This window comes from Musa acuminata, chromosome BXJ3-4 (genome assembly GCF_036884655.1).
Source record: "Musa acuminata AAA Group cultivar baxijiao chromosome BXJ3-4, Cavendish_Baxijiao_AAA, whole genome shotgun sequence".
Classification (NCBI taxonomy): domain Eukaryota; kingdom Viridiplantae; phylum Streptophyta; class Magnoliopsida; order Zingiberales; family Musaceae; genus Musa; species Musa acuminata.
In genome coordinates, this window is record NC_088352.1 from 2,081,128 (window position 1) to 2,149,486 (window position 68,359).

A 68,359-nucleotide genomic window follows, 5' to 3' on the forward strand; every position below is an offset into this window, starting at 1 on the left:
CTTCCACCTCCCCGGGCTGCCGCTGCGAGGGAAACCAATCAAAACCTCCATGGACGGTTCTGATCAATGACTCCAGGGCTACACTCTTACCTCCATTGTCGTATCTATCGGCTTAACCTTTTAGATTAATCGAGCTGACATCTTGCTTGTGTTCTCATCTCTCAGAAACATTCCAGTGTCCTTCATCTTTGTTAGGAGTTGATGCAGTGCAGGCGAGCAATTGAAATATTTCCTCAGAACTCCCTCGGTTCCAGGTAAGTAGTATTGCTTTACCTGGGATTCCAGAGTAGTAGTTAATGGAGAAACTAATACTCCCTGTAATGGATTTCTTGCGTTGCACTTAATCTCTCATGTACCTTTTGCCGCATCTTTAAGGGTACAAGCACATATGGTAGATAAGAAATGGACATCCATGGAGCCCTTGGCCAACGACTTGGTTCAGGAGTCGGAACACGAATCCTGCACGTGGCAGGACGGGAGGTGGCTCTCGCGCTCTCTCTCTTTCTGATACGTGCACGATTCTTACAGTAGGATGTCATGCACCGAGTCGTGTATACGTGAAGTGTAGATGCTTACGGGCTAATGACACGATAATAACTCGTGTAGTTAGATTTCTTTAGTAACTTGGTTCATAGGCTTAAAAAGTTTATATTATAATTTTTATAATTATAAAAGTATAACATTTAGTTTTATTTATTATAGGTTTTATCGATGAAAATATGAAAACGATCGATAAAATGATAATTTTAATGTTTCAGTTATGTTATTGATGATGACAAATGACGGTAAAATTAGGGTCACGGGTGGTTGGTGGGAGTAAGAAAGGAGAACTACAACGAGAGTATTCTACATTTGTATCGGTATTGATGTTTTACATATTTGTATCGGTATTGATGTTTTACATACTGATGTAAAGTGTAGGTGTTTACGTCATCATTTCACCTCTTATCATCACTTTCCTTCCTCATCCATAATAATTATCCATGATCATTTATCATCATCAAAAAAATAATTAAAATATTAAAATTATTTTTTTACTTATTATTTTTATATTTTTATCGATAAAAATAAAAAAAATTAAAAATTTTATTTTATAATTATAAAAAAATTTTAAGTTTAGAAATTACCAAGCTAAAGATGTCTGAATACGGGCTAATATGTAATTAGGCCGCTCACGCACGAGAGAGAGAGAGAGAGAGAGGGCGAGGACTTGGTATTCGTGTGCGCGAGTCAGGTTGTTGTGTTGCGGTCTTTAGGCTGCGTCGGTGTCTCGAATGTAGACACGTTTTGGAGCTCGATGGGAACGTGTCAAACCTTCCTCACTCTCTCTCCTCATCAATCATCCTTCGCCCCCTTTCTTTCCTTCTTTTTTTATATCCCCTTTCTTGCTCTCTTCTCTTCTCTTTCATTCTCTTTGTGATTTGAGGGTTCCCATCCATGGATGAAGCGATGCCCCGCTGAGCCGGGACGCCGGAGAGGCGTACGCTGATCCCCTGCCGATTGATGACACCAGCGCCACCGGGGATTAACAGCAGAAGGCGGAGAAGAGGCGGCAGGAGGAGGAGAAGAAGGAAAGAAGGAGAAGTGCAGGAGGCGGATGATGTCTTCTCTGGTGCTGCCCAACGTGGGGCTGAAGGACCACGTTGTCCTTCCGGCGAAGAAGAAGGAAGAGGAAGAGGTCGAGGTGGTGCGGAAGAGGAACGGGTTCTTTTTGGGGAGCAAAGAGGCGGAGGAGTCTTCAGAGAGCTCCTCCATCGGCGCCGCCTCGTCCTCCTCCGTACATGAGGACGATGAGGAGGAGGTGGAGAGCAAGAGGAAGGAGGGGGCTTTTGGCTCTTTGGACTCCCTGGAAGAGTCCCTTCCCATCAAGTAAGCCCTCCTCTCTGTCTCTCTCTCTCTCTCTCTCTCTCTCGTGGCTATATTCATGTTGCTGGATCATAGTTGCAGATCAAGTGGTGATTTGATTTGGATTCAGGTAGAGGTGTTGATTTCTCGCAAATCATTTTGCAGGAGAGGGTTGTCCAACTTCTTCTCAGGGAAGTCCAAGTCATTTGCGAGCTTATCAGATGCGGCCAACGCCAGCGCAAAGGACATGCTCAAGGCGGAGAACCCCTTCAACAAACGCAGGCGACTCCTCATGATGAGCAAGATGCGAAGGGCTTCTTACACTGCACTCACCTGCCCACCATTTCCACCACTCCTTTCCCCATATCTCACGGTGGAGGAAGCAGACAAAGAGGAGGAAACAGAAGAAGATGAGGGGACGAATAGCGGAACCTCATCTTCCTCCTTTTCCCACCATGGCAGCAGCAATAACAACATCAAGATGAAGGTGTTTAGATCTCCTAGGTCCTACTCCCTCTCTGATCTCCAACATGTTTAGAATTCTTAACCAGTAATTAGTGTCTCTCTCGTTTTCTTTGTTGCAATATGTTGAGTTGTACTTGGTAAAATATGAAGTACATGTGAGTGGGAAGGCAAGCAGAGATAAATCAATACAAAGTCTCTCTGTCTTCTTTCTTTTTTTTTCTTTGTTGCAATGGATTGTGTAGTACAACATGTTGGAGCGAAGAAGAAGAAGAAGAAGAAGAAGCAGAAGCTTGTAAGATTAGGAAATCTGTGTGCGCGAAGATGGTATGCAGATGCGGGTAGGAATTAAATTAGGTGGAAGGATAGGATAAGGTCTAAAAAGCAAGAGGGACCCACACCCCATGAGCATGTCGTGGTGGCCTTATCCTCTTGCACTGAGGCCATTAAAAATATGCTCAATATGGTACGGTGACTTGTTTGGGCCCTTCTTTACCTAAATCCGCCTACGTGATAGCCTGACCCCTTTCCAACTCTAAGATCTGCAAAATCTACCTGCTTTTACTTTTGGGGGCAACAGAACTTGGCTACATGCAAAGTAGATCTCCCCATAATCCACATAAAACCTCCCATATATCAATTATCACTGTCAGTTCTGCGCACTATAATATATTTATTATAGTCAATCGGATGATTTTTTTTTCTTATTAGCATTTTTCAAAGTGTCTCCTCTTTCATATTTTTCAAAAGCTTCCATCATTTGTGGTACTTCTTATTCGTTATAATCATTCATCGTATGGTGCTCATATAATGAATTGATCTAATTTCATCTTTATCATAAATTTATTTAATTTATTATAACGGAAATACTATAATTATGGACTCTTATATGATCCTTTTCCTTGTATCTATTGTTTGACTATCTTCGTCAAAATATTATGCCTATTTAGTTTATAAAAAATATTATAATTATGGGTTGATAATCCAATAAAAATCAACTCATCTAAAAAAATAAGATTTTGAATAAGTTACTTTGTTGGGCAAGAAATAAAAATAATTAAATACAAAGAATTTTTTTATTAGCTATTTAATATGCTTATAGGTACCTATATCCAAATATTATTAACTGGTGAATTGGATCGAATCATTTGGATTGATCCATAAAGCGCACTCAATAGATATCATTCGTTATATTATCATGTGAATGTTTTAGGATATATTATCATGAGAGTGTTTTAGGAGTTATTTTTAATAGGACAACCTTTGAGCGCAAAAGGAGTTTTTCAAAAAAAATTTCCCTTGTCAATTCATATAAAATATTAATCTAAAATTTTAAGCCTTAGATATGTGAATAGAAGATGTGACCAACTCCTTAACACCATATTTGATACCTCAATCAATATTACATCGTTAACACTTGTAACGTAACTTGAGATCGATACCTTATTGCCACATGAGTAAATCCTCGATGCCATATAGCTCATACTTCAATGCCACATGACTAATACATGGTTGACACGATACTAATAGCTAGATTATGATAATAAGATTGAGCAAATTAGTGAGGAATTATCACATCTTGGGTTTGATACAATACAAATGTTATTTAGTCTTGTACAAATATATGATAACCACTACAAGCAATTGGTGTCATAATTTATGGGAAATAACGATCGAAAAAGCCTACTATTAAAGGGCTCCCTATGTTTATTCCTTAAACACTCTTCAATATTGATCTCAAGCTTCTTTTAGTTCACTTCGAATCATCATGTAGCTCGGAAAACCAATTTCAACTTAACAAATCTTATACACTCATAATTTTTATTAATATACAATATCAATAAGAAAAGGCGGTTCGTATAATCTCATTTAATCCTACTCTTCATGATCACTTAGATTAGCTAATACCAAGTCGAATTGGTTGTGACTTTTTTTTTTGACAAATATTAAGAAAGGGGTATATTAGTATTTAGAGGGACGCGTATGCTAAATTAAAATTGAGAGGGGTAAAGTTTGAATATGATCGTTAATACTTTAAAAATAATTTTAAGATGAAACTTTTAATCTTTTATACAACGTTCGTAATAATGAAGATGGTATGATCTACACAATAGGATTGGATGAACAATTTGATATCGCCATTTAATTTCATTAAGGACATGTTTTATTGAAATTTGTTGACCTAATCCAATCCTTTTAATTCAACTACATTGTCGAAGTTCAATCTAACAATCCGTTCAACTAATATCAAAAGATTTGTCACCATCCAATAAAAGAATTCCAAGAATCACAAAAGAAAAAGATTTAAATGAACCAATTTATTTTTCTACAAACATAAAACGATTTTAAAATAAATAAAAAATAACTTAAAATTCCTGTTCAATTTGTATTTATGTCCTTTGTGGTGTTAAAATAGAAAATCTAAAAGGACCTAAAAACCTCAAAATTGAACATTAAGCTGATATTTTAAATCTTTTCAGTAGCAAAAATATGATTCATATTTTTAAAATTTTCTATATTTTTAATATTTCTTACATAATATATATTATTTAATAATTGGCGTTAGTTTCAACCATCGATCTGATCTGAATCTGATCAGGCACGAATCCTCAAGCAGAGGGGCAGCTACTTGCTTATTTAGGCCCATATTGCTTCGGCCCATTGACTAGACGATGGGGTCTCACGGGCCAACACTCCCCCTTCTTTTCCTCTTTGGAGGCGGATCTTGCAAGGGTTAGGGTTCTTGAACTTGACGAGCTCGAAGTCGATCTCTGGAAATGGCGGACGAAGCAAATCGAGTGGTACTTTCGATCATATCGTCTCCCGTCCGATTGCTTTCGTGTGCTTTTTCGTTTTTGCATTGGTTCTTGGATTCCCTTAGGTTCGATCGATTGCTCGAGTTTAAGTTCTTCTGATTAAAGATTCTTTCTTGGCTGTTCCAGGCGTTTATTGAGATCCAAAGCCGTATGATCGAGACTACCGGGAAGCTAAAGCAGGTGATTTGTTTTGGTAGAGATATGGTGACATTTATGTGCTTGGTGATGTTTCTTAGTGGCCGTTGTGGACTTCGTATTAGTATTATGCTACGGGGGGTTTCTCCTAATACAGCTAAAATTAAATGGACTTGGTGTGATTTTTCATGAATGAAGCAAAGTTTGCATCTTTCTTCGTTAATCAAACTTGTACTTCCATCTGGTATTAGATCAGGGTTTCTGTGGACAATAGACTAGTAATTTTTTATGTCATTATGCAAAAGGTTGTGGATGCTCGATCATTCTGAGGTTTAGGTTGTCTGATGTGAGATTGGAGTGAGAACGAATCAGTGTTGCTAATGTACTTGGGAAATAGGAATCGTTTGAGTGTGATCTTTTTTTTTAGCTTCCACACCAGGAGGTTATTTTAGTTATATGGATTAGTTCTTTGCATTTGTTCATTTGAAGAGTATAGACACTTGGTGGCTTAAATATGCATTGAAATGATTAAAAAAAATGATTAGAGCTGAGAGGCTGCATTCTTCGTGGAATAGATTGTGTTCAATGCTTATCTATGATTTAGATTTCTATGTAAATTTTTTATTCGATATACTTAGTTAATGTTTCTCTGAATAGAAAATATCATTTAATATACACAAACATCAGCTGAGCAATTTGTGACACACATACAGCTGGATATAGCACACATTACTAGACTTTTATTATAGTCTCTATTTCTTGTAGGTACAAAATCAGATTCGTGCTAAAGAAGGTGAAAAGAAGCGTGCCTACCTAACAATGGAAGAACTTCGGCAGCTATCAGATGATACAAATACCTACAAGTCCATTGGTAAGATGACAATATTCAATTTTTCCAAACCTAAATTGTAAACATGATGCACCCGTATTAATCTAGCATTTTTTATTGTATCTTTCCTAGACACCTTTTATAATTTTCTCATTTATGATGTAGTACCAGCAATTTATAATTTTGTAGTACCAGAAATTTATGTTAATGCACTACTTTTCTCAAGAGTTGATCTTTGTAGTTGCTCCATAATGAACCTTCCATATAGCGTTGGTGCCTAAACATTGAAAGAGCAAAACCACTTAAGCAACTGGAACAACAACAACATCATAATTCTTAAAACATTATATGATTATTTTCGCTCTTCTCTATGGATACTCCTTTTGCTTATGCCTTAACTTGGAATTCAAACTCAACCTGCAAAACTAAGGGGCCAACCCAATCCTGACCGATGCTCAAGTTGTGTTTGGTTGTGTTTTGGGTTGGTCAAGAACAGATAGGGACATGAATTTGTGTACACAGCCAATTTTCACATAGAAAGTTTCGTATGTCATGAATTAGGTGCCAGGAGTCTCTGCTTTTTTACCCTATTCAATATTGCAAAGAGAGATTATAAAGTATTTGAAACAAATTTATGGCAAAAAGAAAAAAGATGCATTGTAACCCATTCTAATAAATATTTGACCATCGTATCAATGCGTTATTTTGCAAAATATTTAATGTGTTATTATAAAAAAATTTAAGAAACAAATGAAATTGTATTGTAAATCCTACTTGGATAGAAAAATCTCAGATTGAAGATCCTGCGACTCTTTTCGTTTGCATTTCCATAGATAAATGACCAAAAAGTGTCATTATTTTTTTTTTCGTCAAAGTTCGGATTAGTTAGTCAAAAGAGTGCAGGTGTATATTAATGCATGGTACATAGGTATTGGTGTGGTCTTGTTTTGAATGTTTGTCTGTTTACATGTGTTTTCTGCCTGGCATTAAACCCTGGACTTTATGAAGATGCTGAGTCTACTCCATGCTAAACAGGAGCATGCTAAAAATGAAAAATACATCCACCATGATATGATGTTAGCAAATAATAGTAGATAGGTTGAATAAGGCCACCCTTTTTTTTAAATTAATAAACAAGTTAAGAGACAATTATCAGCACATAGCTTGATTACTTCTCCATGAACATTACCCATGCGCCAATTCTAATGGTGCTTTTGTTACTTTGCAGGTAAAGCGTGAGTTCTTCCTAAACCACAACCTTTTGTTGAGGAAAGTTATTCTCAATATATTAAATGAGAACATCATTTATGTTATGGCACCAAGTGATTTCTTAATATTCCAGGTTTGTTTTGGAACCAAAATCACTTATGCTGAATGAGCAAGAGCAGAAATACAAAGACAGTGAGACTGCTATAACTTCTTTGCAGGTTTGTCAGTTCTTTGCTGTATTTTTCGGAAACAAAAGTAACTTTTAACTCATTCACTCAGTCGTCCTTTCCTTCCCTTATCCTTTTTTTTTCCCTGAGCAGACCTCGAAAGAGTACCTGGAGAAGCAAATGGCCGAGGTGGAGAACAACCTGAGAGAGTTGCTTCAGCAAGACCCAGGTCTTGCACATCAGATTATGTCCATGTCTGTGATGTAAAAGGTTATTGTATGTTGGGATTACTTGGAAGTCTTCCTTTGTCGAATGATTTTGAAATGTAATTGTGTACTTTGCATTTATCATCCTCATTTAGTGTCGACTGACTATATTTAAACTGTTCTTTTAATCTGAAAGTTGCATTTTAACTTTGAAGAACTTTTGAGAGATCTGTCAGGAACTGCTTTCCATCAAAACAGCATATCTATTTACACTGGTCAGCACTCATTGGTGTTAAATAGACTGACACCATTTTATCTTGAAATCTAAGCCAAACCCAGATTTGTAGTTATCTCAGTGCCATACTGCAGTATCTGTTGGGCATCTCAGCATTTAACCCGGTTGATGTGCTCCAAACCAAGGATACAAGGTCCAAGAAAACTCCGAGAGAACCTGATTTTGCAGACTCTACACCTACTTGGAACGTTTGCAGACAGGAACAAAATTTGGAAGATTTACAGGATTTTAGCTTCCCGTAGGCTAATAATCATCATCATCATTTGGTTGTGGTCGGCTGCCATTGATCTGAGTTTTACAAGCTGTAGACTTCTGTGCTCCATCAAGTTCCATTTTTAGGAGCGCAAATGAGACACACCCCATAAGTATCTTTTCTCCTCGTTGTTTTAATCTCTCCTTCAACTTTTGCTTTCTCTGCAGAAATCTCCTTGCTATTTCGTTTATGAACCTTTGGACATTCTAAATCTTTGCATCTTGTGGTAGCACCTCTTGCAACTTTGATCTCATGCAAGCTCATTTTGGACATCGTCTATCACACAAGAAACTATTATCTCATCTATTATCCTCACTGCTTCAACCATAAACGACCAGAGAGTTGCCCGTCCAGATGCATGCATGTTTCTTATGCTGTGCCTTCACTCTTCAGCAATCACGGCTGGCCAATCCGAGGTTTGCTCCCCAATCCTTGCCTTCCCTGCACACATTGAAATCCACTTCCTGCTAATTATTTAGTGTCACAGCCATGTGCTCCTCTCCTCCCTACATCAAGCAATCCCTTATGATTGAGTAGTCCTTTAGAACAAGTTATGCCCATGCTGAAGAAAACCACATCGGCGACATCCCACTCCTGCATCCGATAACCTTCGAAGACCACAAGCAGAATTCCGCTGTCTTGCTTGTCTTCCTAATCAAACAGGCGCAGACGTGACCTGATACCAATCCACCATCCATCACTCAACAGAAACCTTTATATATGTGAACATATGGAAGAAGCTTTCTCATTCCTCCTCTCTGTGTTCATAACCAGTGGCTGAAGAAGAGAAAATGGCCTGTTTAGTTTCCGTCGTCGTACTACAGCTTCTAACGATCCACTACATCATCGTCACCGGCGCTCAGAATTCGACCACCGACGCGGCGAGCCCGGACGGCGTCAGCTCGGAGACGGCCGTCTCCCAGTTCCTGGAGTCCCACAACGAGGCGAGGCAGCAGGTCGGGGTGCCGCCACTGAGGTGGGACGCGAAGCTGGCGAGCTTCGCCAGGGCGTACGCCAACCAGCGGCGGGGCGACTGCCAGCTGGTGCACTCGCCGGGGTACGCCTACGGGGAGAACATCTTCTGGGGGCAGGGAAGGCGGTGGGCTATCCCGGACGCCGTGGCCAAGTGGGTGGAGGAGAAGCAGTGGTACCGCTACGACACCAACACCTGCGCCGGCCCGGACTGCACCCACTACACGCAGATGGTGTGGCGCACGACGGAGCTGCTGGGCTGCGCCAAGATCGTCTGCAGCAGCGGCGACACCTTCATCGTCTGCGAGTACTACCCGCCGGGTAACTATGTCGGAGCCCGTCCGTACATTAAGCCGCCGAAGGCCTGATCGCATTGACCTCTTGCTGCTGTCGCACTACCGCTGTTACCGTCATCGTTGTCACCTGATACTGCTCTGAAGATTGTATATAATGTGCTTAGTCAACGAAATAATTGATGCGATTGTACATACCGTCATCGTCGTCTCCTACCTCCTGGCGTCCACAAGGTGAGGGTCTGTTCACTGCCGGTGCGCTTACCGCGTACCAGTTAAGCGACAAACCGGCCCAAGTAGTTCCTTTTGGCGTCAAATTCCGTTCTTATTCCCACCAATGTGACGGGAATCTTGTCGCATATATTTATCGCATATACAATGAATGTGCTTTGTGGAGGAAAGAATCGATGCGAATGTTCATAGCATACGTGGTTTGAGGCATCTCTCCTTTGTCCGGGGTACTTACCGCGGACCACTTCAGCGACAAACCAAACTAGTCGGCGTCAAATCTTCGGGATTTTTGTGTTCTTACTCTCACGCAGTGTGACGGGAATCTTTAGAACAATTAAAGAATATATATATATATATATATATATTTTTTTTTTTTTTGAGATTTCTATTCATTACTTTTGTTACAATTTATAGTCTATCTTAATAATTTTTTAATATTTCAAAGTATTTATTATAAATGAATGTAATAAAATGCTGCGGGGATAAAAATATGATTGATAATTGAAGGATTATAAATAATAAAATTATATTATATTATTTTTTAAATGATAATAAATAAATAGTAATAGATTTTAATGATAAAATGGGGGTTGCCCGTAGCGAGCTTATTTTTATTTCCGCCGGCACCGGTGGCAGACGCTGCTTGCTCTCCATTTTCGCGCCCGCACTTCGATCCGTGCCGCCTCGCGAGGAATCTTCGATCTCTGCGCTCCGGTCGAAGAGAAGGAAGTCCTGAGGCGAGCTCTCGGTCGGATCTCAGGATATGGAGGCGGTTCCGCAGGATGATCTGTAGATCTTGAGGGGATAGGGGTTCGAAATGGAGGGTATCAGTGCGGAGGATCTCCCCACCATTGGAGGCATCGCCACCGTCTCCCTGCTCCACTCCTTCATCCCCACCCACTGGCTCCCCTTCTCCGTCGTCGGCCGCGCCCAGAAATGGACCCTCCCCCGCACTCTTCTTGTCAGTGAGTGGTTGTCCCCTTAAAAATCCTTTAGATCTTACCAGTTTTAAGAACTAAGAAGAAAATTAAGTAGATAGCATGATCAAGTTTGATACATTAACCAAAAGGTTTGACAACCCTAATGCAGTTCCATGTTCGCATCCTAAAAAGGCCATGGATCTGATTGTTTGTTTAAAATATGTGTACCATGTATAAACTGGCCATGATATGTAAAATCATCATGGTGCTTACAACATTAATATCTTCATATGCTACTGCCAATTTAGGGAATTAATGCATGGAATCTGATCCATTTCTTCTGGATTTCGTTAATAAATGATATCTGGTTGTGGTCACTGCCTTGCCATCCTTCTGCATGTTTGGATTCAATCACCCTCACTCTCCATTTTAATCACCTGAAGCAATATAATTTCCGTCCTGGAATGGTCATTGTTGGAAGGATAGTCATATAGATATGGGTTTCTGTTATAGGATTAATAATTTATGTTTCATTTCGCAGTTGTTATTGCTTGAGTTACATTTTATTTTTCAATCTACAGTCTTCCAATTTTTTTAATCTGCATTTCCTTTTTATGATTTTGAAGAAGAATCACTTCTCTTTCTCTATGCTCAACAGCCGTATTTGGAGCAGTCCTGCATGTGATATCTACTTCACTGCTTGGCATTACTGCAATCACCATGGCTAATACAATTGCTGGTGAAGAAACAGTTCACAAGCTTGCTTCGCTGCTGCTCATAGTTCTTGGAGGAGGTTACATTCTTCTTTTTTTATTCGGAAAGGGAGGCCACGGTCACTCTCACAACCATTCAATGGAGAAAATGGCTGTTGCTGGCCTTGTTCTTGTACCTGCATTATCTCCTTGTGCAACAACACTTCCTGTGTTCCTTGCTGTTGGCAACTCATCGTCTATGATGGTTCTAGCTATTATTGTGCTTCTGTTTAGGTAAGCCATTCTTAACTTGACCTAATAAGTTGCAAATGAAACATAATAGTTGTGACCCTGAATTGTAATAGGTTTGCATTGAAGTAAATCCTTTTTAGCTGTGTTTCAAGATCAGGAATTGCAATATAATCTTCTTTGCCAACTAATAAAAGACTGTATTCTGCATATTATGGATTTCAGGTCTACTAGTCTTGTATTAAGAGGATCTAGATAGTGCATTGACTAAATAAGCTATGCTCTTTATTCGGTATGCTTTATTAGATTTACACAATAATCGAGAAGATGTAAACTTTCATTTCACAGCTCCCCATTCATTAAGTTTTACATGAGGGTTCTTTTGTTGTTGAAAGTAGTTTTTCTTCCATCAGCAATTTCTCCTTAAGTTATGTGCTATTTTTTGCTCTTCTTCACCCTTAACACTTGATTATTTGCTGTAGTTCTTGATTACTGATCATTAATTAATGCTACAGTATGTATGCATCTTGGATTTAAATGTGGAGATCCTGCACTCTATGGTCTGGTTTTTTAATTAAAATTGGTAAGTAACACCGAAGAAGAGTGTTTTGAAGTGAAGTTCCTTGTGAGTTGTCTTATCCGGGAATGCCTAATTATCTGAAGACCACCGAGGTAGAGTTTGCCAAAGTCATATAACTATTGTCCCTTTCTCATTTTCCTGCAAATGACTTTAAGGCTCTCTTTATCAATAAAAACTACACCTTTCAAATTTGAAGCCTTCAAACTTCACTTCCAAGTCTCAGTCCATGTCCAGTGATCCAGACAGAATTTACATCACTTTGCCCGAAAGGATGTTGTGATTTTCCACCTTTGAAAAACAAATGAATCATCGGTGGTTCACCAGGAAGTTATATTAGCTATGAAGGCTGTCCGGTTTTAACAATTTTGGTAATAATTGCCATAAGAACTGGTTAAACATATTCCAGTCCATTGTTGTAGTTATCTTATGAATCATTATACTTGTTTAGCATGAACAGTGGAAGCACTCTTGCTGAATGTATATCCGGATACAATGGTCCCAATCTAAGAAAAAAATGCTTTCCACGCTTCATTGTTATGCAGCTCCACTAAGTTTAGGCATACCTGGATTGTTTTTACTGATACTAAAGACCCTGGTAAATCTTGTGTTAGAAGCATGAGACCAAGAATTTCATGTGTATCGTTAGGTATGGACCTAATACTAAAGACACTGATAAATCTGTGTTAGAAGCATGTGACCAAGAATTTCATGTGTATCATTAGGTATGGATCAATGGTTAACAGTCCAATGGTAAACCAATACTCTGACCGTATAACTTCACGCTGTTTTGAATCCTGGTATAGATTGGAACTAAGTTTAACTGTCCAATAAGTATTGGTAACACACCATACTTATCAGACAGTAAGCTTATCATATGGAGCTGTAGTGGACGGTAATAAGCCCTTACCGGACTTATTGAGCAATAAACTTATACCTGTATCGAGCTATATCAGATAATAAACCTATTGTCTAAAACTGACCTATTTCTTTAATACTGCTTGTTTTTTATTTAGAACTGCAATACCCCCTCCCCCTCCTCTGCCATGGGCCATTGGCTACCCAATGGCCTAGACCAGCTCCATCTCCTACTTGCTAGCCTCATTGACATCCTCCAGCTCCCCCACACCTGGGACCCCCTGTGTCAGTGTTGCTCTCATCAATCATTCTCTTGTTGATTTCCTCTGCCTCATTTTAATGCTTGCAATATACCACCAAGAAAATATCTACTAAACAAATAGGGAGCACAATCTCATGTTCAACAAGGAAAAAGGGCCAATGAAAGGTTAACCCAGCACCACTTACCAATGGTAGCTGGTTCAAATATGTAGACAGGTTAGGCATCTGAACACAACTTGCATATCCTTTTTGAGGTGTCACTATTATGATAAAATGTGCTGTATGTTAGAACATCTGATAGCTTCGTCTTTTCGTATGTTCTCCCAATTTCGAGGGCTGGTGATATTGTTTACAAATTTCTTTCCTGGACTTGCAGCACCATCACTGTCATGACGTCCTTAGTGGCCCTCTCATTTTACGGCGCCAGCCAGCTCAAGTTTAACTGGGTTGAACGTAATGACAAGCTTCTCGTTGGCTCAGTGCTTGTCCTGGTTGGAATACTTACTCTGATCTTTCACGATCATGATGGCGATCAACATTCAACAGGGGAGCACCTTCACAGGAAGCTTATCGTGTAACGAGCATTTAAAGTTTATATTGCTTGTTAGAATCTATTTGTATCATGTTATGATTTCGATCGACTGGTACGAGATAAAAGGATATTCTTGACTGAACTCCCAAAGGCTTACTGTTTGAACATTGAGGATTATTCCCTGGATTTTTTTGTTGTAAATTTGAGTTGGATGAACATATTAGGTGCCTCAAAATGGACAAATCTGGTTTGTGATTATATTAGAAAGTGATCATTTAGTTCTTCGTTTCTGACATAACTAATTAATTAATTGTTCATTGGATTTGGATGACCAGAAACAGAAATATACGGAGAATAAGACCTCTTAAGGATCTTGAAGCAGGTGTTGTTGGTACCCACACAAAGATCATATATTGTTCTTTTGCAAAATGATATCTCCTCTTTCCTTTCCATTTATCTGTCAGGATTAATTATATTGGTTTCAACTAGAGCTGGTTGCTCCTTCTTGTTTAGACTTTAGTAGTTCGACCCTTTCCTCGCATCTATACCAATTTATAGCTCTTGGATCCCTTTTATCAGTGCAGTAGAGATCACCTCTTTCCATTCTGTATTTGTATTTGAACTGAAGAGATTTTATATTACAAGTCTAAGAGTTGAGTTAGACTCTAATTAAATGTTCGTCTTCTCTAGTAAGGAGTTATCCCTTTGATAACTATTAGTAAAGGGAGGTCGACAGTATAGTGTCAAATTCTCTGACATGTTATTGTTATAAATGAAAGTATAAATAATATGTATATGTTATAATTAGTTAAGAATATTTTTTTATAATATTTATACTTAAAAAATATGATATATAACATACTTATGTTATCAATTTTAAAGTTGAAGTTAGTGCTATCAAACATGTTATGCGTAAGCTTCTTCAAAATATTAGTTGAAGTATACAAAAGCTTCGACACCTTTGTTAAATACATTTTACAATGAAAAGACATGATCTTTAAGTACATGCTTTTATTACCGAACTTCTTGAAGATGCGATGATCAATTATCTTTATTATAACTTTTTTTTTAGAATTAAAAGATAATATTTATATTTTCTTTTTATACAAAGATCTTTCCACTTTTCTAACTTAGAATTATAATCAAATTGGAAAGAAAAAAAAGGAGGAGACTCAAACTATTCGAGTTTATAATATTTCATTAGCTTAAGAACGAATGGTTCATATGTTAAATCCTAAAAATTAATTTATTAGACTAATATGCATTTGAGATAAGTAACATAGAAAATACTTTCTACTTAGACAACTAAAAAACTAATTGTTAATTAAATTGAAAAGAAAAAAAAGGAGGAGACTCAAATTATTCTCAAAATTAGCGTTTATAATATTTCATTAGCTTAGGAATGAATGGTTCATATGTTGAATCGGACGATGAAACTAATTAATTTATTAGGCTAATATATTTTTGAGATAAGTGACATAAAAAATGCTTCTGCTTGGACCACTAAAGAGCTGACTATTAAGTAAAAGAGTCAAACATTATACTAAAAAATTATATCAAAAATTAAATATCAAGTGAAAGGATCGGTTGATGTGCCAAAAATTAGACTTAGTGCTAAAGATTCGAATTTTATGTTAGAAGGACTAGATATTGTATCAAAAGATTGAATATCATGCGAAAGTCGATATGTTGGTGGAATGTGCGATATATCGAAGAAAAAAGTGAGGTACTAAAAATTTGGATAAATTTAGATGAAGTGCCAAAAGATTGAATGACATATTAGAAAGACCATACAATATGTCGAAAGCTTCGTAAATGTATCAAATGTATGGTTGATTTATCAAGGTCTTAATCAAGATTGTTTTGAATTAATTTAAGCTAATAATGAGTAAAAACAAAGCTTACTTGTCAAGAAAATTATTAAGCTTAAAATCAGACTGAATTTAGCTCGTTAGAAAGTCAAATTGATTGTTTAAACTAGGCCTAGACGATGGTACCGCTAGGCCCAGGTGATGATATTACTTGAGTCAGTCGATAAGTATTATTTATACTTTATCAATCTTTTTAACGATGGTACCACCTAGGGCATAAATAATATCACCTAAAATTTAAAATTTTTAATAATAATATTATTAGAGTATATATTTATAATATGATTATAATTATAATTTTAAATTATAGAAGATGAGATTATATGTAAAAACAAAAGAGTGTAAAGATTATTTCCTTCATTCGAAAAAGAAGAATGGTTGACCTTTGTAAAAAAAAATAAAATCTTAATAATTAACGAGCTTCATTTAAAAGAGAACACACATGAAGGCTTTAGGGTTGAAGTTGATTTATTTGCCAAATTAAAACTTGAATTTGATTTTGAAGTCACGTTAGGTGTAGTTTTTCATTATTGGATAAGCATAAGTGGAGTCCTTATTTTCAACGGTGGAGAGCTGATTAAAAACCTTAGAATAATTTTCTTCCTAATTTTCAAAATAATACAAATTTCATCTAGCTAATATTCTATGAATCCTTGGATTATTAGTAATAATCCAAGTAGCACCACTTAGGTGACCTCCGTATGATCCGAGCAAACACGAGCGAGATGGGAAACAATTGATTATCTACATAAATTTATCTAATTAGTATTATTTTCTCTTAATCCTATTAAATTATTAGTCCAAGTATAAGATTCACTAATAACCCTAAATCAAGTAATTTAGGAATTAACCAAGTTAGAAAAAAAGAATTAACAAAATAATTTAATTTAAAAGTTGATCCACCCTTTTTTTGTCTTCCGGATTTAAGATACAACTAAAATCCCAATTATACACCAAGAAATTCTTATTACCCAATTCAGACCAAAATTCAATTCTTATAAGAAACATTGACCGGCATAAACCATATAAATGAATCATAGTTTATTATCAAGAAATTGAATTACCAAATGAATAGCATGAATTCGGACATAGAAGAAATGGCAAGCTGGCGATATCCCTCTTGAAGCTTCACATGGTCAAAGTCTTGTCTAAAGATTTTATATTTTTTTTCGGCTTGATATGATGAGATAACATATGATTCCTACAACAGTTTTATATGATTCTTATGTCTATGAAGCATAAAATAAAGATATCCTAATGAGTTTGTGATAATTGGAACAATAGTTTTCATGAATCAAATGAGTTGGTAGGATACTTTTCTCGATTGAAAAAGGGCATAAGGAGTCGATCATCGCTTCGATAGATAACTCTTGTTTGTAATTTTCATGTCTTTCATTTTACATTGTAATCATCATCATCGATGATTTTGCTCCCTTAATATAAATTAAATTATAACAAATCATATATTATTCTATTTAAATTATTAACTTCTTTATTTATGTAGTATGATTAAAATTAATTAAAATAATTTGTAATCATATGGATAAATTAATTTTTTTTTATTAATTAAATAAATAAATTATTAATTAATTATTTTCTAATGAGTGATGTGATTTTTAGAAAGTAAATAGTTCAATGAATAAATATTATAATTACATCATTTACCATTTTGGGATAGCTTCTATTTTCCTGTATAAAGGGCTCCTCCTTTGTTATTCGTCACCGAGGGAGGATTAATGAGATAATTCCCGAGGAAAGATAAGATATTTTATTTTTTTTATAGCTTTTATTTATGATTTAAAAATTTTAATGTTATAATTATTATAATTTGTACGATGCATAATAATATTTTAGTTTTAAAATTTTATGATTAATAACTAATGATAATTAAATTATGATTTTAAAATATTAGTTAATTTAATAATAGTTCTTATTCTTTTAATTAGGTATATTTATGTTTCAAAATATTATGTATAAATTTCAATGATTTAATTAGTTTTAAACTTAAATCCTGAATCTAAATTAGTTGATTCATGAAAATAAATGGATTTGAGATTAATTATTTATTTTTATAATATTTTAAAGTATTTTTAAAAATATTTAAATCTAATTTAATAAAAGAGTTCATGATCTGACCTTAATTAATTTAATTAATTAGACCATTCGATATGGTCAAATACAATCTAATACATATAGTCAATCATAATCTAGTCCATGCGATTAGTTATGATTCAACCCATATGATTAAGTATGATCTAACTCATATGACAATATATGACTTAGCGCTAGATAAGTTACAACTTATATGGTTAAGCATAACTTAGCTCATATGACAGAATATGATCTAACTTAACATCCAGGCAATATGGTTAGTCATAACCCAACTAATATGGTTAGGCATGATCCAACCCATAAGCCTAGCGTGATCTAATTTAGTGAGACTCAGCTTAATCTATAACCAGTATTAAACATACTATTGCCTCTCTGTTAAACCCATTGTCCCTTAGCCCTAACCTGTTAGTTGAGATAGGGATGTGTGGTGCAATGTGATCCGTGGAAGACTGAGGTGGGTCGATTGGATCTAATACAATGTGACATAGTTTAACTGTATCTTTCTTTATTCATTTATTAAGCGGATTAAGAGTGATTCCAACTCCTCTTACGATTTCACCGATCCAAACTCGAACCGGTTTAATTGACCAACATTTATCCCGAACCGGTTTAACTAGTCGAGTCCAACCGCACCAATTTATTTTCGGTGGCCAAGAAAAAGAAAACCCGTGTCCCCTTCCTCGTCTTCCTGCTTCCCGGCCCCTCTTTTGTTTCTTGGAGCAGAGCGGGGGATACGGGGAAGGAACCCTATTCCCCTCGTCGGCTTTGCGGTGGGCGGATTTCGAGATCAGCGGAAGCTCGATTAAGTTGTTTTCAAGAAAAGATTTCTCTCGTGCTCTTCGGTATGTGTGTTCTTCCTGCGTCCCCTCACTTTCTAGACGCTAAATATTGGATTATTTTGTTGTTCAGTATGTTGATTCTTGAAGATTGAGACGCATTCTTTGTGAAATTTGGTGGGATCGTTTCTAGTTGATTAGATCAACCTTGGTTTCTCGGGGCTTGCGATGAGCTAGCTTGAGTTGATGTTGGATTTAGGTTCTGGGGCTGTGTCTTCTTTATGTTCTTTGGGCACTGTAACTTCATTGAAGAGTTTTAAGTTTGAGGCAGCATCGTTGTTCCATAGGACATGCGTGATGTTGAGGTGGATTGCTTGCAGCTTAGGGTTTTTCAGAATTTTCAACAAAAGAACGGTGTAGATGTAGTTTGAGAATAGCAACAGAGGTAGCAGGCCAGGAGAACGGACGGGCAAGAGCTAAAATTAATTGGGGGAAATGGAGAAGAAGAAGGAGCATAGGGATATAGTTTAGGAAATTATTTTTTAAGGAGAAGGGAAGTACTTGACAGAAGAAGTGTTTTTTTATTTTTTTTCCTGTGAAGAGGCATTGCCATATATTAAACTGATGTAATATCAGTAAACAAGCTAGGAGGTACTTCTTCACCTCATCGGTGAAAAGTCTGACACAATTGAACAAAATTGGCCCATTGCCTGTAAAAATTTCGTGTTTCTCTACCCATCAAGGAATCTTGCACGCTGTCTTTAATCCAATCAAACAGTCCCCTATATTTTTCTCAATGTTCATCCTTATTTTACTTGATCTTGAGCTTCTTGGTTAAGGAAAATAAAAAATAAGAATCAAAGTATCGGGTTCACCTTCTTTCTAAACAAATTTTATTACTTGAAAAATAGAAGTCCTCTTTAATAAAGTTATCTGCCCTCATAATTTTTTCAAATTCTGCTTTCAGAAAATGCAGATGAATTCCCAAACTGATTGTCTTATAAGAGAATCTTATTTGCTAGCCTTTCAAGTTGTTGGATCTTAATCCTATTATTATGAATATACCTTGTAACAAAGAGCTCTGGAGATTTGTGAGCAAATCATGCTCATGGTTAATTTTAAAATAACTTAGTATACCAATAATGTTAGATAAAGAAAGTTGTTCAAGTCATATTTGGTCGTTCTGCCACTTAAGGTGAGGAGTCAACCTAGGCTTTCTCTTACCTAAATGGATTTCATGTCAAGTTGCACTTCAGAGGGGTCACAATTGGAAGTTTGAAAGTGCAAGGTAGTGAAACTCAAATCTGCAGAGGTACAATAAGAACATGCCTAACGGGTTTCTAATGCTTCAATTGGACTCCAGTGTGGAGATTTTGAGGTGCATAGATCTTTATGCAATGGGGGGGACAGAGAAAGAGAGAGTTGAAGCGTGGCGAAGAAGGATCCTTTTACCTGTGGAGGAGAAGATCCACTTTTATACTAGGGCCCCAGGGCACACCTTTATCATTGATTGACATCATCGGCATATAGGATGTTCTATCAGCCTGGCAACAGCAGCAGGCAGCTGGTTGGACAAGTGGCGTAGGTGATGCCTCCCTTGGTGGAGGCGATTACTGTGACTCGTTGGAGCAGGTCTTGTTAAGGATATGACAGAGGATATGTATCACCCTCTTATTGGTTGTTTCTAGGTGAAACATGTCTCCTTGCCATTGGGTGGGCTTGCTGGACACTATCTATATCCTACCATTGGATAGAGTGTTATCAAGTTTGAAGAAGGAAATTGCAAGCGTCATTTATGGTCAAATGAGGATCCTTTTTATAAGATGCGCTTACTCATTTTAGATGCTTTTTAAGCTGTAAGAGATGAACAGAAAATGATTGGGAGAACAGAGGTGAATGTAAAAATTGAACACAAATAAAATTCCCTATAAATATGTGATGTGTCATGTCAGTGGGATTATGCCAAAGAAGTAGCGAATATTTGAAGCCCAAATTATGGACCCATCTCATTATCTATTAGTTAAAGCACAATTCATCTACATAGGTTGTGAATCTTTCAGAATTACTCAATAGGATACAAGAAAAAGAAAGTGTGGACTCTGGTAAATTGTTTAGTATTACAATCCTATTCTTAGATGTTGCTTACCTAAACTTTTGCATTCATAAATTTCCTTGTTGTGCTATAATAATATATTAGGTGTATTTTAACTGGTTTTGTATCTTATGCTGGTAAATCCTTTAGAAAGGTTGTTTTTGTTTGTGAGAGGCATAACAGTGTTCTTATGAGTCTAAGTCAGCTATAAACTAGGAAGATGGCTGATTGTTTGCTTATCTATCTTTTTTTTTTTTTTTTGGGTTTTCATGATTCCAATTAGAATTATAACATTAACTGGTTAGTTTAGTTAAATAGTTGGAGCTGCTGGTTCCAGGACATGCTACCGGACAAAAGATGTTACATATAATTCTCACCTCATGTTTTTGTTCCCCTTTTTTGCTACCTCACAAATAGGATCATTATAATTATCCCTCCTCATCTCTTTTATATATATATATATATATATATATATATATATATAAATATATATAATACCTTCTTTTTCTCACATGCTATATATTAATTTATTTTTTAACTCTTGAATCAGGAATCTGAAACTTAAGTGAGTACTTTTCATTAGGCGGAGACATGAATGAGGCTTTTGGCAATCAAGCTTTAGTTGAGAAGCTGTCGAAGCTCAACAATTCGCAACAAAGTATTGAATGTATCCTTTCCTTTAAAGTAGGCCTCATCTATCTCGTCTCTTTATTCAGCTAATGAAATTGAGAATGCCATGCATGATATTCAGGTTTTTGTGTGGTTGTATGTTGCCTGGTTGCATAAATGGAACACCATGCCTACTGTAAATTTTATGAAGGCAGCTATAAATTTCTTTTCTCCCATGTTTTGTCAATTAAGGACAAGATGCGCTTGTCAACTAAGGACAAACTTTTGATACCTTATGCAGTTATCAATAATGATAATTGGCCAAGTGATAGGGACAAAATGGTCCATGCAAGAGAAACACGACCTGTGGATGTCAACATTCCAGATAACGACAAAGTCAGTTATCCCAAATCTGCCAGTCAGCATCAATTATAATGGGAAATATTCTCTGGATCAAGAATGATTTGGGGAATATTTCTCTAATCATAAGCTATTAAGGGCCTACAACTATAAATAAAGGATCTTCCGACAGTCAGTGTTGGACTGTCTCTCTCTTTCTTTGTTCTCCTCCCTTCCGCTCCATCTTTTCCACTTGGGATAATTACTGACTTAGCTATTGGAGGAACCGAGTGGGGGGGCAGGGGGATGATTACTGACTTTTGGGGGTGGAGGGACTTAGCTATGGTTTTCATTGAAGGAGGCTCACAGAGGTTCAACCCTTCCTCCAGAAATTCCATCCTCCACCTTTCCTTTCCCTGTTGTTTCTCGGGATCCGCATCAAAGACAAGTTCAGCTCTTGCATCCGTCTTGGCCTAGGACCAAGTCAGATCACCTCTACGGCTCCACGTGGGTAACTGACTAGGAGACTAACACCAAGCCTTTTCCTCTAAAAAGATTTCACTTCATTGACTTTAGCTATATTTTGAGGGCTCCATGCTGACAACTTTGATGCTTATGGCCAGCTTTTAGTAAGACAGTAACCCTCTAGAAGTTAGTGCTTGATTTGTGTGTAGAGAACTTTGATGTGATAGAGGCTTGACTCCAGACCTAGATGTCTAATTGGCAAGATGATCAGTGTTAATAAATTGCTGGTTATGAAGCAGATGTAGCAATTTCATTGTCATGGCTATAATGGGAGATGTGTTTGACAAGGACAGACATCAAATACTGTTTGTCATTTCTCCATTATGCTAGTAGTGTTTGCCGAGTTTGTAGAAGGGAAATAAATAAATAAATAAAAAAAAAATGTTGAGTTGGTTCTTGACCATCTAGTAATTCTGGGAGCATGGGACAAGGAAGCAGGAGAATAGAGAACTGAACCTCCTCAAGGAATGATTTGCCAGTGATGTTGCCTTTCCTTTGGCAACCTTTTTAATGTTTAATTTTTTATATTTTAATTTACATGTAGAGTTGATTGTCTCTGAATGCAGATAATTTTTTTGGTCATCTATGAAATTAGTTCATTCTTTATTTCAGTATTGGTTTATTTCTTGTTTTTGGTATACTTATTTGCATGATTCAACTATTAATAAATCTTATTGTAGTTAGATGGACAGAAGATAATTTCTTGTTAGCATGATTTTTTACTTGCTTCAGCTTGTAAAATCATGCTACAGTGCCACTACTTAACACCCATTGGTAATCCATAATCATGTTTAAGGCTTTTTGCTGCTTTATTTTGCTTTGTTGCTGCATGCTCTTGATGCTTGCTTGTTTTGTTTCTTTAAATTATGAACATCATATTTATTTGTGATGAATGATAAGTTTTGGGACAAGGTTATCATTTTGAAAATGTATATAACACCAACTTTTCTTCAATGGGAAAAGTCACATTAATTTTGGATATAAGGTTTCAATTCATGTGCATATTAGCTAGGATTCTTTACTTATCTGTCTCTTTGTGATTGCAATTGTTGCTGATTGCATCCATCCAGGGGTTGAAATAGGCGCCTAGGCGCTCGTGTAAGCACTCAGGTGAGGCGAGGCGAGGCCTGAGCGCCTTAAGCCATGACCAGAAGGCACGCTTCAGTGAAGCGCCGCCTAGGCGCTCGCTTGAACAGCTGAACCCAGGCTCTGGGTGCCTCGAGTGAGCACCCGATTGAAACAATGCAACCGAACCAGACTATTAAGTTTGGTTCGGTTGAATAGTAGCTTAGGTGGTTTGATTGAACCAGCTAAGCTATATAATGTTTACTAAATCTGCACATGCAAACCCCACCCCCATGCACGACCTCAAGCCATAAACCCTACTTCGTGCGCAGCTACTGCCTTCACCGCCGTTGCTTTCTCTACTGCTGCCTCCGCCGTCGATGCACAGGACCGACGCTTCCTCTGTCGTTGATGGACGGGTTCAAAGATTTAGCTTTCATGTGCAGTTCCCTCCGTCGTCGTTGCTTCCGTGTGCAACTCCTTCCACCGTCGAGGAAGAGGACCGCAGCTTCCTCTGCCATCGACTGATACATCTGAAGCTTCCTTCGCCCAGGATGTCACTGTCCGAAGCTTTCTCCATCCCTGCTGTTGTTGGTTGCAGCTTCCTCTTCCGTCGTTGCTATCGCTCGAAGCTTCCTCCGCTGCTGCTATTGCCGTCTGCAGCTTCCTCCATCGTTCGAAAGTTCCTTCATCATCGTCGCCCTCTCCTTCCCCACTTTCCACCGTCAATGACTCTTTTCTACCCTCTAACTACTATTAACAATAAATATTGTTAATAGTAGATTGGTAACTATTGTTATCATATAATAGTCCATATTTAGATTTTAGCACTGTTAATTACTATTTATAATTATATTTTATATTTTTTATATTTTAATATTTCAAAGCATCTTGCTTTGCTCGAGTGGGCACCTAGGATCTCAGGCATTTTCGGACCTTGACATCTTTTGGTGCATAGCGCTTTTTAAATCACTCCATCCATCTATAGTGGTAGGCTTAGTAAATTCCAGCAATTTTCTTTTGTGTTTCATGAAAGTGTTGCTTGCTTGCATTTGGTGATTTTGTTAGAGATTTCTGTTGCTTTTACCATCAGATCACTGAATGTTTTTTATTTTCTCTTTTCTCGAATCTTCTTTTCACTTTTTTCCTTTCTATTTCTTCTTCCACTTACTGAAAGATATGGCAGATTCCTGTCTTTGCCCTAGAATAATTGTGTTAATCGCTTTTGCTCTGTACCTTCTTCTGTAAGCATAAAAATTCTCTTATTACTTCTTTTTGTGTTGTTAATTAAGTTGTTGCAAACTAGAATCCTGATTTTAGTTGCATTTTTTGGCATCTTTCATTTTATTTGAGTTTGTTCTGATCATATTAATCATATTTTTGTTAAGACCAATATTTCTTCATTTGTTTCTTAACTGATAACTAGCGCTGTCAAATTGGTGTATCGTTCACCGAAAGAAATCCAAGGAAATAGTTGAGACATGGGATCAAGCATTCAATAGTTCTCCGAGAGAAAAAAGAGTGCCTTTTCTATATTTGGCTAATGACATCTTACAGAACAGTAGACGCAAGGGAAGTGAGTTTGTAAATGAGTTTTGGAAAGTGCTTCCTGGATGTTTAAAGAATGTCTATGAGAATGGTGAAGATCATGGAAAGAAAGTGGTTAATAGACTAGTAAGTATTATCGTTCTTAGAAAATCCAATTATCATTCTTTTCTATAAATTATGAACCTTTCATCCTCAAACCTGAGTACCATTTTGTTCTTATAAATTAAGCTTTGGATGTTTGCTGCCAATGTTAATATTATTTAAGCACAAAGTGGTTGTACTGTTCGCCTTTTACATGGCAAATTGTTTTGATTGAGAATGCTTAGGAGATGCTTCATCTGATTCAGTTTTAATATTTTGAAGTCTTACTCTTATTCAGTTCTTATTACTTCAAGTTATGTTTCCCTCTGTCACTTCTTTTGCCCCCACCTCTTTAGGATGAGTTTATATTGACTGCTAGTCAGTCGATCACATGGTTGGTTATAAAATAGTATTGCTTGTCTTATAGAATGCATGGGTTTATTGGTATATTACATCTCCTGGTATGGTGGCAAATATATTTTCTTGGTGTAATAATTTCCTGATTTTAGTTCCTTACACGATTGTCATGTTCCAGTCCTAGTCAGATTTTATGGTACCTGTGTTAACAAACTCTTCAATTTAATCCATAGAGGCTTACATATTTAATGTGTATTATCATTTATTTTGTTTTAAAACTTCAGTTGATCTTTGTCATCTATCTTTAGACACTTCTAGCACCAACCTGATCTGTTCAGCAAGTTGAGTCGTCCAAAGCTTTATCTTTATTCTTTATAAATAAAAAACGAGACTCTAGTTTAGGCTCATTTACATCGTCAAATAACCAACCTTTGTTAATATGGTGAAGTGGGACTGACCACTAAATGACTCCTGATATTGTTTCTGTTTTATTTTATGTTTGCAGTGAGATAATCCTTTATTCTCAGACGAGTATTTTGTTTCTCCTTTGTGTCTGTGTACATACACATGTATGTGCCTGCATATGTACGGGTGCATAATACATAGGAAGGCACTGGTGGGTATGCATGGGTGGCTTCAGTGGCTTTCGATTACAATATAATTGCTTGTATTCTGATTCAAGTTTTTCTTAAAAAAATCACATCGAACTTTAAATATTTAATTAATGTTCTTTTAAAATGCTATTGATATGAAAGTTCTGATCTTAATCTTGAAGGAAATGCTTACATAATTGTTTGGAGGAACATGTTTCTTTTTCAATTTCTGTAGAAAAAATAGGTGGGAGGAGAAGGGAGCAGGAGAATGGTTTAGGTGCAACAATTAACTGCAATAATATAATTTAATGATTGGACTTTTGACCAAATTTTAATTTGAAACCGGATAAAACAGTTAATATTTTGCCAAAATGACCAATGCTCAAACAAAACCGATATGTTTTTGGCTGTAATTAGAAAAACTAATGATTTTGTGTTCCAGGCCTTGTTCTAGCTCGTATATGGCCAAACATGCTTGATGAAATTATGTTTTTTTGTTTCTCTAGTGTGCTTGCCAAAGTTTTTTAACAGCCTGAGGTTATTATGTTTTTTTGTTTCCCTGTTCTGCTTAATTGATGCTGATGTTACTGTACAATACTTTTTTGATGGGGGTTTTTTAGTGTTACCAATATTGGACAGTTTTGATAGACCTAATAGCCAATCATGGGAGGTCAGGAAGGTTCTTTGGTTTTGAGGTTAGTTTTGAGGCAAATATTCCCTACCCTTTGAGAGATTTTAGAGATAACCATGAGGTCTGAATAAGGAGGAGCCAACCATGGTGGTTTCATGTATACCTTGAGAGGAAATGGTTCCCTGGTGAGGGTACTTTTTCATCCATTGTTCTTCCCTATTGAATTATTTATCTCTTCTTTATCAAGAACTTAGATGGTTATATAGTTCAAAACTGAGCTCCATTGTTATTGTAAGTTCTTAAAACGTTCTTATATTTGAAAGTCCACCTTGATAACCTGAGTTTTTTTTTCTGATGGATTTCAGGTTTTCAACTCTCTTTCCCTCTATTTCGTTTTGTGTTGTTTCATGGTGCTTTAAAATGAAGTTTGAATTTGAAGCGAAACCACCAAAATTATGCATCTTTCCCTATATACAAAAACATAAGAGGAGAACCTTAGTAAAACAACCAAAAGAAAGTAAAGGTAGCAGGTGGGTCGATGGGCAATTAACCTCCAAATGATGCTTGTGGAACTAATTTTTAATTCAATATTAACTGTGTGAAATTTCATTGAATAGGTGGTAAGATTATAGGCAAACAATATGTCATATTTATGTAATCAAAGTTCTTTTAGTAATTCAATAGTTTAACTTAATTGAGCTTTTTCGTAAAATTGGCACAAGCTTTCATGGTTCGTACTTCGTACCTAATCAAGTTCTCTCCATGGTGCTCTATCGTTGTTGTTATTATTTAGTATCTGCCTAGCACTGGTAAGGTTGACATTGTATCACAACATAATTAGCATACCATGTACCGGCATTCAAGTCACGCCCATATCGATTGGCTAATGACCAATACAAGGCTGGTACCGGAGACTGTGAACACTGGTTTGGATAATGACAGATTGATATAGTTCATATGGTAGATGCTTGTAGAATAGTGGAGATGGATACCATGCTTCTCTTTTGAAGAACATTGATGACCAAAATTTTTTTATTCTTACCATTTTTCTGTTCATTTCAGGTTGAAATTTGGGATGAAAGGAAAGTCTTTGGCTCTCGCGGGCGGAGCCTTAAAGATGAGATTCTTGGTAATGTGCCTGTTCCTGTTTCAGATAATGGGAAAAGTTCCAATCCCATTAAATTAGTACGGAAAGATGCTAATTCAGTAAGAATAGTAAGTAGATATATTTACTTTCTATTTTGTTTCAGTTACTGTTTCTTTTTGATGGAGTCAAGTAGTCAACCACTGAGATAAGGTTTTATATGAATATTTCTTATGGATTTTTGTTCAAACCTCAGAAACTTGCTATCGGAGAAATGCCTGAAAAGATAGTGACTGCATATCAGTCTGTGCTTGATGAACATTCTGGTGAAGATACTGCCTTAAGCAAATGCAAGGATGCTGTTCAAGTTCTGGAGAGGATGGAAATTGACATTGATGTTGCCTGTAAACAAGGTAATATTTGTTCTTAAGAATAAAATTTGAACTTCTTAATATGCTCAAAGAGACCATGTTTACGTTGTTGATGTGTTTGCTTTGTCATCTACTACAGATTCAGCTTAACTCTACTGAGAAATTCCTGATTGATATATGAAAAGATATGCTTATATGGCATCCATGATTGTGTGACATGCATGTTCAGCACATATTTTCTAGAAAGCATGTACAACCATTAGCGGCAATAAGTTTTGCAGTCTATGTGAAGTCCTTTTTTGTATCCTTCTGTAAGTCTATTAGAGTCGGTAGTTTACATTAAAAGAAAAGTTAAAACCCAATGCATAAGTATCCTACCAATATGATGCTCAAGGTAGGTTAATATATCAGCTTTACCCCTAGAAATAGAGAAGTTATTTTCGTGTCTCCAATCCTGGTCATCCTAGTTGCAGAGTAACCTCACCATTGTACCAAAGCTGACCCTCTGAAGTAGCTAGACTATATGTCTGTATTATGACAGAACACACCTTTTCTATTAGTAATATTTTCTCTTTCTTGTTGGACAAATTGAAAGAAAATATGAATATCTGATCTTCAACATTGATCGACTGCAAATCATTATAAGACAAGCATTTCTCTTCATGATTCTTGCAGCAAATTTATGGAACATTTAGTAATTTAATGACCTTAACACCAGTTCAACGCTTCCCCTGAATATCTACCTAAGTGATTTTTTTTGGTTTTCTTTGAGAGAGTATGCTGAGTAGAGGTTTGTAATTCCATGCTTCAAATAAAGTGGTAGATTCCAGTTCTTGTTACCCTTATCAAGTACACTTTCAAACTGATAGGATAAAGTTGTTATGTTGAGTCCTGTACTGTAACAGGCTTTGTCATCATCCCCTTGCCTCAATCAATTTAGGGGGGACAAGGAACTATTGGCAAATGGCTGCACAATCCCTCTTCCTTCTTCTCTTACATCTTAATCCCACCACTGTGCTGAAAAGGAGACGAAGGAGAAGAGAATGAGGAGAGGAAGATAAAATACAAGAGGAGATAAAGAAAAGAAAAGAAACATGAAGAAGAGGAGAAGAGAATGAAGACTAGTTCGGTTTATTATCCCCCTATTGGATCTCCATCTTGAAATTTTGTGATTGTTCGATCCCTGCCTTAGGTATGTTCTAGTCTCGACTCACTGTTGCTGTTGACTCCTTGCTTTCTTGTTGATCTGATTGGACTTGAGCCTATTGGAAAAGTAAAAAAAAAAAAGAAAAAGGGCAAATTGAGGAGTACAGTATTAAAAAAAGTAACTTTCCTGTGTACCCTCTTGTAACCTCTACTGGTATCTGTGTGACTCCAGGAGCAGAAAAAGAACAGAATTCTTTCCTATCCCTTAGGTCTTACACCTGCCTGCAAAGTGGGTCCTCATGGTTGTGTAACACTTGGCTAGCAGGGAAAGTATTGCTAAAAAGCTACCTTGCTTACCAACAGGTATGAATGACGGGATACTGTGAATATCACCTGCCTGTTCCTGGTTCCAGTTAGCTACCCCATCCCATAGCAAACCCAACTATTTTTCTACCTGTACTTGTCCCAAAACCAATTAACAAGCATCTACTTCAGTTTACAAGAGGGTCAATTAGATGTGACTATCTAAAGAACCTGCCCAATTGCCATTATTTGAAGTTTGAAGAGCATTGATTCCTTGAACGAACTGTATCAATGGATTAGTACATCACAAAATTAGGGCATTAGAGAAGTGAGAGGTTGTGTAGACAACACTTTTTCTCCAAGGATGAATAGATGCAATTTTATCTATGTATACAATAGTACCAACGCATCAATCAGGGACATGGCCAAGTGAAATGAGAAACTCATGGTTTTAGGACGCTAATTAAATTGTCAGAACAGTATTTCCTTCCAATCCATCAGGAGAAGATGGAAAAAAGACGTGAAGAAACTAATCAACATGAGGCACTGTAATGATGAAAAACCCTTTATCTATGCTATTTAGAACTATAAATCATGAACCTTCAACCACAACATTGACATCAGTGACACATTGATGTAGGATGAGTAGCTTCGATACCCAAAATCTGATTTAGGACGTGGTTGTGATGATCAAGGTAACTTTTTTTTTGTGATACTAGAGGAAAGAAAAGAGAGATGGATAATAAAGGAAGATATTAGAAGAAAAAGATAACTGCTAGACTTGCGTTGATTCAATGAACAACTCCTTGAAATGAAGGTTGCGTACATCTATATGCTTCACACACAGACAATGAATTCATATCATCCAAAGAAGAAATGTGACCTCGTCACTCACATACGATGTGTGAAAAAACTCATTCTTCATTCGTTAAGTCATCTCATTCTCTGATCCAGTTACAATCTCTTTTCCCTCTTTTCTAGGCCCTTGATACAAGAAAAAAAAGAAGAAAAACTAAAAAAAAATCAAATTAAATAAATTATTATTATTTCTTATTTGAAGGTTAATCTTGATATATGATTTAGAGGATAATCTTTTTTTATGATATTCTTGATTGATAGTCTTCCTCATAGAGATGAGATCCTTAATCAAAATTCATAATCTTTAATCAAAAATTGATTTCCTTCACACATTTGTATTTGTTTCCTTTTTCTTACATTAAGTAATCTAGAAATGAACTAGAAATATTGGAGGTGTCATCAGTTATTTAAAAAGGCGCTCGGGTGCTCGCCTACGTGCTTGGGCAAGGCAAGGCAAGGCTCAAGCGCCTCATAAAAGGGCCAGGTGATGCGCTTCAATAAGGCGTCGCTGGGCGCTCGCCCGAGCCCAGGTGCCAGGTGCTTCGAGCGAGCGGTCGGTTGATATAAAGCAACCGGGTTTGGTTAAATGTGCGTTAAGACACGTAATTATGTCAAAACTTGCGCGCGACCCCGACTCCCAACCCTAGCGTGTGCTTTCTCCCTCTGCCTTCGTCGTCGATGACTCTCCCTCTACGTTCACCGCCGACGATTTTTCCCTCTGCCTTCGCCGTCGACGATTTCTCCCACTACCTCTGAGTCTTCCTCTATCGCCGATCGAGTCTCCTCAGCCTCTACTGTTGTTCATCGATCGTCGCTGCTGTCGCTGTCATTGCTATTGTCCGCTGCCTCCTGTTGTCTGCGACTCCACTGCCGTTGCCGCTGTCCGCTGTCGTGGTTGTTGTCCGTTGCTTATTATCGTTGCTTTTCTTCTGAGTTTTGACTTCTCACTGTCAGTTTCACTGGGTGATATTTTTTACCTCTTTTAACAGTTGTACTCTTCCCTTCTAATTGTTGTTAACAGTAAATAATATACTGTTAACAGTATATTATTAATTACTGTACAAAATAATCTTTATTTTTATTAGATTAATAATATTATGTATTTATTATATTTTAATATTTTAGAATGCCTCACTTCGCTTGAGCATGCGTCGAGGTGAGCGCCTAGCACCTCGTGCGTTTTGGGACCTTAGCGCCTTTTGACCCCTAGCTCTTTTTAAATCACTGGGTGAATAAAATAAAATGATCCACATAACACATGATATCTAGAGCCTAAAGGTCTACAAGAATATGAAAACTAGTTGTTAGACTGAGATCCATCTATAGTTGCATTATTCAAGGAATGAAGCACTGGATTCTAGCATAAAACAATCATCATCTGATGTGTCCTTACTAGGTGGCAGGTTGGTTATCGTGGAATGAGGCAATAAGAGGGGAAGATAAGGCAGCCCTAAGCGGGTTTGCAGCAAAAGATGAGAGGATTGGGGCACGACTTAACTGTGAGAGGGTTTGTCCCCAAACCTACTAACAATTGAAAAAATTGATACCTATTCTTTTTACTTGTACCAATTAACCCTGATTAATGAGTACCCAATCCGCCCTAAGAAGGTGGGTTGGCATGACTTCCTGAAAATACTCAACCCATTACGTCCCTACGAATAAGGTGCTACCTTGGAAATTTGTATTTTCTAAGAGGAACAGAGTTCCATGTTCTTTGTATGAAGTATAAGCATCTTCTTCTTTAATTTTCTTTAACTTTCAAAGATAAAAGAATGATCAAATCATTGTACTAACCACTATTAGTTAACTGTAACAGTATGAACTGTAGAAAAACTGATTATATTGAAAAAAACCAGAGTCACAAGGATAAATTCTCCAATATGGCCCATTTATTTCACCAAGGGGAGGTTAGCACCAAGGTAGAGTTTCTAGGAGTCAAGTTTGTCTATGGGCCATTTGTTTTCACCAAAGGTGTATAACAACACCAAAGTGGAGTTTCCTGAAAGGAAACTTGATTTTGGTATGACTGCTTGGTTAATCAAAAAATCATGCAGTTGAAGTTCCCAGAAGTTGATTGACCACATCATGAGTGTTTGGCTGTACCTTAGTCACTGGAGTGCCTAGAAGTTGAGGCAAATACTAACATTTTTTCTCACTTTCTTGTCAATGAGTGTTTGTTGTCCAAAAGTAACTGAATTGGGATTAGGAGAAGTGGAATCTAATAACATTCCCTTCCTACATTCTTGTAAATGACTTTGGACCTTCACTTTCTCCAAATATAATAATTTATGAAATCCCCCTTTCAAATTATAGATTATTTTAGTGAACTGAACATTGAAATTTAGGACATTTTTATAGAAAGACAACTCCGGTTATTAAATTTCAGTAAATTGGCCCTAGAACTATCTAAACAAATCTGTGCTGTCAGTTGTATGTATATTACTTGTTTTGTTCCTTTAGTTATCAGTAAGAGGTGAAACATTAACCTTGGTGTCCTGCGCTTGCAACTTTCCAATAGTTTTCTCATTCTTCTTTTAATGTTGTCTTTCAAAAATTTTAATTTTGTTTGATGGAAAATTATTTCATTCAACAATATGATTTTTTGACATGTTGTAAAATCATAAATTCATAATAATGACTACATAATGCATGATCATTTTCTGCTTCCATGTATGTGCTGCATTCCTTCTCCTGTGCTTGTATTTGTTTCTTTAATTTGAAGATGGTTTACATTTTTATATTTGTGAATACTTGAGAAATTTTATATTATATTTGTTATATAATGGTTTGGTATTTCTGAAATTGTGCATGTTCAATAAAAATATGCCAGACTGCAGGGATAATATGGAATATTTTACATATTGCATTTTTTTTATAACTTATTATGTATTAGTTTACATGTACATGAATGATAGAAAAGGGTATTTGTCATATAGTAAACAAAAAAGTGGTGGCACACATTTTGGGGAAAGAACAAGTGAATACAAAAATAGAAAAACACAAAAGTAAGGCTGCTCTCTCATAACAATTATGTGCTCTGGTTCTAGCATTATCTTGTTTAGTAAAGTTACATGGTTATCTTTTTTACATAAGATTGTGATGTTACTATTCCTAATCCTTTCAATTAGATGGTTCAGAGATTAGGTTATATCCAACTTTTTCTTATATCTCAGCTTGGTGGGATGGTTCTTAATCTTCATTGAAATGTTTGGAAAGCTTTTCATCTATTATTCTGTCAGTGAATTTTATTTACATGTTTTTGAGCTCGTGGTGGAATCCGAAATTTTAATGGAAAATATTACTGAAAAATATTTTCAAGTCTCTATTGGTCTTAATTTACATGTTTGTGAGCTCATGATAAATTTACATGTTTGTGAGCTCATGGTAAATTTACATGTTTTTAAGTCTCTATTTTTTATGTTTTTAATCTTCCTCTTGATGCTTATATGATTTAGTCATGTTTATTTAACTTTAGGCGTTGATATTTTCCATATCTTGTAGATTGAACCTTTTATGCTGTGTTATAATGCTTGCTGTAATTTTCAAATTAAAAACCAAAATGAAGAATTTGTTTTTCACCTGCAATTGATTAGTCTCCACCTCATGGTGGAGAGCTCTCACAGTATTTCTGTTTTTTCTTGGCCCGATTATATCCAACACTGGCTGTCTTACTTGAGAGTTGAGACCATATGACAAGAACTGCAGTGAAGATATTACTTATTATTGAGTTTTTTTTAAACTCTTTTTTTGTGTTGTGTTTTATTGCTATATGCAACTTTATTATTTCATCCTCTCGATAATGGGTATTTCTGGTGTTATTTGTTTATTGATCAGGTAACCAACAAGAATCAACATTTATAGATAACCTTCAGGAGCAGGAAATTGTTCTTAAACAATGCATTGAACAACTGGAAATCGCTAAAGCAACTAGAGCTACACTCATTACTCAGCTAATGGAAGCTATCACAGAGCAGGTTTTGTTTTTTACTCATGCAAATTAGTATCTAGGTTGTAATATAAGATTCTCCTAATATATTTCAATTTTTGGAATTAAATATACCAGGAACTGAAGCTGGAGCTTATCCATAGTCAGTTACAAGTAAGAAATAACTCCTTGTTTCTTGATGAAATTAGTTTTAGTCTGTGCTTTTTCGATGTTTTAGCTTTGAATAGCTAAATTTGAAATTGTATGATGGTGAGAAATCATACCTTAAATAGCTTCATCTTTTATTTAGGATTATAGAAGGAGCAAAATGCTCTAAATTATTACCTTGCTGAGCTATTACTACTTTGTAGAATCTGGGCAATCGCCATTTGCATATTCTCATAGTTATTGAAAAGTTTATCTTGTTATTTTCCAATTGATGTCAAGTAGACACCTTAATATGACATGTCACTTTGTCAACTTTCAAAAGTTCAATTTGTTTTTGGGTTGATGTCATTCCAGACTGTTCACTGCAACATTCTGGAACGCCATAAACTGACCAATCTGATATGTTGTGATGCATACTGCATTCCAGCAAATATTTGTTGTCGCGAGATAATGGTGTGTAGATTGCTATTTTGAGTAGCATGGCATAATATCAGGGTATGCAGAAGCCTATATATTGACATGAGGTACTATATTGAGTATTAGTTATCCAAATAGAATGCAGTAGGCATGGTGGTCACATGACACGTGCAATCCTTATTGGTCATGTATGCATGGTCACAATGTTGTAAGCGGTGGTATATTTTCTATAATTTGACATTTATTATGATCTCTAATTAAATTTTTCTATCAACCCTAAATAAAGTCAAGGCATGTCACTTAAAATTTTTATATTTTTTAATATATTTTTATTTGTTGTACTCCCGCTACATAATATACTGATTCTCAACATTTATTTGAGGGATGTATTGTGATGTACATGTCTCCTGTGTCAAATACCTGTATATCATGGCCTTGTCTAGCATAGTTGAGGGACAACTATGATGATGACAGTGATCATAATGATGTTAGTAGTGGAAAGAAGTGCTCCCACCATTTGGACTGTCAGTTCATAAAAGATCTGTATTTGAAACACCATTAGATGAAGATGGTGACGTGAGGCACCAATCATTGATGAGAGGCAAAAGCAAGGGGAGGGTATTGCTTAGGATGTGATGCTTCCATTAGGCTTTCGCTCTTTGCTTTGAGCTATTTCTTCCTATTTCATAAAAAGGGGCATCTATGGGACAACTAGAAGCATTGAGCTAATTTTGTCACTGATCTATAAGATGTAATTTTCTGCACATGGTGGCATTGGAGAACCTTTCGTCCTGATCTTATTGCCATCATATTCTGTACTGAAATTACTTGATACTTCAAAATTTCAGGTTTATTTGTTTCGTGGTTTGTTAGTCTGGATTTGGCCATTTGAATTTGACAGCATGACTCTGATATTGAAGTCACTGCTCTAATTAAGTCTAGGATTATGTACTACCAATTTTGTGCTTTGCTTTGGGCACTAGCATCTCTTTATAAATGTGAATTTTGATCGATATTTCTTCCTTCCAAATTGGTTGACTTTTCTTTGCTCCTCCGCTTATTTGCAGATTGCCCATTCTCAAACTGAACATGCTAGTAACATGAGACGACGGCTCGGTTTGGCTGCTGGCACAAATGGATTTGGTCCTACCACCACGCTACCTCTTGTGAATTTTGCATCAGAAGCAATACCTGCAACAGAACCCAATCCTCCAGTATCCATCACTCATCTTCAACCACTTCAACCTGTAACTTCATTTGTCAGCAGCTTAAGCAGTGCGGAAGAGGATCACAAGAAAGCAGCAGCTGCCGTTGCAGCAAAGCTTGCTGCCTCATCATCTTCTGCGCAGGTCCTCAGCTCTATTCTATCCTCTTTGGCTGCTGAAGAAGCTGCGTCCATGAATAACAGTCTGAGCTCTCGAGTTCGCCCTGGTAGTCCACCTGTTTTCCCTCTGGAAAAGAGGCCAAGGCTTGAGAATACTATATCCACAACTGATATGGGTAAAACCTCCTATTTCGGGCAGGCGCAACATCAGCAGCAGCAGTCCATTCCTCTCGTACTGCCCCAAACCTCAGCTGCTGGTATACAACTTCCCCAGAGTAACCAGGTGCCACCAACTTTTACACCACCTCTCCCGCCGCTGCCTCCGCCACCCATGCAGCAGTATGTGCAGACAAGTGGAGGAACGATGAATATGCCACCTTATGGATTTGTGGGTCGTTCGCTGCCATCTCCACCTCCTCTACTTTCCCATGTTTCAGCAGGGTTGGCAAGACCTGGTGGCCCGCTTCCACCTCCGCCACCACCACCACCCCCACAGCAGCAGCAGCCACCACCGCAGTTGCAGTCAACCTCGATGGGGTTCTACCAGTCTCCAGGGATTGGGTTTTACGGGCAGCCGCAGACAGCTCCGACTGCCCAGCGGCAGTGAAACGAGATGCCAAGGCATTTGCAGATGACCTGGTTTCGTTATGTATATTATGAGTAGTCATTAACATAATTTAGAGTGATGGAATCTATTTAGATTCCATTAACAAGACAGGCCAAGGCAAAGCTGTTTCATGAGCACTGGATTTGGAAGGCCTCATGTATGTGATGAATATAACAACTATTTAGATGTCTGATGTGGTGAAATCTATTGCATCTTGTTGACCAACCTTTTTCCTCTTTAATGGAAGATGACCCAATCACTGCAAGTAGCAGGCATTAGAATTTTCCTATGTATTCATCACTTTTTCTCTCGGACCGTGGTTGCCTGCCGATGCAGATATGTCCGGCAACCCTATGTTGAAATGCCTGTGTGGTAATGCCTGCATATATAGAATTCCAACACAGGTGACCTAAATTTGCCGGTAGCGTTGTTAGTGGATGTTGAAATGAAACACTCAGCACCATGATCTTGAAATGGTCAAATAACAAGACGGTGGTGCGTTAATGATTGATGAACCTGATGATTGCGACAAGAACTTTGGGTTCGAAGGTGCGTGAAATGGAGCACTCGCCATCGTGATCTTGAAATGGTCATTGATGAACCCGATTGAGATAAGAACTCTAGGTTGGAAGTTGCCAGTTGGCTAAAAATTGCGATAAGAACTTTGAATGTACTAGTAAGCTAAAGATCTTGTCAAGACTTATGAGACAAGAACATTGGATTCCAAGGTGGCTAGTTTGCAACCAAAAAAGAACTCAACTCAACTCAACTGCATCCGCTAAGTTCGTGCTTGTAAACCTCGAGGAACCACCGGTTGCAGAATCTGAAGGACCTGTGTTGTGTCGCAATGCATTCAAGAAGACAAATGATGGCATGTTCTTGCTCCTGTGGTGGCACATGTTACCAAATGGTTTGATCCGAGAGAAGACTGCTATGTGCTTTATTGGTTTCATTGTTGTTCTTTTTCCAGCGCATGCATCCACCTGCCTCACATTACTTCTCGACCAGAAGATCGATGCACACACACAGAGGCACGGATCTCTCATGTGCTTTTATGCTAACAATTTTGGTGCTGTAATTATTTGTGGATTCAAATATATGTTCTCAAGCAAGAAAGGGCAATGATTCAAAAGAACAAAAAACATGGGAAAAAAAAAAGATGTGTTCATTACATAAATGAGTTGATTGATATAATTTTTTTTTCTAATTTTAATAATGGTCAAACTTCAAACAAAAGTGGGCATAAATTACAAGTTTTTTATTTTCCATTAAGAATTGGTTTTTTGTGTATTAAAACTTAAATTCACCTATTTTAGGTTTTATGTACAGGAATTTTTTTTTTTTTTTGTCAATGAAGAGAATTGTGGAAATTCTTGGTTTGGGAATTCAACATCAGTTGGTTTTAGATTACTAAATCACAAGTTTTATGCTAATTTTCCTACTATCATAACTAGCATTGCTCATATGACACTTATACAACATTGTCAAACAAAACACTTCATGTATGATAGTTAACAGTGGAATGTTAACTTATCCTCATTTCAGAATTCTTGTATGAACACTTCAAACCTTCCATTTCATCTGCTCTGCTTTTGGGTTGGGTTACAAAGAAATCAATCATCAGATCTACAGCTGACAACCAGTAGAAAGAGAATTAAAAAAGCCTCACTGCAAAATCACTGGAAGAGAATTCTTTTCCCCTTCTTTATCCATTTCAATTCCTCTCCTTGTTCTGGCTTGGATTAGACTTGCTTGGTGGCAACCTCCTCAGGCTTGCACTGGCTTCTACTACAGTCTGCTTGGTGAGTGCTCCAAGCGATCCTTTCAGGTTGACGGTGGCTGCTGCCAAGGGCTGCAACAGCTTCCTGGGCTGAGACCTGTCTCTTCTGATCTCTCTCTCAGAAGGAGGTGATGGGCAGCTAAGAAAGAAATGGAGAAGAACCAAAGCACAAAGGATGGAAGCAGCTCTGTGAAGGGCACTCATGGGGGATTTGGTGTATGGCAAAGATATGGGATGGTTAAAGGAAGGCTGTAGTGTTCCATCTATATATATATATGTATAAAAATATATGATATCTCAATGTTCTTCTTTTGTGCACCTTCCTTGTAAGGAGGATTGCAGGAAAGCAGTACAGTGATGCAGAATTAGAAATATAAAATGGAGGAAAGACACAACATGTGAATGGAGAACCAAACCTATCTGGTGCATGATCAAGTTGTTTTACTCTGTTGATGACTGCACGCTGCTTTAGAGCATGCTTACCTCCAAATGGATCACCACAAGATACAGTGAATTTAGTTAGTGACTCTGAGGCTTCTATATCACTGAAAAGACCATGTATTTTTAACTCTCTCTCTCTCTCTCTCTATGTATACATATATCTATATATATATTTTATACATAACCAAGAAGGCTCATTTGATTCTCATCCAAGTCATGAACTTTTAGAGCAAACTAATAGAACTCAAAATCATTTTGATAGCTCATTATACAATGCTTTATGACCAAATATGAAGATTTTGTTTAATTAATAATCAACAACTATCTCTTCGAAGGAATCTTCTTCCTCTTATTTTGTAATAGAGGCATTTCACTTGGGAGTGGCTGGTCATGTGAAGCTCATTTGACTATTCCTTTCAACTGAACTCCTCCTCATGTTAATCTGCAGGAGTCATGTGAGAAGGTGATTGATATCAGTTAGTACCAGTGATGAATCATTAGCCTCCCATATTTTATAGATTTAGATCGAGGTGAGTTGGTGGGTTAGCTTAGGCTAGCAAAGTGAGTGAACTTTCCAGGGCACAAAAACAAAAACACAGACTAGGAAGCAAGTCCTTGATTCCTTTAGCCTATAGATTCTGAATAAACAAGTCCCTTGTGCATCTGTGAGAACGGCCTAATAAATAGACCTCACATGCAGAGAGGGAGAAACATATCATCGACTGCTGCTACTTACTAATCCATTTTGCTGCACTTTCTTTGGATGGATCTGCTGTTACTGCACTGCACTTTTGCAGAGGCTATGATGATTGACTGTAGCTTTGACATCTCCGATGAAAAGCAATGGCTTTCTGAAGATCTCACAAGTGGAGAGAATATGGAACATGGGAGCTCAGCAACCTGGAAGCTTTTCAATATAATTTACTGATTAGAACCAGCATCCACCTTGGAAAGAGTATGTCACAGTCCAACTTTATATATTTGTATGTATACACACTGACTGATATTAAATAGTATTCTAGAAACACATCTTTGAAGCAGATTTTTGGATGCAAGAACAATTTCAACACAAGTTGTTTAGAGAGGAAAAGAATCAGTATTTTTTTTTTCTTTATAGTTTGTAGTTCTTGGAGTGTAAGAAAAGCTGAATTTCTCTCTCTTTTTGCCAAAGAAATATTAAAAGATTATAGGAAAAGAATTGGACTTTTTTTTTTTTGTTTGGTTTACAAGAAGAGATAGATGAAGTTGTTCTTTCTCCCATCTAAACACATGGAATTAAGGTTATTTTTCTTAATACAAAAGATACATTAAGCTTCCACTAGCTTGAAGAGAGAGAATGCTAGAGCTTGTAAATATATTAGATTCTTTCCTAACTTGTTAGGTTTTTAGGATTTATGATTGTCCAACCAAATTATTTATCACTTTTCTGACATATGGGATCGATTTAATTAATCCATTTATCAAAATCATGTGTCGAAAAGATCAAGAAACTTAAAAATCATGTGAAAACAATTTGTAAAGAAGCTGTAGAACTCAGATGAAGGTGAAAAGAAGATGCCTTATTGTTCTATGGAGAACATGGAAGGCAAGGAACAATGTTACTTTCAACAGCAAAGTTTGCTCCCTTTGGCAAATTCATGCAAATCAAGTGAATGTCCATACATCATGTGTAACCAAAGATAAATATTTCTTTGGTTAGAACTTGATACAGTGGTCAGAACTTATGTCATACCTGAAAGGATCCCAATTAGAAAGGATAGTCCTAATCGTATTCAACTATAGAGAATATTCGTCGAATTGTTGGCTTATTTTAGATTAAAATCAACCGATTAAATGGAGAATATTAATCATATCGCTCGAGCTGGATGGAGGCGAAGACTTCACTAGAAAAAAGAAAAAGAGCTAAAATATATTCATTTGATGTGGGTTCTTAGAATAGCGATATGCTCCTCATTGGTAAGACTCTCCTCATTAAGTTCTTGAGTTTCACAATTAAGATGCACCAACTTTTTCCTCTAGCTTACCTACAGATCTATGTTTCGGGCTGCAGCCTTTCTCGAGCTGTTTGATGCTTTCATCTTTCCGCAGCATCTGTTGACCATTGTTGGTATTCAAACTACTCCGCTTCAACGCATGTAATGTAGTGAGCCACCGTTTGCATGTATTCGAGCAATCTGAACATTAGTTATCGACAGAGTTTGTGTACGATATGAGATGACACTTCAAAAGAAACATGATTTGATCATAATTTGGATATATGTTGACTGAGATGTATAAGAAATTGGGCATAACGAAATGGAAAATGTAACGTCCCGTGTTATTGTCCCATCGTGCTATCGTCCCATGAGGTTTTGTCGTTCTCATCTCTTGCCCCGTTATGATTGTCTTTGTCTCATGAGACCATGTCATCTATCCCGTAAAGTTATATCATTCATCGTATGAGGTTGTATCATCTATGCAAGGAAGCTTTGTCCTCCGTCTCATGAGGCTCTATCGTCCCCCTCTGTTGTTGTCATGTTAAATCACATTAATGGAATTAATGACATTAGCCTCGTCAAAAGCTAAGTTTTTGACGGTAAGAAAAATGCTCAAAAACTTAATAATTCTCTTGTCTCTTCATATATATATATATATATATATGTATAAAAATCTAAATTGATGCATTAAAAGCATAGTTTTGATGGTAGTCTATTAAATTTATTTATCAAATAGTTAAGGATTCGAAGCCTTCTCTCTCGTATGATAATTTGCTACACTATTTAGACAAGACCTCCTCACTTGATAAATTTCGTTTGATGATGTCTAACTTACTTAACTGTAGAAGATGTCACTTTTATATCACCATTTATTTATTTCAAATTAAAATAATTTTTTAAATTTAAAAAATAAAGATAATTTATCTAAAGAAAGCCACTTTACCTACGGCACCCTTTTTAAATATTAGGATTAAAATATCATTAAAAATTAAAAAGAAAACACTTGATATCCTTAGCCCTGATTGACTCTGGTTTATTTGGGTTAGAAATAGTTTGGTGGACTTGAACCGGACCAAATTGGTTCAATAAAACTCTTTAAGTTTTTTATTTATTATTATTAGGGCTTAGATTGTACTTTTTTTTTTTTTTTTTCCCCCAAATCACCTCCGTACCTATTCTACTAATGCAATAGCAACATGTAAGAATATCATCGTTGCAAACCTTCTTGCCGGTGGTGGCCACCATCATTGCAATCTCTATCATCGTCGTCATCTGTATCATCATCATCGCCAATAAGAAGCAGAGATAGAGCTAGTCATAGTTTCCTTAATAGCAATATCAGATGGACATCAATAAAGAGAAGAGGAAGGGGTCTTGCTGATGGCATTAGTATTAGAACTGTTAGCATAAGATTCCTATTAATAAGCCACCACCGAAGAGAAGAGGAGGGAGGGTCACGATCATCATTAGCAATAAGGCAAGAGATAGACGTTACCTTCCTGCCAAAACAATACGTGGACCTTCTTGTTGTTTACTTTTTGCCATGGTTGTTGGTTTAGTATTGAGGATCCACGATCAACATAGCTATTTATGGTCATTGCCATCGACAAAATCATCTGTTGAGCCTTGGTGACCAATCGGGCAATGAAACTATAGCATAGCTATCACCAAGTCCCGAGAGGTGGCTATTGTGGACGTCCTTATTATCATTAGTCGTTAGTGCTTTCAAAGAAGCCTCATAGAGCCTCAATGATCAATGAGTTACTTTATAACTTATTACAACATTAATAAAATAGTTAGTATAGTTGAAGCCTCGACATCATCCTCCTTCGTAGTAACACTGAAGCATCGATTGTGTTGACCTATCGTTCAATGGATCGTGAATTATTCATCGCACCAACAATAAAAATATATAATATTAAATAAATATATATTTATAGTTTAGTATTGTTAATTTGAATATAATTTAAGTATAGGATACTTATTACAGCGTATGATCCTCTTCTGTTTTCTAGATGACATGAATATCGATTTGGAATATCGATTTTTCATTGTTTGCCTCTTAATCTCTCAAAATATGAATTGTGTTTTAAGGTTTAATACAGCCTCTGGCGTGTTGACGATCCAACCCCTAATTGATCCTTCTAGATGATAAAAAGTGATAGAATATACTACGAAAGCATCATCGTGATGGTCCTCGAAGCCTGTTGTTGCAAGATAACCAAGCCTATGATCTTCAAGATTTATCATATCACCATAATATACGAATACTATCAAGCAATATTAGGTGATAGAAGTCAGAGTGAGTATTTGAGATACCCGCATAACAAGCTCATGTCAATTTGTAAAACATATTTATATTTTCAAATGAATGATTATTTATAAATAAATACTTAGCGTATTCGACTTTAACCATAAGTTAACAATATTCTAATTGTTAATGCTCACCAGACACATTACGAAAGGTAAAAATGATATGAAAATAAGAGATCATAAACAAGCTAACATGCTTGCACATGCATACTTACCAAAAAATTTAGGAACATTAAGAATCAAAATTATTCTATACTATGTTTTTCATATGTATATAAAAAAAAATAGATTTAGCTTACCATTAATACCGCCCGACACACACGATCTGAAATATCCAATGTTTTTAATGCTATCTTCAAGTGAACTTCTTTATTCGAGTATCAATTGTTAGAATCTTAACAATACGTAAAAATGAACAGTCGTCTAGTTGTATTTAGTTAATGAATCTAAATCACCTAACATAAGATCGTAAGTAATACGGGCAGCGATGTATAGTTGGTTTGATATCAACAAAAATTCAACGAGTCATAAAATTATGCCACTCGAAGAATCCAACGCTCGTAGGCAGGCCAAGACAGCGGGCCCACGTGGGGCCCACCAATAAAGCCTGGTAAGCGGCGGCGGTGGCGGTGGCTCTCGATGTGCGTGAGTTTGACGCGGTATGTTGTCCTCGCCTCCTCCGGTTAACGATAAAACGCTGGCTGCGGGAGCAGGGCGCCATCTCCTTCCTCCTCTTCCTTGGTCGCAGCAGGGGCCTCGTCCGAGAGACCTTCGGTAAGTCTGTCGTCACATCTTTCGATCGTTTTCTGTACTAATTCAGTCGATCTTTTCGCTTGCTGCTGGTTTGTTTGATCCGTGTGGCCTTTCTGTGTTCGTCAGTGGTGAACAAGATGGGGCTCACCTTCACGAGGTTGTTCAGCCGGCTCTTTGCGAAGAAGGAGATGAGGATCTTGATGGTTGGGCTCGACGCGGCCGGTAAAACGACGATCTTGTACAAGCTCAAGCTCGGAGAGATAGTTACCACCATCCCCACTATTGGTCAGCATCTATTTCCCTGTCCATCTTATGTTCTTTTTGACGACGCTCTTCTACCTTGTTCTCTCTATGAATTGTAAGCGTTCTTTGACGAGTCTTGGATTTCTTCCCTCCGTTAGATCATTATACTGCGAAATTATGGTTCGTTCTCATTATGCTCGTTGTCGTCCTCGTCGTCGTCTTGTCTTTCTTCTGTCCCTTTCTATGTCGCCAAGCTATATGGTTCCTGTTCGCTGCGGATAATCGAACAAAAGATAGCTCTTTAGAGTGATCCTGCAAATCATTCTGAAACTGGTTTCTGTTGATTTTTGGAGATCGTTTGCATGTTAAAGAAAATGATTTGTTTTCACGGGATCGAGAAGTTTAAGGATGGACAAGCATATATATATTTTCTCTTATCATTTTCTATCTTTTTCCCTTTTCATGTTGGTTGCTTTTGGCGCAACTTTGTGTGTTATATCAAAGATAATAAGCATGCTATCAAGATTAAAAGATCCAAAGAAAAGAGAAACAGTAAGTCTTTGATCTTACCGATATGGTTGGTTGAGCTGACTTAAAATTTCCTTGTGTCTGGTTATTTGGATATTACAATTCAACTCTTCATTAATTGAAGTGCCAGCATTTGGAAGTAAGTTAAAATGCGATGTTGAAGTGACTCATGATTCATGGAACCAGTGATGCAATACCTTGAGGTCTTTTAGCAACATTTTCTATGTTGGTTCATGGTTTTGGTAAAGCCTTATACCATAGAAGGACCACCCTGATACATATTAAGTGCTGAACAGTTTGCAGTGATCCTTACTGTGAGCTTCGTTGGCACCAAAGTTTGTGTGTTGCTTACATGGGAGATTTGAGATTGATGCATTATCAAAATTCACCTTAAAACTCCATCCAAGATTTTTAGAATTGATGGCATTATTTTTCTTAAGGGATTGCTACATATTTATTTAGGATCTGTTGGAGCAATTAGTCAATATATGTTAGAGATGGTTTTGGTTATAATTTAGAGATTGCATTAACATCTTATCTAGGATTTGACTTATTTACTTACCTTCATAATTTACCAGTGCAGTTTCCTATGTAGACTTATGTTTCAATCACAAGCAGATTCTCTCTTTCTGGGCAATTTGTGTATTCAGTAATAAAATTTGATGCTTTAATTCAGGATTCAATGTGGAGACTGTAGAGTACAAGAACATTAGTTTTACTGTTTGGGATGTTGGTGGTCAAGATAAGGTAGGTTACATCTCTATTTGATACTCTGATTTTACTTGCTTAAGTATGGAATTAAAGCTTCACATTTTGTGGAACATCTGTGAGTTTATGGAGGTTGCATACATTTGAAGGCATAATGCATTGTAAACTTGAAATCTACTGATTTTAAACTTGACCAGACTATTTTAATGGTATCTTATGTCTGATACTTGCTTATTTTGATTTATTTATTGGGTGTTTCATCTAAACAGATCAGACCTCTGTGGAGGCACTACTTCCAGAACACTCAGGGCCTTATTTTTGTTGTAGACAGCAATGACAGAGACCGTATTATCGAGGCAAGGGATGAACTCCACAGGATGCTTAATGAGGTGAGTTGGTTTGGTTTGTTGACAACCATTATGTTCTCTCTAATTCAGCATGTCTGTGCTGTTTGAAATTCTAGTACAGTGTCATGATCGGATGCAATTATGTTTGCATGTACATTTCATGGTCACTTGTTGGAAATTAAAATGCCAAATTAGTGATGGTTGCTTTTCTCTTTTTTGCTTCACTAAGATAAGTTTCTGCTCAAATTTAATTTACTATATTTATTTGGTTTTTATGCAGGATGAGTTACGTGATGCAGTTTTGCTTGTGTTTGCAAATAAGCAAGATCTTCCAAATGCAATGAATGCAGCTGAAATTACTGATAAGCTTGGCCTGCATTCCCTGCGTCACCGACACTGGTATGACTCTTGATTCCCATGTTGCTATATTCCAGAATTGCTGCTTTTCCTGTTTATTTATAATACGAAGCAAGGATTTGTGGTCAAGACTGAGAAATTCCATGTTTTTCTTCTAATAATTCATAAAAAGGGAGAGAATAGCATGTGATGGCCATACAGTTTATGTCGACATGTCATGGTGGTATTACTCTTAAAATCCTTTTGCAGCAAAGGGAAAATCTACTCTATCATCTTATTTTGAAATCGCCCAAATCTCTTTTTATTGTCTCCAACTAACCTGTTAGTTCATATGATAACAGCCAATTAGATGGAAACATCAAACAATAACCAAATGCTTCATCTTATTTCAGAGTCTTACAGAAATTAAGGTTTTCTGTAAAATTATTGGTGTTCAGAAGTAATTATGTCACAACAGTTGCTAGAATAATAACCAAAAGAGCCACATGCTTCTCCTCAGCTTATAAAGCTTGAAATTCTCTGAACTACATAAATTTTATTCAAGATTGATTGGTGCCTTCTCATTTCTCCAGTTGGGATGTTAATTTGCACTATGTTTATTTTCTATCTTGTGCTGCTTCTTGTTTTTGTCGTGTTTTTGATGCAGTACCAAAGCATGTTTATACAATTATACCACATCCTTTTTTTATGAAGGTACATCTTGGTCTTTTTCACTCGTAGTTTGATGATCAAGAAAATGTGTGATATGGTTGCAGGTATATTCAGAGCGCATGTGCTACATCTGGTGAAGGTTTGTACGAGGGGCTGGATTGGCTCTCCAACAATATCGTCACCAAGGTTTGTATCTTAATTAATTTATTTGTTTCTTAATTATTTAATCTCTTTTGGGTCAGTGGTGTAACCATAGGACTTTTGCAACAATGAGTACTGAAATTGAATTTGTCAACTGAGTTAAGCATCACTATGAAAAACTTTTGCAGCAATGGTGGAAAGTGGAAACTATTCTTCCATAGATTAGCAATACGTATCACTTAGCCAAATTTAACTTCATTTAACTGGGCATCAGGATGCTAAATGAACTCAAGCAATACACAAGAGTTGGATTGGACATAGCTTTGGGAGACCGGTGCCCAAGTATCTCTGATTTGAACAGAACTTGAGGTTCACAGTGATACAAACAGGTACTTGCCCGATATTTGAAATTTGTAGAACCTTCTCAAAGGCTGATGTTTGGGAAATAGAGTTAGATGAGTTGAGTAATGATTGCATTGGAAATGCTATGTGCGATCATATAGTCACAAGAGCAAGAGCTCAAAGATCCTTACAAAATAGGATGTCGGACACTGTTTTACATATCATGGTTTAATCCTTGAGTAGTATTTGCAGCACTTTGCAGAATTTAGTTTACATGAATTGCACAAAAAAAATGCTCTTCAGGTGGTCATAAAGACAATTTGAAAATTGAATTCAAGTATTGATGAAGGTTGAATCCAAATATATGTGAAAAGAGGGAACCGAAAATAAAAAAAAACTGTTGCATATCGCAAGTGATGATGCCGCTTAAGCTGGAGTTTCAGGCTAATGGAATACTTTCACCGGTGTAACTTTATGTGTCTTAATTGGCTTCTAATAGCAGTTTCAGATTTCTGGAATTTGTGAAACATTATATATGTATGATTTTGGATCTAACTCTATTTCTCTTTTGTATCTGCAGGCTTGAAACTAGTAGCAAGGAACATACTGCTTGGTCAGATTTATGCCTTAGCGGCATGAACTTGTCCGTGGTGGTCCAGTTCTGTTGACATTAGTGCTATAATTTTTTTTCTTTTTTCTGTAGTATTAGTAATAATAGCCCGACTTGTAAGATAAAAGGTTGAGAAAGATGCTGCGTGGTTGTATGGTGTGCTAATATGATTATGATCAATCTGTGTTTGATGTTCTAATTGATCATTTGGTGGGCAAATTCCTCTTGGCATCCTTCTCCAAGCTTTTTCCATCATCACTAACAAATCGCAATATACTGGAAAATTTCTTACAGAATTTGCCAAATATTCACAGGCTTATTTCGACATGGCTTCAACATATGCCAAATTCCTTGCGAAAAAAGATTTGACTTCATTATCCAACTTGAAGTCGATCTCCAATTGTCATATATTTGGATGATCAAAATTCAAGTTCTGAAAGCAGTCTCTTATATCGTGGTATTCGGTGATGTGGACGTGCAAAATGAGAAGGATCAGCAAAAGCACCGGCACAAATTGTGTGTGAAGAAGACATTTTTGATCAAATGGCATGGAATTTTTATTTTAAATGTTGATGATTTTGCACAGATTCAACCAGAAATTGAAAAATCATACAGTTTTTGGGATTTGACGATCAAACCAATTTATTTATATTGCTCCAGATATTAAATACACAATAAAACAATTTCCATCAAGTCCTTCCTCCTCGCCTGTGGAAGGTTTGATCAAGGTAGACAGCATGCTCAAAACTCCAGCTATGTCCTCTACACCAAACCAAAACCAATATGCCTGCTGGTGTTTCTGCTACTTGTAGGATCAAATGCCTGATCTGATGAACATGCAATCCAGTATACCGAGACAACCAAGCATAAGCAGGTCCATTGTTCTTAATCCTGAAACATAACAAGTCAAAGTTGAACATCCACTCTCATCTCAGGCTAAAGATCGGTTGAAACAAGAAAAAATATATGTAAATTTTTAACAATGGATCCTGCAGCTTCACATCTTCCTGCAACTCAAAACCTACTAAGCAAAGTCTACAGCCAAGGAATGGTGATGTGAGGCTATCAATTATGTGTTTTAGGCATATTCAACATAGACCATATCTATGATCGTGGGACAACGGATCTAAGAACATACTCCCTTTTCTTCACTCTTAAAGAAATGTCTTTTTTTTCTTCTCAACTGATCCTTAATTCTCCCTCTGTTTTACTTGACAACATGTTCAATGACAATTGTTTGCTAATACGAACATATTTTGCTGAATTCTCTCAAAATAAAAGGGTCTTTGGATCTGAAACTGGATGGCAGTAAGTTCTTTCACATGGTCTTATGGATTATTTGTAGTTGAGTAGCTTAGAACTCGAGCTATTAGCTGTACAGCAAGCAGCCTAATGTATGTCGTCAGTGTTCAAAGCCTCACAGTCGTGTTTGCTGTGGTAAGTTCATCATCGCATTGTATCTAGAGATCTTTTGTTTCTGATCCACATAGTAGCAACACCTTTTTCATAGACCCCTTCAATCCATGTTTGGAAGAAAGTTGATTGAAATCAGAAACTGAAATGGGTACTTCAAAAATAACATAAGCATACTCCATGAGAACTCTAAGATGCAATCCAAGCTCAGTGAAGATATACTTACAAATATATGGATCAATTTCTCTTACAAATATACTTACAGATTATGTTACGGTCAGTAACTGTTTTAGCCGTGGCCTTGGGGCCGTCGCGGCTTGGTTCGGGTCCAGAAGGCGGTGATCTCCGTGGGGGCGCTCCTCGAGGTCTCCCGGTGGCCGAGCTCGGTGGTTCGGGTCGGGAGGTCGGTTCGGCAGTTCGGATCGGCGGTTCGGGTCGGCGGCTCGGGTCGGGAGGCAGCTCCGCCGCAGCTTCGGGAAGAGGCGACACCGTCTCGCACCTGCACATAGGTCGGGCCGGGAGCTCGGCCCGACCCCTCCGACGATCAAGTTAGAGGAAGATGTGGAGGGGATTGTGGATGAGGCAGAAGAAGAGCCTCTGAGTGTTTTGTGTCTGAGTGAGTTCCTCCCCCTTTTTGCTTAGGACTCAGGGGTGTTTATAGAGGAGGTTTGATGTTACCGCTGGGGTCGCGTGGGAGGCCGAGCTGCTGCAGGGTATGGAGAGCCTCGGGCAGCGTGTCGCTCAGGGGGTTGCGTGGGAGACCGGGGGATCGCAGGGTATGGGCGAGCTTCTCGTCCGGCTGTGCTGGGTCTGCCATTTTTTGTCATATCATATGCCCCCCCCGAAAGGAGCTATGCGTCGGTTCTTGCATGCAGGGAGTTCGATGCATGGCTTCTTACTTCAAGTCGGCTGTTCCTGCGGATCCGAGGGGCATGACGCAGACGGGTCGGTCGCGCGAACGCGTCTCGAGCAGCACGAGGCCGAGGTGCGCAATTCAGTCAAGAAGTCCAGCAGAGTTGTACTCGGGAGAAATGGAGCCGATGAGGGCCGAGGAACATTGCGCAGGCGAGCTGGGTGGCGTAAAGCCGAAGAGCCGAGGAGCACGACGCAGGCGGGCAGGCCGCGCAGGCGTGGTCTCGGGTGGCGTAAAGCCGAAGAGCCGAGGAGCACGACACAGGCGGGCAGGCCGCGTAGGCGTGGTCTCGGGTGGCTTAAAGCCGAAGAGCCGAGGAGCACGACGCGGGCGGACTGGCCGCGCAGGCGTGGTCTCGGGTGGCGTAAAGCCGAAGAGCCGAGGAGCACGACGCAGGCGGGCTGATCGCGCAGGTGTGGTCTCGGGTGGCGTAAAGCCGAGGGCCGAGGAGCACAATGCAGGCGGGGTGACCGCGCAGGTGTGATCTCGAGTGGCGTAAAGCCGAAGAGCCGAGGAGCACGACGCAGGCGGGCTGACCGCGCAGGTGTGGTCTCGGGTGGCGTAAAGCCGAAGAGCCGAGGAGCACGACGCAGGCGGGCCGACCGCGCAGGCGTGATCTCGAGTGGCGTAAAGCCGAAGAGCCGAGGAGCACGACGCAGGCGGGCTGACCGCGCAGGCGTGATCTCGAGTGGCGTAAAGCCGAAGAGCCGAGGAGCACGACGCAGGCGGGCTGACCGCGCAGGTGTGGTCTCGGGTGGCGTAAAGCCGAAGAGCCGAGGAGCACGACGCAGGCGGGCCGACCGCGCAGGCGTGATCTCGAGTGGCGTAAAGCCGAAGAGCCGAGGAGCACGACGCAGGCGGGCCGACCGCGCAGGTGTGGTCTCGGGTGGCGTAAAGCCGAAGAGCCGAGGAGCACGACGCAGGCGGGCCGACCGCGCAGGCGTGATCTCGAGTGGCGTAAAGCCGAAGAGCCGAGGAGCACGACGCAGGCGGGCTGACCGCGCAGGTGTGATCTCGAGTGGCGTAAAGCCGAAGAGCCGAGGAGCACGACGCAGGCGGGCTGACCGCGCAGGTGTGGTCTCGGGTGGCGTAAAGCCGAAGAGCCGAGGAGCACGACGCAGGCGGGCCGACCGCGTAGGCGTGATCTCGAGTGGCGTAAAGCCGAAGAGCCGAGGAGCACGACGCAGGCGGGCTGACCGCGCAGGTGTGGTCTCGGGTGGCGTAAAGCCGAAGAGCCGAGGAGCACGACGCAGGCGGGCAGGCCGCGCAGGTGTGGTCTCGGGTGGCGTAAAGCCGAAGAGCCGAGGAGCACGACGCAGGCGGGCCGACCGCGCAGGTGTGGTCTCGGGTGGCGTAAAGCCGAAGAGCCGAGGAGCACGACGCAGGTGGGCTGACCGCGCAGGTGTGGTCTCGAGTTGTACGAAGCCAAAGGGGGTGTCCTCGAGCATTAAGCGACCGAGGAGGCCTCGGGCATTATGCGACCGAGGTGGCGGCCTTGGCAAGCATGGAGCCGAGGCACTCGGCGCAGGCAGGCTGCAACCGAGGGACGTAACCCAGGTGGGGAAGGTAGTGGATATGGCCGAGGAGTTCGGCGCGGGCAAGCTAGCCGCACAGGCGTGTCTCGGGGTTTATGGAACCGAGGGGCACGACGCAGGCGTACTGGAGGCGCTGGTCTGTCTCGGGAACATGGAGCCAAGGAGCACGACGCAGGCGATCTGGTCGGGCAGGTGTGTCTCGGGGATGATGGAAGCGAGGAGCACGACGCAGGCGGGCAGGCCGCGCAGGTGTGATCTTGGTCATCATGCTGCCGAGGAGCACGACGCAGGCGAGTAGACCGCGCAGGCGTGGTCGCGAGGGCCATGCGGCCGAGTAGCACGATCAGGCGGGCAGGACGCGAGGACGTGGCCTCGGGCACCACGCGGCCGAGGAACACGACAGACGGTCGGGCCGCGCCGAGGTGTTTCTCGGCAGAGATTGGCCGAGGTGCTCGGTGCAGGCAGGCTGCGACCGAGGGACACCGCTCAGGCGGGCAGGCCGCGCTGAGGTGGGATTTCGACAGAGAGTTGCCGAGGTGCTCGGTGCAGGCAGGCTGCGACCGAGGGACACCGCTCAGGCGGGTAGGCCGCGCTGAGGTGGGATTTCGATAGAGAGTTGCCGAGGTGCTCGGTGCAGGCAGGCTGCGACCGAGGTACACCGCTCAGGCGGGCAGGCCGCGCTGAGGTGGTATTTCGACAGAGAGTTGCCGAGGTGCTCGGTGCAGGCAGGCTGCGACCGAGGTACACCGCTCAGGCGGGCAGGCCGCGCTGAGGTGGGATTTCGGCAGAGAGTTGCCGAGGTGCTCGGTGCAGGCAGGCTGCGACCGAGGTACACCGCTCATGCGGGCAGGCCGCGCTGAGGTGGGATTTCGGCAGAGAGTTGCCGAGGTGCTCGGTGCAGGCAGGCTGCGACCGAGGTACACCGCTCAGGCGGGCAGGCCGCGCTGAGGTGGTATTTCGACAGAGAGTTGCCGAGGTGCTCGGTGCAGGCAGGCTGCGACTGAGGTACACCGCTCAGGCGGGCAGGCCGCGCTGAGGTGGGATTTCGGCAGAGAGTTGCCGAGGTGCTCGGTGCAGGCAGGCTGCGACCGAGGTACACCGCTCAGGCGGGCAGGCCGCGCTGAGGTGGGATTTCGGCAGAGAGTTGCCGAGGTGCTCGGTGCAGGCAGGCTGCGACCGAGGTGGTGGGCTTGGCAAGCATGGAGCTGAGGGGTTCGGCGTAGGCAAGCCGCGGCCGAGGGGCGTGAACCAGGTGGATAGGGCCGTGGAGTTCGGCGCGGGCGGGCTGGCCGCGCAGACGTGTCTCGGGGTTTATGGAGCCGAGGGGCACGACGCGGGCGTACTGGCGGCACTGGTCTGTCTCGGGAACATGGAGCCAAGGAGCACGACGCAGGCGGGATGACCGCGCAAGCGTGGTCGCGAGGGTCATGCGACCGAGTAGCACGATCAGGCGGGCAGGACGCGAGGACGCGGCCTCGGGCACCACGCGGCCGAGGAACACGACGGGCAGTCAGGCCATGCCGAGGTGGAGCTCGGCAGTGATTGGCTGAGGTGCTCGGTGTAGGCGGATAGACCGCGCATGGGGCTGAGGCAGCGTGCAGCGTGTTGGTTGCGCATGTGGCCGAGTTGTCACGAACGGTCGTCGCGCACCCGCAACAACTCCGTTCAACGAACCGTTCGTCGCTCACACCCGCATGTACAGCTGCTTGACAGCATGTTTTCTTATGGTTTTGGGTCATTTTGCTTGTAAATATGTAAGTTCGAACAAGCTGCAGCGTTGCAAAGCGACCGTTCACCGAACCGAGCAAAACAGCCCCAAAACAGCCCAAAACGGCTCCGTTTTCGCGTGCCGCGGGAGTTGAGCGGAGTGCTGCCTCCGCTCACCAAAATGTCAGCCAGCTCAGACCCCAGGAACCCCTCGGGTGGCACATGGCTGGATGGGGCTTCGGTTATATACCGGGCGTAGACACTCTTTCGCAAGTTCGCACGTGACCTTTACGGGAACTTGGTGTTGCGTCCAGGACCAGGTGAGCGGCTGTTTGTGGGCTTGCAGCTGTTCGTTCATCCTTGAAAGCCTTGTTTTTCCCCCTCTCCCTCTTTTCTCTTGTGCACAGAAGGTGTTCGACGAATTGCTTGTAAAGCTTTCCTTTTCGTGAGACTTCGGGACTTGTCCGTTGCTCGTTCTTTCGATCTAACTCTCTTTCTCTTTTACAGGTCCTTCGGGACCTGCGAGAGGTTACAAAGTGGGCTGATCCTTGCGGAGCGAGATCGCAAGGGCGAAGCGCGACTTAGGCAACGCAAGCTAAGTTCGTGTCTTTGCCGCAAGAGTGACTCGCGACTTAGGCAACGCAAGCTAAGTTCACGTTTTTGGCCGCAAGGGTGCCGCACGCCTTAGGCAATTCCAGCTAAGGTCGTGACAGAGTGGCCGAGGCAGCGAGGCTGCGTGCTGGCTGCGCATGAGGCCGAGTGGCCGAGGCAGCGAGGCTGCTTGCTGGCTGCGCACGAGGCCGAGTGGCCGAGGCAGCGAGGCTGCGTGCTGGCTGCGCATGAGGCCGAGTGGCCGAGGCAGCGAGGCTGCTTGCTGGCTGCGCACGAGGCCGAGTGGCCGAGGTAGCGAAGCAGCGTGTTAGCTGCGCGTGGGGCCGAGTGGCCGAGGCAGCGAGGCAGCATGTTGGCTGCGCATGAGGCCGAGTGGCTGAGGCAGCGAGGCAGCAAGGCAGCGTGTTTGCCGCGCATGAGGCCGAGTGGCCGAGCCAGCGAGGCTGCGTGTTGGCTGCGCATGAGGCCGAGTGGCCGAGGCAGCGAGGCAGCAAGGCAGCGTGTTGGTTGCGCATGTGGCCGAGTGGCCGAGGCAGCGAGGCTGCGTGCTGGCTGCGCACGAGGCCGAGTGGCCGAGGCAGCGTGTTGGCTGCACATGTGGCCGAGTGGCCGAGGCAGCAATGCTGCTTGCCGGCTGCGCAGGAGGCCGAGTGGCCGAGGCAGCGTGTTGGCTGCGCATGTGGCCGAGTGGCCGAGGCAGCAATGCTGCTTGCCGGCTGCGCAGGAGGCCGAGTGGCTGAGGCAGCGAGGCAGCAAGGCAGCGTGTTTGCCGCGCATGAGGCCGAGTGGCCGAGCCAGCGAGGCTGCGTGTTGGCTGCGCATGAGGCCGCGTGGCCGAGGCAGCGAGGCAGCAAGGCAGCGTGTTGGTTGCGCATGTGGCCGAGTGGCCGAGGCAGCGAGGCTGCGTGCTGGCTGCGCACGAGGCCGAGTGGCCGAGGCAGCGTGCTGGCTGCGCATGTGGCCGAGTGGCCGAGGCAGCAATGCTGCTTGCCGGCTGCGCAGGAGGCCGAGTGGCCGAGGCAGCGAGGCAGCGTGTTAGCTGCGCGTGGGGCCGAGTGGCCGAGGCAGCGAGGCAGCATGTTGGCTGGGCATGAGGCCGAGTGGCTGAGGCAGCGAGGCGGCAAGGCAGCGTGTTTGCCGCGCATGAGGCCGAGTGGCCGAGCCAGCGAGGCAGCATGTTGGCTGCGCATGAGGCCGAGTGGCCGAGGCAGCGAGGCAGCAAGGCGGCGTGTTTGCCGCGCATGAGGCCGAGTGGCCGAGGCAGCGAGGCTGCGTGCTGGCTGCGCATGGGCCAAGTCTCTCGAGCGACGCCATATCTCTCCTTATGCATGCTGTGGCCGAAGAGCTACTCGGGTAGGCTATGACCGAGGAGGTCTCGGGTAGGCTGTGGCCGAGGAGCTCTCGGGCATGCTATGGCCGAGGAGCTACTTAGGCCGCGTAGAGGAAGTCTCGGGCAAGCCGTGGCCGAGGAGGTCTCGGGTAGGCTGTGGCCGAGGAGCTCTCGGGCATGCCATGGCCGAGGAGGTCTCGGGTAGGCTGTGGCCGAGGAGCTCTCGGGCATGCTATGGCCGAGGAGCTACTTAGGCCGCGTAGAGGAAGTCTCGGGCAAGCCGTGGCCGAGGAGGTCTCGGGTAGGCTGTGGCCGAGGAGCTCTCGGGCATGCCATGGCCGAGGAGGTCTCGGGTAGGCCGTGGCCGAGGTGTTCGGCGCGGGCAGGCTGGTCGCGCGCGTGGGACCGAGGAGCCGAGGCGCGCGGGATGGCCGCGCGCGTGGGGCCGAGTGGCCGAGACGCTCGGCGCGGTCGGGCTGGCCTCGCGCATGAGACGCGGGCGGTTTGGCCGCGCGCGTGGGACGCGGGCGGTTTGGCCGCGCGTGAGGCGCGCGGGTTGGCCGCGCGTGAGGCGCGCGTGGGACCGGGGGGCCCAGACGCGCGGGGCCGAGAAGCCGAGACCGTCCCCAGAAGTCGCTGCTGCTGGTGCAGGTCGGCTGCAGTGGAGCAACCAAGGAGAAAGCTAACGTACCGTCATTTCGGGCCCTCCTTCTAGCACCATTATGTTACGGTCAGTAACTGTTTTAGCCGTGGCCTCGGGGCCGTCGCGGCTTGGTTCGGGTCCGGAAGGCGGTGATCTCCGTGGGGGCGCTCCTCGAGGTCTCCCGGTGGCCGAGCTCGGTGGTTCGGGTCGGGAGGTCGGTTCGGCAGTTCGGGTCGGCGGTTCGGGTCGGCGGCTCGGGTCGGGAGGCAGCTCCGCCGCAGCTTCGGGAAGAGGCGACACCGTCTCGCACCTGCACATAGGTCGGGCCGGGAGCTCGGCCCGACCCCTCCGACGATCAAGTTAGAGGATGATGTTGAGGGGATTGTGGATGAGGCATAAGAAGAGCCTCTGAGTGTTTTGTGTCTGAGTGAGTTCCTCCCCCTTTTTGCTTAGGACTCAGGGGTGTTTATAGAGGAGGTTTGATGTTACCGCTGGGGTCGCGTGGGAGGCCGAGCTGCTGCAGGGTATGGAGAGCCTCGGGCAGCGTGTCGCTCAGGGGGTTGCGTGGGAGACCGGGGGATCGCAGGGTATGGGCGAGCTTCTCGTCCGGCTGTGCTGGGTCTGCCATTTTTTGTCATATCACTCCATGAGAACTCTAAGATGCAATCCAAGCTCAGTGAAGATATACTTACAAATATATGGATCAATTTCTCTTAACAAATTAACATAATAGCGGAAGCCAATGGATACCAAATTGATTGTGATAGGACAAATTGTCGATCTGAGGAACAGACTGCAACTACATTTTAAATAGCAATTATTAGAGTTGTTTGCATTTATAGGATCCTCACTTGTGACCAGTAAATCCCACCCATAACTCATTAGCTTAATCTTTTAGATGTAATCTATTCCTCAGATATGGTATGTCTTCTAACGTTCAGCTGGAACTGAGTTAATTTTCAGTCCAAAGAGCTTTGAGCTGCATGCAAAAGGCATTCAACAGGTCCTTATCCTTCTTCTATGATCTGCAAATTTTCATTCACTTGGTCTTTGCTTTGAGCTTGGATTCGCAACAAATGTTATATGAATGCTTTTACAATGGAAACAAGTTTTTATTGGAGCATAACCTTCTCTCTCTCTCTGTCTCTCTCTCCCTGTTCAGAAGACAACAGCATAATTTGAAGATGGAAGAGTTCGAAGGGAACAGCAAGATCAAGCATGTTGTGTTACCATGACGGTAAGCATCCTCCTCCAAAAGGTGTGATGACAGTCCCTCTTGGTGATCTTCATTGTAGTATGGCTTAAAAGACCTCAGCTTTACAACGACAAAGAGGTCTTTTTCTCTCTGGCACACTTGCAGCCACCACAAGTTTCACGCCACAATAGTATTCCTGTGATTTCATCTCCTCAGTGTTCTAAGAAACTGATGGTAAAAGTTGTCTCCATAGGCCGAAAGGCAAAGCCTCTCGAGTAGAAGATGTGCATCCAACTAAATATGTAGTTTGGTAGGTAGGCAAACCATTAATACTCACGACCAACCCCATTCTTTCACTTATATACATGCAGCACAAACCAAGCTTCGCCTTGCACTTCTGGTTTCTGCCTACAGCAGCCACTCTCAGGCTCCGGCGACGCCATGGCCACGTCGACTGTCCTCCGGATCCCTCTGCTAGCTGCGACCGTCGTCGTCGTCGTCGCATGCGCCATGCTGCATGGCGGCGTGCGCGCGCAAGCCCCGGCGCCGACCCCGTCCGGACTTGACTGCACGCAGTCGTACTTCAACCTGTCGAGCTGCTTATCGTACGTGATGACCGGCAGCAACGATACGGTACCTGACAAGGACTGCTGCCCCGAGCTCGCCGGCCTCTTCGACTCGCAGCCCATCTGTCTGTGCGAGCTCCTCTCCGGCGGCGCCGAGAGCTTCGGCATCTCCATCGACAACAACCGGGCCCTCAAGCTTCCCTCCATCTGCCACATCGACTCTATGCCGGTGAGCCTGTGCGCAGGTCAGTCAAGCTTACACGTCTGTGCTTGCTGTAAACAGTGGATTTACGTTGATATAAGATCGTTATGAGCTTTCGATGTCAACTGAGCCTTTTTGTGATTGGCAATGCTGCAGCAATAGGATATCCAGTTACAGGCAGTCCGATGGGCAGTCCAATGTCTCCTTCATCAGCTCCATCAGGCAGTGGCCCGCGGTTGCCCGGTGAGCCACTATTTCTTCTTGTTGGAGTGATAGGCCTAAGTTAACGCTACCAGTCGAAATCACAGCACCTGTGCCTGAATTAATTCCCTGCAGGGACACCGGCCGCGCCGCCCCCGCAGAACCGCGCCGCCGGAGCCGGAGCAGTGGGTCGTCTCGCACTCGCCGGTCTCTCCTGCGCCATCGCCGTCGTCGGATTCTTCTAGGATTCACCAATCGATTCGTGTGGTCTACCCATTCCAGTTTCTTTATTTTCATGCGCTGAGAAGTGTATTACGTTGCCAGAATTCAATTTGCGTTGTTTGTGTATCCATTCCAAGTTTCCAAGTATGAACAGACGATTGATGTTCTTCCATTCTATGCTCGATCGGTGTCTTGCGCATATGTCGGATGCAATGGGTAGATGGGAAGAAGGGTTGGGTGAGCCAGAATTGAATGCTATTCATGATCAGAGCGGTGATGGTTGATGCCGGCTGGGGGAGGGAGACCTTAAGGTTGGCGGTGCTGATTGGGTCGCGTTTGTACTTCATAGGGTCAATGAATGCATCACGTGCGACGTTAATGACGCCATTCAAGTCCTCAACTGCATGCCTCTCAGTATCATCTGAGACCGTACACATCCGATTCCGAACCATTTCCAAGATTGAGTATTCCGAGGAGGACGGGGACCGTTCATTTTCACATCTCGACCGTCCGTTGGACCCATCTCTTATATATATATGTGGTATAAATAAATAACTATATATACGTGTATATATATAAACAAGAAGAGGTTCATAAGGAATTACTGAACAATATGTTTCTTAAGCCGAATAAAGACATTCGATAGAGAAACCAAATAGCCATATGATGCAATTTGGAGTTTGTAATTTATATATAAATGTTTTCTATAAACTCTTAAGAATATGTTTTTATGAAATTTCTATCTTCTATTTTTGTGATTAGTGTGGAGATGAGAACATTTTGTATTACAAATAAAAGAAGGGCTTAAGTTTGCAACTAAAATTTGAAATGTATATAAACTATAATTGGTTATGAAAATTATGCTTCTGGTCAAGAATAGTTTCTATCTTAACAATAAATAACAAACCAAATTATAAAGAATTATTTTTAAATCATATTTTTCGATTCGGTTCGCTTCGATTTGATTTGAAGGTCTTGACTGAGTGATGAGTAATTATATGTAAAAGCTCTGATGAATATTTTCTAAAGATGGCTTGAAATATCATGTAATATTCAGATGAAGATAGAGATCAAGAATTGTCATATGTAATACAATGGGTACAAGTCAAAGCCTTTTTATACTGGATTACAACTAAATAAAGACTAAACTTTCCTTATCATAATAGTTCTTGCAATTTTGGATTTTGATTCATTGACTTCTTTAATTAGCTTTTACACTCCACTATATGCAACACCAATATGAAACTGGTCATATGCAATCTAACCCAGTCGTTCAACAGTCTGAGGCAGCATTGCATGCTGTGGTTTCAGATGTTTGGTTTTTACCTGCAACCATCAATCATGAAGCTGGAGAACACTAGTGGGAAAAGGAAGTATGGTCGCCATTGGAAAGAGAGAAAGAGAAGCTTGTTTGGTGGCATGGCATTTATACTCTGGCCGGTTTTTAAGGCAAATTAATGGCACAGCACAGTTTAGTTACGAGTGGGGTATTCTATGATAGGCTCGTTGCTGTTTGCCATCAGTGCAAGGGGAAAAGGATGTGTGTCATTTGTTGTTGTGCACAGCTATGATCCATCGACTTTGGAGTATAGGAATTGCGTGGGTTTTATGATCATGCTAAGACCAAATTTTTAGCCAGTGATTTTTGTGAACAGTGTCATGACTCATCTGCTCCTTCACTCAATAAAAATGAGTTATTGTTGGCTAACCATTAATTAAAGTATGCTTTCAATATCTTAATTACAGGTTATTGTTTTCATATCTGAGTTATTGGAAGCTTTAAACATATTCCTGAAGCCCCTTTCTTGTTTTCTTGTCCTTAATTTAGGTATTTACTGTTTTGGAATTTTCACCAAGCAATAAAAAAAAGCTTGGAAATTGAAATTTCAGCCTCTAAAAAACATTTCTTCTTTTTTTTTATGCGCATAATATCAACAAAATTCCGAGCCTTGTTTTTCCTAACATGTTCCAAACACAAGGAAAAATATTTATGGTGATATTTTTTTCTGACACTATGGTCTTGTGATCAGAGTAGATATTCCTGTAGATTAGAATGATTATTTCCAGTGGATAGATTCCAGACATATTTGTTCATTTTACTGTTCTTGTTTGCAGATATATATGTTAAATTAACCTGATACTGTAATGTCTTCCAAAAATCTGCTTCCAGATCTCAGTTTAACAGCCCTGTGTTCTTTTCTTTGCCATCAGAATTCCTTAGAGAGTTAATACAATGTTTGTGCTGATCATTTGTAACAGAAATCTATCATTATCTGACTGATATTTCATACAAGTCATAAAAATTCATTAGACTGAATTGACATCAAAGGTCATGAATTTGAAGAGCTAATCTCAACATCATCTCATTTTTGCCATTGCATGATAAAGACATAAGTACATAAAACATAATAATCAAATATAAGCACTATAAGAAATCTTGATCAGAGACATGAATGCAATAGCTTGATTGGCTGAGGTCATAGCTGCTAATCTAAAGATGCTAGGGACAAATCTCCTGTACACACTGAGAATTATGGATCCTTCAACATTCTGATACTGTCAACATTGTGAATCATTAGACTAAACTGATATGAAAGTCATAGAATTGGTGTGATCTCAACATAATTATGCCTGAAACCTTGTCTTAGCAAAACACTCTCAAATATGTCATTGCATGATAAAATGACACGATACTGGAGTCTTTCATAATTACTTAAAGCTTAATCAGATAAAGAACTGGTGATACACATCATATCTCTGCTAACTAGAATGAGGAAATTAGGAGAAGCTTGAAATCTTCAAGTAGAATATTTCAAGGACATTTAGGGCCTCCTCTCTTGGTCTTCCAGTTATTGTAGCATGGGCATACCTCCTTGTGTGCATAAGTCCCTGGAGGAACACACTTGCATTTGAAGCAACACTGCTGGCAGAAGAACATGCAGGGTTTCTTGTAGGCTGTCTTCGAACATCTATACTGACATGCACCCGGGCACTCTGCAAAATCATGTCCAATGATCATACGATATGCCTGTGAATGAATTCCAACATGCATGAAACTTGGAGTTGGAGGCATAATGTGTTTGGCTCTTTTAGTCTCGGACTTGTTCTGTTTGAACAGAATTGAAGGATCTAAAGCACAAGATCTTGCAGTCAAAGCTTATAGGGACAGTAATGTCTTGTTTTGATGTTGTTGTTGATCATAAATTTCTAGTCCAAACTAGATTGGTCTACAGAAATTTCCTGGATATGACCCTTTTGTCACATTGGATCTTCTCTTGGTAGTTCTAACACATTTCTGACTCTCTATTGTCAACTACCTCTTTTGTTTGAGATTCTACCTCTTCTACTTCACAAAAGTTGGATCTGCCTTTGTTATCATAAACTTGTTGTGGATCTAAGCTAGTAAATCTCAAAGTTCAATTTTTTTAGTTGAAAATTTCGGTGTTGTACTGCTCTCACATTTCATCAAGGCAGTATGGAGAACTCAAAAGAGCATGGTGGGAAATTAACCACAGTTTGTGGATTCTGAAGCAGATGCAAAGCTATCCATTAGCAGAAGCAATGTAGTTATCCATTAAATTCAATTGTTATTTCGCAGAAACACTATAAATGCATCAAAGACCCTGGATGTGAACAGTTGGAGGAACATAGAACAAGCAAAAACATGATGGCCATCTCACCTGCTTGAGAAAATCCGGAATGCTTGTGTTTCTGCTGCCGAGTAAGGAACAGAGCAAACAGGAGTTAGACCTCGTCCATCTTCACTTGTATTCTCAAGGAAACATACAGGACAAGAGAAGGAAAAGGAATGACAAGAAGTCCAAGTTCAACTCACATTTTTTGTTGCTGCCAAGTTCACTCCGAGCTCCTCATTTGGCGCATCCTACAAACACCATGAGGACAGAGTAAGCGAGGAAAAGAAGGAAGAAAGGGAGGGAGAGACCGACCATGGTTGATGATGCAGCCACTGCAGCACAGCAGATGACGAGGAGAAGCAAGAAGAGAAGAGCAGGAACGGATCCCGATCTCCCCATTTGCGATGCACCCACCGGAAGCCTGCCCTGCAAGGAACCCAAGCTGTGCAGTTATTAGGTGGAGACTGAGCTAAGAAAAGCCTGCGCCACTGTTACCACCACCACAACCACTACCGCCACCACCCTTCTTCACCGACACACCTCCATCAATGCCATCACACCTTTTAGCTTTCCTTTGTCTCCTTGGCTGGTGAGATTAGTTGGCTAACATCCAGCGGCTGGGCCAGCCATGGTAAAGGTACGGAGGATGAACTTGTTCTCGTTCTCATCGCAGAAACTGTGGATCCGTACGTGGTGATAGGACAGTGGTCGGTAACTGCTTGTCTGAGGTTGTGTCCATCACATAGCCTGCGTACACGGATGCGTAGGCTAAACCAACGTCTGTACCATGCAACATGGAGCTCCATATACATTTGCCCCCACCCTCGTGCCTCACCGGCGACATCTGCTATCTGCCCGTCTCCCATTTTACTGTGACAATCTTTCCATGTAATTTCCTTTTAATATAAGAAAATAAACACCAGTTTTTGGATGAATCGATGAATAGGAATCGGTATAGAAAATGTATGCATATACATATAAGTCAGATCAATATTATGACGACAAAAATCTTACACAAATTTATAAAGCTACATAAAACAATTAGCTTTTCCAAGGACACAATAATTTGAAATCGAGTCGATGCATGCCCAAAGGGTTAGGTAATAAGCATCTTCGTCTGCTTTGGCTCATCAAAGCCAAGTGGTCCAACTCATTCAACAACTGTGAACTAATGAAGCTGAGCCAACCTCCTTTTTCCCATTGACTACCAAAGAAACTGCATTTGCCTTTTTTGTGAATGCAATTATTGTGTTCTGTCAAGATTATGTTTTGCAATAATCACCTCCTTTTGTGTAAACATACTTTTGCTCAATAGAAATTATTTTGGGTTGGTTAAATAATTGTTTTCTAAACAAAGAATAAAGATTTGATTGTGAGACTCTTGTCTTGTTATCAACAATCAAGATGGCTGACATCATTAAGAAATTTATAGACTAGATTATGAATCATCAATTTGTAGAATGTGAGTCAAATGCCTCAGCACTAGACTAATATTTTAGATTAAAAAATTATAAACCAAGGGGCTAAACTCAATCGAGGGGTATATGTGTCAGATATTTTACTATCAAACTAATGAATCAAACATGCAAATTTTATAAGATGAGGTTCGAAACTCTGAATTTGACATAAGTGAGTCAAATATATCATCATATTAATATCTTATACATCAAAATTTGTAGGATAACGTTTCGAACCTTTAATTTCACATATGCTTTAGGTATTTACTTTTTTGCCATTCAATTTTATGTATGATAATTCAATAACATTAGATATTATTGAGAAAAAATATCATTCATATCCTTATTAACATGATGTGGCCCTAATCTATATGCATGGAGTTATCCTAGGTGGAAAATGCCTTCTAAATTGTCACATGCACAAAGACCAAAGTCGAAAGAGACTTCTTGAGTCGGTCTTGTTTTGGGCATGTTTGGCCTTGCGCATCTATCATAGTAGATTTATCTTAGTGCGAGTTAGATTTTCTCGATCACATGTCTCGGGTGCATTTGGCCTTGCATCTTTGTCATAGCGAATTTATCTTAGTGCGGGTTGAGTTTTCTCAACCTACATATCTCGAGCACATTTGACCTTGTGCCTTCATCATAACAGATTTATCTTAGTGTGAGTCAGGTTTTCCTAACTCAAGTACCTCGAACATATTTGGCCTTACGCCTCCGTCGTAATAAATTTATCTTAGTGTGGGTCAGGTTTTCCTGACTCATAGATCTTGACACATTTGGTCTTATGCCTCCATCATAGTAGATTTATCTTAGTACAAGTCGGGTTTTCTCAACTGACGTATCTCAGAAAAATTTTGACTTGAGCATTTGTCGTAGTGGGTTTTCTAGCACATGTTAAACTTTTCTCGACTCACGTGCCTTAGGCACCATTTGACCCGAGCCTCCATCATAGCGGGTATTCTAACATAGGTTGAGTTTTTCTCCACTAACATGCCTTGGGTACTATTCGATTTGAGCCTTTGCAATATTGGGTCTTCTAGCATGGGTCAGGTTTTTCTCCACTCACGCACCTCGGATGCCATTCAAACCGGTCTTCATTGTGGCGGGTATTGTTTTTATCGACTCATGTGCCTCGAGCACCATTCGGCCTAAGCCTCCGCTATAGGGACTCTTCTAGCATAAGTCAAGTTTCTCTTACTCACACACCTCTTTGGAGTGATGCTAAAGAGACATTTGACCTAATCACAAAGGGTTTGGGAACGAGGTGCTCCCTCAGTTGTTAGGCTAGCCAAAAAAAAAAAAAGGGACAATAACCTACATCATACCAGCTAGTGTTTGTATTCGCTCGATAAGATTCAAGAATACCTTAGTAGGGATAAATAAATGGTCGACCATCACTCCCAAAGGTGAGAGTCCCGGGTCATTGAATAGACGCCAATATTATATCGAAACATGTGCCAAGGTGGATGCATCCATGTAGGGAAAGGGTGCCTGCTGCACCGTCTAAGCAAAAGTGATGTCGATCGAGGGTAGAGCCTCACCCAAGTGTTTACTGACATGGTCGGCTTGTGGACACTCTTGTAACATCGAGCCCTCCTTCTAGTGCTAAAATATTAAAGGAAAATACCGTTGACGTCCTTCACAACACGACGTGACCATGATCCATATGTGTTAAATCATCCAAAGCGATTTTTTCTAAGTTGTCACTTTAGGTATTCCAGGTCAACTTCTGTAAGCCTAAGTTCTCAATTTATGTCTTTTTACTCGGAGTTGAGGATATGCTATTATATCTAACAAAGATTTCATAAGAGAGATAATTTGTAACAAACCCAAATTATCCCAAGGTCGAGAATATTCCTATGAATATTCTATATGGAAGGTAATCGGTAATCGACTCGAGTTGTCTTTTGGACTTCTATCTATACGAGCAAGCAGATGTCAAGTCGTCTTAGATTTTTTCTCCTACAGGCCTTACGTGGTGAATAATGGTTGGCTGATTATATATTTCATATCGGATACCACGGAGAAATATTTATTATATATATATATGAAATAAAAATTAAAGAAAAAATAATACTATTAACATGATTTATAAAAAAGACCTGAGAATTGTTTCTTCTCATAAAAGTATAAATTTAATTCCTGTCAATTGCCAGATCAATTCCCATTAAAACACATCAAATTTGTTAAAAAGCGGTTTTATAGTGTGATCTATGCTTAAGACGTTATAACTCCCATAGACGTGACAATAAAATCTTCAAATGTTAAATAATATTTTTATAAAAAGTAAAAATTATCACATTAAATATTTCCCGAGAGATCATTAAGATCATAATATTACTTGAATGTTGCAGCAATAATTTGATCGAACGCTAATCCATGTTTAACTCTTTGCGTGTGTCGCATAAATTACAAGCCATTAAATGCTCAGCAATAATAAATTAGTGTTAGCAAACGTACACTTCTTTTCCTTTCCTTTCATATATAAACTAAACTAATAATAAAGTTCACGTTCTTCTCTCTCCTACGACAAGCTCTGATGGCCGTGCGGCGACATCGAAGAGCCGGCTTCCATAAAAAGGCCCGAATCTCCCGCGAATCGAGCGAGGGAGACCGATCCGAATTCCTCGCCGTGCGAAGACAAGCTCCGGAGCTCGATTTTGATGGTTCCTTCCCCCTTTCCGTCACTCCGTTCGCCGTGGATCTACGATACGTGATTCGGCTCGCTTTTGGTTGGAAGTTTGGTTAGTTCCCCTTTCTTGACATCAAATCTCTGCTTCTTTTGTCGATTGGGGCTTGGCTTGCTCGGTTTAGGTAGCTTTGGTTCGAGTTCGATCATCAAAATGTCGCCTTTCTGCTCGTGTATGACTAGGGTGTGAAGTCGTCGCGGTTTGGTTTTGTGTGGGGGGCTGTTTGGACGATTGATGATGTTCTTCTTGTCTGAAATTTTTGCCAGATTCATTTGGTTGCAGACCTGTTTCTTGATTGAGTATGGATTAGAGCTGGCTACGTTTGGGAATCAAGTACTGGAGCCTTTTGTTTAACCGGCTAACCTTTATCTTTAGCTTCATTTGGCTTGGGTTCGTCCAGAAATTTGATTTGTTTTCCGTAAGAAACAAATTCCATTTGTTTGATTTTGTTTTTCGATTGGTCTTGGCCACTGTTCTTGGTTCCTGGGTTGATAAAGCTGGATGCTTTGCAGCTAAATTAGGTATTTTATTGGAGATCTGTGCTGCATGGCCAATAGAAACATTAGACCATATTGGTGTTTATGCCGGAAGCCCTTCCTTTTCTGCCTCTCCTTTGCCACAGTCCTGGTTCTGCCCTACCTCTTCTTCTGGGGTTATGCTGGCAAACCAGTCGTCAACCATGTATTGCTGAAAGAAAAGATCTTTTCTGTGATCGAGAACCAAGGTAGCCCTTCAAGGGAACATGAAGATGAGGCTTCGTCGCTCGTGGAGTCACCTTTCTTGGATGAAAATGGACCAGCAGATGAAAAGCTCGAGCGATGTCATCCGAACAACGTGCTTCTGAAAGTTTTCATGTATGATTTGCCACCTGAGTTTCACTTTGGTCTTTTGGGTTGGGATGGTGGTGGCAAGAGCTTGTGGCCTGATATACGCACCAAAGTTCCAAACCATCCTGGCGGGTTGAATCTTCAGCACAGCATTGAGTACTGGCTGACACTGGATCTCCTGTCCTCGAGGTTTCCTGACCGGAGTGGCCCATGCAGCGTGGTGAGGGTCGAGGATTCTCGTGAAGCTGATGTTGTGTTTGTGCCCTTCTTTTCATCTTTGAGCTACAATCGACATTCAAAGATCAAGGCACATCAAAGAGTCAGTACAAACAAGTTGTTGCAGCAGAAGTTGGTGCGGTTTTTGACAGCTCAAAAGGAGTGGAAAAGGTCAGGGGGGCGAGACCATATCATAATGGCACACCACCCAAACAGCATGTTAGATGCTCGGACGAAATTGTGGCCTTGCATGTTCATTCTTGCAGATTTTGGACGGTACGCTCCCCATGTAGCTAATGTGGAGAAAGACATAATTGCTCCCTACAGGCATTTGATCAAGACATTTGTCAATGACTCATCTGGATTCGATGATCGCCCTACTTTATTATACTTCCAAGGAGCTATCTACAGGAAAGATGTGAGTGTTTTGTTATAAACACTATTTGATACTATTATTTCTAGCATATCTTTGATTTCTTGAAGTTCATAAGAAGTATGCTTGCTAGTGGTGTTGATGTATCACATTAATTGACATATCATTTTATTTTCCATTGATTAATCCATAACAGAAAGCTTCTTGATACTTTATTTTGTCAAATGGCTTCTTTTGATTCTGATCGAGCATGAACAATGGTTTATACCATTCAGCGTACTCAAATAATTGTTTGACGAGAAGACAATGCTTTATTCTAAGCTGAAGAACCAATCTATTTCCCTAATCCCGGATGAATAGAATGTAGGACAAAAGAAATGTTGTTCATTTTACATTTACATATGAATAGAGGGAAGACGACAAAAGTATATGTCATGTGGTATATAAAAGGTTAAGTGATAAGAATCTTGTAAAATTTATTATTGGTGACCTTTTTTCTGCAGTGACTATGCAAACATATATGACAGGAGTATATAATTACCTAATACACTAAGTGAACATACCATTTAGCTGAATCTTTAATTAAAAAATGAACTATTGTGCTCATTCAGAAAGCAAAAATGTTCTCCACCTTATGGTTAAAATAATGTGACTGCATTTGCAATTACATAATTTGCAAATGCAGGAAACCAAATTGCCCCTAAGAAAAAGTTCCCTTGAACCTGCATTCAGTGTTTGTGTTTGTATTGTTTCTTGAACCTGTTTCTAGTAAGCCTGGTTTTATGTTTCAACTTAATTTGTTGTTACCTTTGGTTGACGTGTGGG

At 40.4% G+C, this 68,359-nt stretch overlaps 9 protein-coding genes across 15 annotated transcripts in view; 8 read left to right on the forward strand and 1 right to left on the reverse strand.

Annotated features, from left to right (window-relative positions):
- Positions 1–1,298: 1,298 nt before the first annotated feature.
- LOC135635190 (protein OXIDATIVE STRESS 3 LIKE 4-like) lies at positions 1,299–2,520 on the forward strand. The gene is made up of 2 exons (XM_065146094.1): positions 1,299–1,869; positions 2,011–2,520. The coding sequence occupies exons 1-2, from the start codon at positions 1,598–1,600 to the stop codon at positions 2,381–2,383; spliced, it is 645 nt and encodes a 214-aa protein (XP_065002166.1). The 5' UTR covers positions 1,299–1,597; the 3' UTR covers positions 2,384–2,520.
- A 2,457-nt stretch (positions 2,521–4,977) lies between these two features.
- LOC135637332 (prefoldin subunit 1-like) lies at positions 4,978–7,837 on the forward strand. Its single transcript, XM_065150023.1, has 6 exons — positions 4,978–5,108; positions 5,250–5,303; positions 6,024–6,129; positions 7,316–7,322; positions 7,430–7,514; positions 7,617–7,837. Exons 1-6 carry the CDS (start codon positions 5,085–5,087, stop codon positions 7,728–7,730), a joined length of 390 nt encoding a protein of 129 aa, XP_065006095.1. The 5' UTR covers positions 4,978–5,084; the 3' UTR covers positions 7,731–7,837.
- Positions 7,838–8,979: 1,142 nt separating this feature from the next.
- On the forward strand, positions 8,980–9,677 carry LOC103980265 (pathogenesis-related protein 1). Its single transcript, XM_009396598.3, has one exon. It carries the CDS (start codon positions 9,009–9,011, stop codon positions 9,555–9,557), a length of 549 nt encoding a protein of 182 aa, XP_009394873.2. The 5' UTR covers positions 8,980–9,008; the 3' UTR covers positions 9,558–9,677.
- A 627-nt stretch (positions 9,678–10,304) lies between these two features.
- Positions 10,305–13,944, forward strand: LOC135580808 (uncharacterized). Of its 2 annotated transcripts, none has more exons than XM_065146441.1 (3): positions 10,305–10,674; positions 11,292–11,619; positions 13,647–13,944. In XM_065146441.1, the coding sequence occupies exons 1-3, from the start codon at positions 10,650–10,652 to the stop codon at positions 13,846–13,848; spliced, it is 555 nt and encodes a 184-aa protein (XP_065002513.1). In that variant the 5' UTR covers positions 10,305–10,649; the 3' UTR covers positions 13,849–13,944. The 2 variants fall into 2 exon arrangements, with proteins under 2 accessions (XP_065002513.1, XP_065002512.1); XM_065146440.1 differs by having other exon boundaries at positions 10,306–10,678.
- Positions 13,945–18,450: 4,506 nt separating this feature from the next.
- Positions 18,451–36,829, forward strand: LOC135637021 (uncharacterized). 2 transcript variants are annotated; one of them, XM_065149341.1, is made up of 8 exons: positions 18,451–18,627; positions 21,204–21,320; positions 24,618–24,865; positions 27,464–27,616; positions 27,742–27,898; positions 33,998–34,137; positions 34,227–34,262; positions 35,741–36,829. In XM_065149341.1, the coding sequence occupies exons 2-8, from the start codon at positions 21,245–21,247 to the stop codon at positions 36,602–36,604; spliced, it is 1,674 nt and encodes a 557-aa protein (XP_065005413.1). In that variant the 5' UTR covers positions 18,451–18,627; positions 21,204–21,244; the 3' UTR covers positions 36,605–36,829. The 2 variants fall into 2 exon arrangements, with proteins under 2 accessions (XP_065005413.1, XP_065005414.1); XM_065149342.1 differs by lacking the exon at positions 24,618–24,865 and having other exon boundaries at positions 21,204–21,337.
- Positions 36,830–43,688: 6,859 nt separating this feature from the next.
- LOC103980261 (ADP-ribosylation factor 1) lies at positions 43,689–48,000 on the forward strand. 2 transcript variants are annotated; one of them, XM_009396593.3, is made up of 7 exons: positions 43,689–43,888; positions 43,994–44,152; positions 45,315–45,385; positions 45,616–45,735; positions 45,974–46,092; positions 46,806–46,887; positions 47,765–48,000. In XM_009396593.3, the coding sequence occupies exons 2-7, from the start codon at positions 44,005–44,007 to the stop codon at positions 47,768–47,770; spliced, it is 546 nt and encodes a 181-aa protein (XP_009394868.1). In that variant the 5' UTR covers positions 43,689–43,888; positions 43,994–44,004; the 3' UTR covers positions 47,771–48,000. The 2 variants fall into 2 exon arrangements, with proteins under 2 accessions (XP_009394868.1, XP_065002286.1); XM_065146214.1 differs by lacking the exon at positions 47,765–48,000 and adding an exon at positions 47,117–47,248 and having other exon boundaries at positions 43,730–43,888.
- A 9,521-nt stretch (positions 48,001–57,521) lies between these two features.
- On the forward strand, positions 57,522–58,505 carry LOC135634604 (non-specific lipid transfer protein GPI-anchored 2-like). The gene is made up of 3 exons (XM_065145004.1): positions 57,522–57,953; positions 58,067–58,153; positions 58,247–58,505. The coding sequence occupies exons 1-3, from the start codon at positions 57,584–57,586 to the stop codon at positions 58,354–58,356; spliced, it is 567 nt and encodes a 188-aa protein (XP_065001076.1). The 5' UTR covers positions 57,522–57,583; the 3' UTR covers positions 58,357–58,505.
- A 2,414-nt stretch (positions 58,506–60,919) lies between these two features.
- LOC103980259 (gibberellin-regulated protein 12-like) lies at positions 60,920–62,520 on the reverse strand. Of its 2 annotated transcripts, none has more exons than XM_009396590.3 (4): positions 62,281–62,520; positions 62,169–62,216; positions 62,014–62,047; positions 60,920–61,327 (listed from the first exon to the last, which is right to left on the reverse strand). In XM_009396590.3, the coding sequence occupies exons 1-4, from the start codon at positions 62,365–62,367 to the stop codon at positions 61,146–61,148; spliced, it is 351 nt and encodes a 116-aa protein (XP_009394865.2). In that variant the 5' UTR covers positions 62,368–62,520; the 3' UTR covers positions 60,920–61,145. The 2 variants fall into 2 exon arrangements, with proteins under 2 accessions (XP_009394865.2, XP_009394866.2); XM_009396591.3 differs by having other exon boundaries at positions 62,014–62,044; positions 62,281–62,514.
- A 3,444-nt stretch (positions 62,521–65,964) lies between these two features.
- The window catches only part of LOC135580884 (probable arabinosyltransferase ARAD1), a 5,788-nt gene continuing 3,393 nt past the window's right edge, over positions 65,965–68,359 (forward strand). Inside the window, exons 1-2 of one of the 3 annotated variants that reach the window (XM_065145295.1) lie at positions 65,965–66,536; positions 66,631–67,579. In XM_065145295.1, the coding sequence (XP_065001367.1) occupies positions 66,665–67,579 (915 nt within the window). In that variant the 5' untranslated portion in view covers positions 65,965–66,536; positions 66,631–66,664. Of the gene's footprint in view, positions 67,580–68,359 lie in introns of all 3 variants that reach the window. The other 2 variants (XM_065145294.1, XM_009396589.3) reach the window with 2 other exon arrangements.

What these genes read in the sequence shown, in the direction of transcription:
- LOC103980259 (XM_009396590.3), bottom strand. Translation starts at nt 62,367, where the DNA reads ATGGGGAGATCGGGATCCGTTCCTGCTCTTCTCTTCTTGCTTCTCCTC. An exon ending in TGGCTGCATCATCAACCATG is followed by an intron (nt 62,217 to 62,280) that starts GTCGGTCTCTCC and finishes TGGTGTTTGTAG; the next exon opens with GATGCGCCAAATGAGGAGCT. An exon ending in ACTTGGCAGCAACAAAAAAT is followed by an intron (nt 62,048 to 62,168) that starts GTGAGTTGAACT and finishes CTTACTCGGCAG; the next exon opens with CAGAAACACAAGCATTCCGG.
- LOC103980265 (XM_009396598.3), top strand. Translation starts at nt 9,009, where the DNA reads ATGGCCTGTTTAGTTTCCGTCGTCGTACTACAGCTTCTAACGATCCAC.
- LOC135637021 (XM_065149341.1), top strand. Translation starts at nt 21,245, where the DNA reads ATGAATGAGGCTTTTGGCAATCAAGCTTTAGTTGAGAAGCTGTCGAAG. An exon ending in TTCGCAACAAAGTATTGAAT is followed by an intron (nt 21,321 to 24,617) that starts GTATCCTTTCCT and finishes ACTGATAACTAG; the next exon opens with CGCTGTCAAATTGGTGTATC. An exon ending in TGATGTTGCCTGTAAACAAG is followed by an intron (nt 27,899 to 33,997) that starts GTAATATTTGTT and finishes TTTATTGATCAG; the next exon opens with GTAACCAACAAGAATCAACA.
- LOC135637332 (XM_065150023.1), top strand. Translation starts at nt 5,085, where the DNA reads ATGGCGGACGAAGCAAATCGAGTG. An exon ending in CGGACGAAGCAAATCGAGTG is followed by an intron (nt 5,109 to 5,249) that starts GTACTTTCGATC and finishes TGGCTGTTCCAG; the next exon opens with GCGTTTATTGAGATCCAAAG. An exon ending in CTACCGGGAAGCTAAAGCAG is followed by an intron (nt 5,304 to 6,023) that starts GTGATTTGTTTT and finishes TATTTCTTGTAG; the next exon opens with GTACAAAATCAGATTCGTGC.
- LOC135580808 (XM_065146440.1), top strand. Translation starts at nt 10,531, where the DNA reads ATGGAGGGTATCAGTGCGGAGGATCTCCCCACCATTGGAGGCATCGCC. An exon ending in CCCCCGCACTCTTCTTGTCA is followed by an intron (nt 10,679 to 11,291) that starts GTGAGTGGTTGT and finishes TATGCTCAACAG; the next exon opens with CCGTATTTGGAGCAGTCCTG. An exon ending in ATTATTGTGCTTCTGTTTAG is followed by an intron (nt 11,620 to 13,646) that starts GTAAGCCATTCT and finishes CTGGACTTGCAG; the next exon opens with CACCATCACTGTCATGACGT.
- LOC103980261 (XM_065146214.1), top strand. Translation starts at nt 44,005, where the DNA reads ATGGGGCTCACCTTCACGAGGTTGTTCAGCCGGCTCTTTGCGAAGAAG. An exon ending in TACCACCATCCCCACTATTG is followed by an intron (nt 44,153 to 45,314) that starts GTCAGCATCTAT and finishes GCTTTAATTCAG; the next exon opens with GATTCAATGTGGAGACTGTA. An exon ending in TCCACAGGATGCTTAATGAG is followed by an intron (nt 45,736 to 45,973) that starts GTGAGTTGGTTT and finishes GTTTTTATGCAG; the next exon opens with GATGAGTTACGTGATGCAGT.
- LOC135634604 (XM_065145004.1), top strand. Translation starts at nt 57,584, where the DNA reads ATGGCCACGTCGACTGTCCTCCGGATCCCTCTGCTAGCTGCGACCGTC. An exon ending in GCCGGTGAGCCTGTGCGCAG is followed by an intron (nt 57,954 to 58,066) that starts GTCAGTCAAGCT and finishes GCAATGCTGCAG; the next exon opens with CAATAGGATATCCAGTTACA. An exon ending in CAGTGGCCCGCGGTTGCCCG is followed by an intron (nt 58,154 to 58,246) that starts GTGAGCCACTAT and finishes AATTCCCTGCAG; the next exon opens with GGACACCGGCCGCGCCGCCC.
- LOC135635190 (XM_065146094.1), top strand. Translation starts at nt 1,598, where the DNA reads ATGATGTCTTCTCTGGTGCTGCCCAACGTGGGGCTGAAGGACCACGTT. An exon ending in GAAGAGTCCCTTCCCATCAA is followed by an intron (nt 1,870 to 2,010) that starts GTAAGCCCTCCT and finishes ATCATTTTGCAG; the next exon opens with GAGAGGGTTGTCCAACTTCT.